We start from the raw sequence: 72,089 nt of genomic DNA, 5'->3' as shown, positions 1-72,089 counted from the left end.
TAGCCAGAGGCAAGTTGCTGCTTACCTTCCTGAATTGCAGGCAGCGTGATCCGGGTCATTCCTTATTTATTTCTCTGCTGTATCAGCGCAGTGTATTTTCTAATCATGACCAAATTACTTTTTACAGAAGTTTGTGAAGATGGATGAATGTACAAATGTCCTGATGATTTACCTGCATTCCCTTTAAAACAGTATTTCTATTTTTGCATATTAAGTAACCAGAGCTTATCATCAGAGCTTAACCCCTGCCAATCCACAGCCTACGTCACGCTGTGCCTAGGAGCAGTGGGCACAGATTGGTTCACTTTGTTAATTGTCTCCAGGCGGCTGTTTCAAATCCACCGGTGCTTCTTTGCAAGGCTGAAAGGTCAGAGGCCCTTCTCACAATAGAAAAATAAGTCCACCCTTAAAGGCTATTGTTATTAGGAAAGCCAGAGCAGTTTCCTGCAGCATTATGACTGTTCTTATCCGTTTGTGTTTTATTTTTCTCTGCCGAGCTGTGTGATCGCAGTTGGGACCAGGGTGATGGCAATACGAGGATACTGTTCTCTAGAGAAAATCATCAACAGCTGCAAATTTTTAATTTGTGACCCTGGCAATGTAGGTGGAAATGCTCCACAGCTTTCAAAACAACAGCAAATACTGCTGAGTCTTCAGATCATGCACAGCGCTGCTGATTGGCGTGCAAGAGGCAGGTCATTAGTATTTTAAGCAGATATCCCACTCTGTGCTTCCCCCCATCCCAGTCCACTTAACTGCTGCTCAAGTTGCCTGGCCTGCAGAGAGGAGAGACAATCTGTTTTACACATTGCAAGGAACAGGTCTGGTTAAAGTCCTGAATTGGGACTTAACAGATGAAACTCGATGCTGAGAATAATGAGCTAAGCCATTTGCTTTTGGTGCACTGTGTTTTTGCTTCATTATATCAATAGTTCCATTATTACTGAGCTGCTTCATCTGAAAATGTATAACGTTTGTCGCTCTTACTGACTCTTTTGCTCCTTTCGAGCTGCCATCGGCCTCCAGCTCCCAGCAGTTGCCCTGCTGGTTTCTGAACCCAACTGGGATTTTCTTGTGAACCTTCAGTTGGCCATTTAAACCTCATTTTTCTAAGGCTCCAGTTGCTTTGTATGGGCCTTGCTGGCAGTGAAGGTAGATGGAAAATTCAATCCCCACTACTTCACATGCCCGATTCACCGAATACCAAACTCCGAGCCATAGAATCCCTACAGTGCAGAAGAGGCCATTTGGCCCATCAAGTTTGTACCAACTCTTTGACAAAATATCTTTCTCTGGCCCTCTCCCCGACCCTATCCACATAACCGCTCACATTTTCCACGGCTAATCCCAGGTGCCAGGATGGCGCTGCCAATCTGACACTGCCCAAGGGGCACCCCGCCTTGCACTTGGCCTTCCTAGGGGGCCTCAATGGTCCCCAGCTCCACCAGCTCGGCCAACATGACTGTTCCCCATTCAGGAGTTTTCTTTCCTTGCTGGAGAGAACCTCACCCGGTGAGGCCATAAAGGCAACTGAGCCCAGATGATTGAGCACCAGGCTTGATAAACACATTGAAATTAACATTTGAATAAATTTCAATAAATTAATCAGCCTCTCGCCCATTTCTAGTGAGAGGCTGACCGTGCTGGAAATCTGGGTGCCGTAAGATCATGACAGGCGCGTAAACATACGAACATAAGAACTAAGAGCAGGAGTAGGCCATCCGGCCCCTCGGGCCTGCTCCGCCATTCAATTAGATCTTTTTTGTGGACTCAGCTCCACTTACCCACCCGCTCACCATAGCCCTTAATTCCTTTACTGTTCAAAAACTTATCTATCCTTGCCTTAAAAACATTTAATGAGGTAGCCTTAACTGCTTCAATGGGCAGGGAATTCCACAGATTCACAACCCTTTATGTGAAGAAGTTTCCCCTCAATTCAATCCTATATCACTCCCCCTTATTTTGAGGCCATGCCCCCTAGTTCTAATTTCACCTGCCCGTGGAAACAACTTCCCTGCTTCTATCTTGTCTATTCCCTTCACAATCTTATATTACTGTAAGATGTCTTCTCATTCGTCTGAATTCCAATGAATATAGGCCCAGTCTACTCAGTCTCTCATCATAAGCCACCACTCTCAACTCTGGAATCAACCTAGTGAATCTCCTCTGCATCCCCTCCAGTATATCCTTCTCAAGTAAGGAGACCAAAACTGTACACAGTATTCCAGATGTGGCCTCACCAGTACCTTATGCAGCTGTAATGTTCTATGTTAATATAAACTCGCTGCTTTTAAACTCCATCCCTCTAGCGTTGAAGGACAAAATTCCATTTGCCTTCTTAATTACCTGCTGCACTCGCAACCCAACTCCTTGTGATTCTTGCACAAGGACACCCAGGTCCCTTTGCACAGCAGCATCCTACAAGTTTTAACCATTTAAATAATAGTCCATTTTGCTGTTATTCCTACCAAAATGGATGACTTCACATTTACCAACATTGTACTCCATCTGCCAGACCCTTGCCCATTCATTTAGATAATCTATATCCGTTTGCAGACTTGCAGCATCCTCTGCACACTTTGCTCTGCCGCTTATCTTAGTGTCATCTGTGAATTTTGACACACTACATTTGTCAACTCCGAATCATCTCTGTAAATCATAAACAATTGTGGTCCCAACACTGATCTCTGAGGCACACCACTAGTCACTGGTTAATAGCCCGAAAAACACTCATTTACCCCCAATCTTTGCTTTCTATTAGTTAACCAATCTTCTATCCATGCTAATACATTACCGTATTATCTTATCTTATGCAGCAGTTTTTGGTGCAGCAACTTATCAAATGCCTTCTGAGATACACCACATCTCCAGGTTCCCCATTGTCCACTGTGTTTGTAATGTTCTCAAAGAATTCCACCAAATTAGCCAAATATGACCTTCCCTTCATGAACCCATGCTGCGTCTTGCCAATGGGACAATTCATATCTAGTAAACCAGTGCTATTCACGCTAACCGCTTTATGCACGATTTTATGCCATTTTCCCACCACAAAATGGGTGTAAAGCGACCGTTAAATTCTGGCCATAACCTTTAATTATATTATAGTTTATTGAAATGTATTGAATGTCATTCCTGTCCTTTCTAGGTGGGGCATCATCGGCAAGGGGTGGAAGAATTGGAAAACAAGATCTTGCTGGTGAGAATCTCCTTTTCCGGTCCTCTTGAGATTTTATGGCCACATTGCTATTTGCGCTCATGGTAAATGAAGACAGAAAATTGACTTCAGCTCTTTGGCTAATGTCCTTGAGGGAAGATTTCTTGTCCTTAGCAGACTGGGCCTAGATGTGACTCCAGGCCCACAGGTAATGTTGTTGACTCCCCTCTCAAATGGTCTAACAAGCTTTGTAGCAATCAGGGATGGGCAACAAATGCTGATCTTGCCAACAAGGCCCACAAGTCCGGAGAGAATGAAAGGAAGGGGAAATGTGCACCTTGAGATGCAAATAGATCAACACACCATCTGAATTTTTTTTATGTACACCATAGGAAACGGGAATAAGAATTCCCAAAGAATACACGCACACATCAGCCCCAGAACAAGAATTGGACTGCCATCCTTCAGTTGCCTCAGGAGATTCATTCCTCTTCTGTATCTGTATCCTATCCACATAAAGGCAGGATTAGATATCCATATTGATTTATGGTGTTCATAGCAGTAACATGCTTTTATCCTTTATTCCCAAGCTCCCTCTTAATGAAGCTGTGCGCTCTTATCATGAGAAGAACAAAATGATTTCTGATGGGTTGAATTGATTGCTGCAATCCTCTTGGGAATTCCTTGGCCTCAAACATCTATGATTAGGTCATGAAGTAGAGATGCCAGCGTTGGAGTGGGGTGGGCACAGTAACAAGTCTCACAACACCAGGTTAAAGTCCAACAGGTTGATTTGGAATCAAAAGCTTTTGGAGCGCTGCTCCTTCATCAGGTGAGTGGAGATAGGTGCACCAACACAACATATATAGACAAAAACACAATTGCAAGATAATTACAGATTGGAATGTGAAGAATTGTTGGAATGCAAGTCTTCACATATAAACTTACAGGTAAAATATAGACTTGATAACCTTGCTACTAGGGACGCATCAGCATGACTGTGTCCAGTCATTCTGTGAGCGTGCCAACTAATAACATGGCATCCTGAGGAGAGGAGATGGAGGGCGTTCTGTGAGCATCTACACTTAGTGATAGATGGACATGATTATCTCAGCGGCAATTTGTGACAAAATCTAATGAGAGCAGGGAGGCACAGAGAGGGTGCACAGAATAATGTTTAATAAACTGACAGAGGTGAGTGATTATTTACATCTGTGTTCAGTATCAACAAGTGCATAACAATACCCGTGCCTGTACTGTGTAACTGCACTTCCTTAACCTTTCGAACTCTATCATGATGTCCAGGTGTATGCCCAGGATCCATAGCAGAGGTGGAGGCGGCCTGCTGGCAGCCATGTCCTGCTGGCTGAGATGACCTTAGTGGATGATCTCTGGAGGGTTGAGACCTGGAGGGCCCTGGACGTATTACGGATTGCACAGTTGTGATGGTGCCACCTTCCTCGATGTGCAGGGCTGGCGTTGATTCGGTCACAGGAAGAAGGGAGTCCGGTGGGCTGGACTCTTCCAGAGTCTTCTTGTGGAAGACTCAGGCTGTGCATTACCCTCACAACGCTGTTTTGGCTGCCTTAAAGTGTCAGAAAAATCTGCTTGGATAGAAAGAATTGAGGGTCCTCTGTTCGACCTTGCAATCCAAGGAGTGAAGTTGACATCATTTCCTGATCTTTTCGACTGAGCCTTTCAAGCTCCAGTATCTGAGGTACAACCGGATACAGAGGCTCATTATCTGACTGGGCCTCCAGAGAGTCCGGGTCCAGCAATCCTCTGAGTGCCAGCACCACGGGACATCCCTACCTCTGCCAGCTGTGGATCAGATAGAGTGAGGTGCGGCATGGTGGCACAGTGGGTAACATTGCTGATTCACAGCGCCAGGGACGTGCATGCAATTCCTGGCTTGGGTCACTGTCTGCGTGGAGTTTGCATATTCTCCCCAAGTCTGCGTGGGTTTCCTCTGGGTGCTCCAGTTTCCTTCCACAGTCCAAAGGTGTGCAAGTTAGGTGGATTGGCCATGCTAAATTGCCCTTTAGTGTTAGGTGGACTCGCTCGAGCAGATGCATGGTGTAGTGGGGATAGGGCTTGGGGGGGGGATTGTGGTCGGTGCAGACCCAATGGGCCAAATGGTCATTGTACAGATGCTCACCACTTTGTGACACTGAACCATTTCAACTGCTAAATTCCACAGAGGTGTGTGTTTCTGTACCGGTGGGGGATACAGGTGAAAGCTGTGATGCACTATGTACATCCAGGAATTGATTGGAGTTACTGTCTGGCTGGTGTCTGGAGCCTGGCTGGTGGAAGCAGTGGGCTGTTCCCCTCATATGCTTGCAAGAGAAGGGAGATGAAATTAGTGTATGACAGGATCATAAGGATAGAAAAGAAGGTGACTGATTTGAGGTTGGTGAGATGGATGATGGGTGTTGTGGGTCCTCACTTGACTTTTTGATGCCCACCTTGTCTGTAGAAGCGGTCATCTTCCTCCCCAGCCAGCAGGAGGACTCTCTTCTCAAATAGCAAGAGAATCTTTAACTTTGTCATTCCACTGCCCATCTGGGATCTCTCCCTTTAATTGCGACCCAGCTTGTCCTACAAGAGGGCAGATGGGGAGAGAGCAAGCAGGCTGTGTGCCACGTCAGATGGTAAGGATGTTTGACATGTGCGGCTGATGAGTCAGAGCTGGTGGAGGATGAGGAGATGAGCCACAAGGCAAACGAGTAAGTGCCTGGCAGCGCGAGTAATGGCACCCATTCATTGAGTCCCTGTGGATGGGGAATGAGTATGTGAGTGGTGACATATGAGAAGACTGATATATTCTGGATGAATGGCAGAGATCATTTATCCTCTTCCTGCACTGGATGCCCATCCACCTCTGCAGGGAGCTGGCACTTATCAGCACTGCCAATACTTCCCATGCAGGGTTGGTGATCCAGTTGGAGGATCTCCTCCCTGCTTGCAGGTACAGGATATGGCATCCCTCTTCCACAGCATCTAACATTACGTTAACCTTCACTTGTCCATTTTTGGAAGCTTAGAAAACTGCTGAGCAGGACAGGAATTGGATAAATATTTAATTAGTGGCACAGGACTATTTCATATCACGTCTGTTTCATGCTAAAACGAAATGCACAACGTCAGCCTCTTAATATATTAAATACATCATTCTAAAAATGTTGCGGGCTGATTCTAATTGTCTAATTAGGATATTGCATAATACTGATTTAAACAAAGAATCCCACCCCAAACTTTTCCACCCACCAACAAACCAGCTGTGTGTTCCCAACATTTGCTGTTTATTTTGGGTTTCCAATGTTTCCGGCTTTTCTTCATATCCCATCGGAATATTCATGCTTTGAATATTCCCTTCCTTAAAAGGAGTTGTTGGGAGAAGAGAGGAAATGTAACATGCGGACTTGCGAATCAATAAGCCTCCCTGCTGGGCCAGGGGCAAATAATTAAGTTATTTACATTGCTGTGTGTACTAATTACATAATTCTACAATGCCTCAGGCACCCGATGGTCTGCAATTAGGGAAAGTCTCCCTGTGATTCGAATGGTGCAGATTTCTTTCTTTTAACTAGTGAGTCTTCCAATAATTTTGAATGAAAAATAATTCCTGGGATGGCATCTTCATAGGTAGGTGGTGGGATTTGAATTTCGTAAGAAATAGCTGGATTAACCATTAATTTGCGTTTCCCATACACAGAGACGATCTGGCGGAGGGGATCGAGTATAGGGTAACAAAGTTTGCTGATGACACAAAGATGAATGGGAAAGCAAATTGCATGGAGGAAGCAGAAAGCCTGCAGAGAGATTTGGATAGGCTGAGTGGGCGGGCGAGGATCTGGCAGATGGAGTATAACGTTGGCAAGCATGAGGTTATCCACTTTGGAAGGAATAATAGTAAAATGGAATATTATTTAAATGGTGAAAAATTACAACATGCTACGGTGCAGAGGGACCTGGAAGTCCTTGTGCATGAGTCGCAAAAACTCAGTCTGCAGATGCAGCAGGTGATCAAGAAGGCGAATGGAATGTTGGCCTTTATAGCGAGGGGGATAGAATATAAAAGCAGGGAGGTCTTGCTGCAATTGTACAAGGTACTGGTGAGGCTGCAACTACAGTACTGTGTGTAATTTTGGTCCCCTTATTTGCGAAAGGATATATTGGCCTTGGAGGCAGTACAGAGAAGGTTCACCAGGCTGATACCGGAGATGAGGGGGTTAGCTTATGAGGAGAGATTGAGTAGATTGGGCCTGTACTCGTTGGAGGGGTGATTTTATAGAAACATATAAGATAATGAAGGAGCTAGATAGGGTAGAGGCAGAGAGATTCTTTACACTTAGAAAGGAAACAAGAACTAGAGGACACAACCTCAAAATAAGGGGGACTCGGTTTAGAACAGAGTTGAGGAGGAACTTCTTCTCTCAGAGGGTAGTGAACTCTGGAATTCTCTGCCCATTGAAGTGGTGGAGACTACCTCATTGAATATGTTTAAGTCACAGGTAGATAGTTTTCTGATCAATAAGGGAATTAAGGGTTATGGGGAGCAGGAGAGTAAGTGGAACTGAACCACTTTCAGATCAGCTATGATCTTATCGAATGGTGGGGCAGGCTCGAGGGGCTAGATGGCCTATCCTGCTCCTATTTCTTATTAAGAATTTACTGATGACTATGAAACCATTGTCGATTGTCAGAGAAAAAACCCACCTAGTTTATTAATGTCTTTTAGGGAAAGAAATCTGCTGTCTTTGCCTGGTCTGGCCAACATGCAATCAAAGAGTCACAGCAATGTGGTTGATTCTCAGGGCAACTGAGGATGGGCAATAAATGCTGGCCAACCAGCGATGCGCATGTCCCATAAATGACTAAAAAAAAATCTGATTTCCCAATGCCCCCAGGTTCTAGAGCACAAGAAATTTTTAAAAAAACTATCATTTATCCATAAAGCCTAACTATTCCATAGGCAGCAGATATTGGGTGTAATTTTCCCTGAATTGGCAAAGACAGGTAAAGCAGCGTGACGTTGTCAATGGTGATGGTGGGTTTTCACATCATTTTGTACGGCACTTAGAGAAAGAATTTTGAGCCAGCAGGAATCACATGGGTTTACTGATATACGGCCTCTGGTTCGCCCATCCCGCCATCACCTCAGCACGTTAATGATCAGAGTGAAATGTTTAAAGTTTGCCCCAGTGCTCACCAGCCACTTCTCCTTGGTCACTGGTGCCTGATGGCTGCAAGAAAGCTTGCCCACAGGTTTTCAGAACCCTTCCCTCAACTAACTGCTGGATGTCGTGGAGAGATGATGTAACATCATGTACTCCCGCACAGGGAGGAGACCATCAAGCCGGGACAACAGGCCAGCACAGGAGGTGATGGTAGTGGTAGTCAGGCTCAACTCCCTGCAGAGGAGAGCAGGGATCCAATGTTACAAAAGGATGAATGATCTCCGTTCTGCCAGGGTAAGTCACTCTCGGCTTCTGCACTCTCACACCCATTACACATACGCAGGGGGAGTCACTCACTGCCCAGCTCAAGGGACACAGCCACTCACACTCCCACGCAAATCTTCATCTCCCTCTGTATCCTCATCACCTCACTGCTCCCACCCACCACCCACACATGTCAGGCATCCTTATTATCTGCCCTGACACGTGTCCTGCTTACATTCTCTCCACATGTTTTCATGCAGGACAAGTTGGCTCACAAAACGAGGGAGAGATCCCAGGTCAGTAGCTGGATGTCCAAGTTGGAAGACCTTACAGGCTTCAAGGAAAGAATCCTCCTATTTTTTTCTTTACAGCGTGGAAACAGGCTCTTCAGCCCAACATGTCCATGCCACCCTTCTTTTACCGAGGATTGCTGGAAGCCAGGAATCTGCTGAATCCCAGTCAGATCATGAGCCTCTGGACTCGGTCACATCTCAGTTGCTGGAGCTCCAAAGGCAAACTCGGGAACATCAGGAAGGATTGTCAGCTACACTCCTCGGATTGAAAGGTAGAATGGAGGAGGCCAAACGCCTTTGATCTGAAATCAACACAGCAAGGGTGACAGCTTCCATGGAGATCTTGGTGAACAATTTATTCTGCATTGTGGAAGGATATGCACATCTATGTGGCAGGATATGCACTCCATGCATTCCATGATGCAGAATACGCACTCCGTGTTGCAGGATATGTATTCCATGATGCAGGATATAAATATCCATGTATCAAATAGTGCAATGTTTGCCAATTATTGTCAGGATTGTCTCTCAAGGGCCAGTGATACATTCCTGGCCACCACATTGACAACCAGTCCTTCAGATCCCATACTGCCCTTTCCCCAACAGAATGTGACTGAGTGGGCTCAGCTTTGGCTATTCTACTGCATTCTGAGCCCTCCTCTCTGGCACAGGCAATGTCCCAAACTTCATTCGAAGGCATTGTGCTAAACCAAGTCTATAGAAGGCACTTGTCAAAACATACGTCAGCATATGGCCAATGGTTTGGGGCACTTTCCTTGAGCAGTGTGCCTTTGCCAGCTGTGTAAGTGGATGTATTTTTCTTGTCCAGTCAACCAATGGTGCAGGGAGACCATTGAAATCACTGATTATGAAGTTCAGCACGCCAAATTAAATGGTGAGCAGCAAGCAATGGCTCTTCACACACATCAGTGGTGACTTAGTGGGTGTAATTGGGTTAGCAGTTAGGTACCAAACATGTTAACTGATTTGTAGCTAAATGATTCCAGCTACATTGGCATGATCATTACTGGCAAGGTTTCTCATTAGATTTGCCCTTGTCAGTAATGAGCCTGTAAAACCTCTCCCCTGACAACATTTGAGTGGATCTGCCATTCCATGATGACTGGCCACCTACTAACTGCACTGACCTTGGCTTCTTTTTCCTTTGGGAAAGCCTTCTAAAAAGACCATGGCTCAGGAAAAAAAAAATGCCTCAAAACAGTGACTTTTGCACTTGCCTGTCTTTTCCCTGCTGGCCTGGAATCATCTCCCTGGTAGCCTTCAACATTTACCCTGGCCTCCTGCAAGTTTATAGCTCTTTACATAGAATTATAGATCATCGTAAAATCCTTACAGTGCAGGAGAAGGCCATTCAGCCCATTGAGCCTGTACCAACAACAAGCCCATCCATGCCCTATGTCCGTAACGCAAAGTATTTACCCTGCCCAGTTCCCCTAATATTAAGGGGCAACGTAGCAAGGCTAATCAAACTAACCCACACATCTTTGGAGCATGGGAAGAAACTGGAGCACCTGAAGGAAATGACACAGGGAGAATGTGCAAACTCCTCATAGTGACCCAAGGCTGGAATTAAACCTGGCACTGTGAGGCAACAGTGCTAACTACTGTGCCACCAAAAATGACATGACCTTTGTGCATTACCCTTGAGTCGTTCCCCCTTGACCTTGTATCTTCCACCCTCGCACCTGTGTCTTTCACGTCACCATTATTTCAGGCTCCAGTATCTTTGAGTCATGCCCCTGTAGCCTTGGGTCATAGCTTCTCAATCCCAAGGCCTTTGTCAGCATTCCTGAGGGTTCGCCCATTCCCCTGAAGCATTTCCCATTCCTCCGAGACTTTCACCCATTTTCCTGGAGCATTTGTCCATTCCTTCAAGGCCTTTTCCAAGACCCTGAGATCTTTGCCCATTCCCTCAAGGCCTATTCCAAGACCCTGAGATCTTTGCCCATTCCCTCAAGGCCTTTTCCAAGACCCTGAGATCTTTGCCCATTCCTCCAAGGCCTTTGCCTCCTGCCTGGAGCCTTTGCCAATATTACCAAGGCCTTTGTCCATAATTCATGGTTTTAGTTTGTATCCCAGAGTCTTTTGCTGCAACCCCTCCTCCCCCCAACACTCCAGTGTTGCTGCTCCATGAGTGCTGCCCTCACCTTTGAACTCCCCTTGCTGACCAGGTGCGCACTGCTTGAAAGTATCGTCGTGACATTATGTTGTCATGGGGGAGTTTTTGATGGGATAATTCCTATGTAAAGGGCCTGATAATGAGAAGGAAATGAGATGGGCTGAGTTGCTTTGTGGGAAACTTAACCCACCGCAGATAGGGGGAGGGACGATTATCATCCCACTGGCGTAAAACGTGATTTGGCCTTGTGAGATTTTCTGTTCCAGGCGCCAAAATCACCCAATGTAACTGGGAGCGGAAAAATCCCAGTCATTTAATACTTCCCTGAATTAAGTCTCCTTGGGGAAAGCTCTGTGTGTTTATGTATCCAGATCCCAATCAATCAAATTATCAAAAATATTCACCTAACCTCACATCTCCATCAGATGATCTTAGCTTGAGGCACTTCCACCACAATTAGAATTGTTAAAAGCAAATTACTGCGGATGCTGGAATCTGAAACCAAAAGTAAAAATGCTGGAAAATCTCAGCAGCATTGAAAATCCAGAAGCACAGTGGCACAGTGGTTAGCACTGCTGCTTCGCAGCATCAGGGACCTGAGTTTAATTCCCAGCTTGGATCAGTGTGTGGAATTTGCAGGTTCTCCCTGTGTCTGCGTGGAGGTTCTCTGGTTTCCTCCCACAGTCTGAAAGATGAGCTGATTAGGTGGATTGTCCTGAATAGGTGCTGGTGTGTGGTGACTAGGGGATTTTCACAATAACTTCATTGCAGTGTTAACGCAAGCCTACTTGTGATGAATAAATAAACTTCAAAGGGTTATCTGGATTCAAAACACCAGTTTGTTTCTTCCCTTACAGATGGTGCCAGACCTGCTGAGATTTTCCAGCATTTTCTCTTTTGGTGACAAGTAGAATTGTTTTTCTCCCCTCTTTTTGTTTGTCATTCTGTTCTTCACGGCACCTTTCTTGGGTAACTATAGGTTAATAAACCAACTTTTAGGAGTCACTCTATTCTCTCCAGATTATACTAAGTAAGTCAAAAGATTGCTTGCAACAAAATAATTGGATAAGAACTCCTCCAAAAGATAATTCTGTTGACACCAATTCAACCCAACAGGTCATGGTCGTGATAGGGTCAAGACCAGTTGGGATAGCATTTTGTGGTTTAATATTGAATGCCTTCAAAGGAGAACACATTGTTCTCCATTTACAATATATTTAAAAAACACATTCTTCTCGGAAGATGCAGAACAGGAAATGGTGTCTCAACAGACAATAAAATATTTGAGAAAGATTTCCTGTGTTTATTATTTGTAACAAAACCTGAATGCCTGTATAAAGATTTCACCAGAAATGACAAGTGGAGAAAATCAGCCCATATTTTAAGTTACATAACCCCTGTCACTGCATTTTCCACATTCTGTATGATCTGGTCCTGTTGTTATGATCCCAGCTGATATTATTCCTGGACTGGAAGCTCCCAAAATGCAACTCCAGTTCAATAGGCTGTAATGTTTCCTTTTGCTTTGAGACATGGATGAAGAGGGCCATTGGACTGCCAATTAACTTTACAAAAAAAATGCATTAAACATGAAAAGATTGATTATAATACAATACTCCTTCACCCAACCTACATCTTCACAAATATACACAGATTTTTACTAATGTTCCCAATAAGTACACAGACCCCGTAAACCAACAGACCAACTGTGGTCAGATGCACCACACTCTGAAACCAAGTGACAGTCTCACGTTCTGTGGATTTAACATCAAATTCCCCCAGATGATTATCACACTAATAACCAACTGATCTCACTGGAAATCTGGCTTCATAAAAATGTTTCCAAGCTCCACCCTCGAAAAGACACGCCTGGAATCTTTTCCCAAGCAAGGATTTAATTCAGGTGACTTCACCATGGATCCACTTCCAGGATTTCAATCTCTCCTTTCAGTATTCCTCTGTTTAGATTGTCATGCTCCCATTTTTAGAAATCTGTCATGAAATGTGCCAGTGTGATGTCACATTGCCAAGGGCAGGTATTCTTGCATGGGGGAATTTTGTTACAGGAAGACCTGCTAATGATATTTAAATGAAAGTAAATGGGGATCCTGACATTGCACATGGATAATCGATCTGGAAAATCCTACCTGTGCAAATCATGTCTGCAGCCTCTTGTGGTATTTTGTGCCCTCATTGCTATTTATGTGAGGGCAAACAAGGATGCAAAATCCCGGTGTTTCTCGTTTTATGGACAAATGTGTCAGCTCCCTTGTTTACACAGAATAGCCTCACTGGATTCTCCCACAATATTGATGAATGTGTTCAGCAAGGAGATCAATGCTGATCCACCAGAAGGAATGCTTCAATTGTAGGTAACAAAATAAAACAAAACTTACTCCCACTTATACATCAAAAGGAAAGGTTTGATAAGGAAACTTCATTACTCCAACACTTGAGAGCTCACCCTGGGCCATTCCAAACTTCCACAAACCCCAGCAGCTTCTTATTAATACTGGGCCATCTGGTCAGCTGACCACCACATCATTTTGTCATTGACTACATAGATTGCTAGGTCAGCTGACCCTTACAGCATGTTACCATTGGTCACACTACAACAGATCCAGTGTTATCATTGGTTACATTCTAAGAATCCACTGTTCACTATGTAGGTTGGTGCTGTCACACGTGCAATGTTAAACCAAATCTTGATTTGTAGATCTGATTGTAAATAGTACATATGAATTTGGTGAGGTGGGTGAAGGCACTGGCTTTACAATATGCTCACTTGTCCTGTACTCTGACTCTTTTTCTCCTCAAAGGTTGAGATTGCTTGATGATAGCTTAAGAATGTTGTACATTGGCTGAGTAATGATTACTGAGACATTGATATGTCTAATCAATAATTAGTTTATTAGACACAACAGTACCATTTCCCGAAAGCAAACAGATATACATGACTAAGTGTTAATTTGCAGAAGCTAGGAACATTGGACGGAATTTTCCAGCCATGCTCGCCTCAAGGCCAGAAAATCCCGCCAAGGTCAATGGACCTTTGCATGATCTGTCTCCTGCCCGCCACAGGAATTGTAGCTGGCAGGGTGGGAAAATCCCAGTCATTGTCTCTATTGGCTCTTAGCCATGTGCATGTGGTGCTCATTACACAATCCCACACATTAACTCTTACTACCCTAATACTACAGATAATTCTCCATCTGGATCTGACTGGGGTTGTTTACCCACCCCCCTCCACTCGCTGCCTGCCCCCCCCCCAGCAAATAGTGGGGTCAAGCTTACAAGCTCTGAGATTGGCTAACAGAATGCTTTTGTATTTGAGTTTGGGGTGCAAATCCTCAAGTTCTGCAGACTTTGCAAATACAATGAAGGATCAGTCAACCCTTTTCTTCCCCAAATTAAACCGATTACTTTGACCATTTCTGTTGGATTTGTGTTGACAGAGCTCACACATTGTATCTCCCATTGGGACACCTTGTGCACAGATCCTGCAGCGGAGTTTTTGGACATTGTTTTACTCTGACAGTCCAGTCCAAGCTGAAGATCATTCAACCCTTAATCTATAATTACCAGTATTTATGTAGAGTTCAGGGATCAGTTTAGTCACCAACAACCACAGCATTGAACTCGTGACCTCTTCAGGTCTGTAAGACCCTGCATCGCATTGGTTGGTGTGCCTGGTTGCCAGGCAATCAGGACTAAGCAAGGTCAAATTTGAACTCTGGGAAAAGTTCAGGGGAAAACCATTAGTCCAGAAACACGTCCAAGAGCTTGTGCAATTTCAAACAGAATGCCTTCGATGTTGACCTGTTTTGTGAACAGTTTCTGGCGTTCTTTGAATGCTCCTTGGCTTCGTTGTCAGGAAGTGGTCAGCTCAAGTATTAGTGAAAACACAGATTACTCTTCAGGTTTGCACCTATCAAGGAACCACAGAAATCTCTGAAGCTTAATAACCAATGAGAAGCCCATCCAAATAAAAGTCTGCTTCTAATCCTTTCTTAATGCATGACTTAGATATCGTGCGCACACAAATTCTTGTTAGTTTATGTGTGTGTTTATCAGCCAACCAAGAATGAGCAAAATTCCCACGTGATATATTTTAACCTGCATGAGCGCTTCCAGATGTAAAGTATACAACTCCTTGCTATCAGAATGCTGATACATTTGATTGACATTGCACCAGATTAGAAATGAGTAGCTTGCAATCAAGCTTTAGAATACAGCCTTTCTTTGTGCTGAACTTAAAGAATGATTTCAATTCATCGACCAAGAGATGGGAATTGCAATGAGCAGCAAAACAGCATGGGGCCTAGGAGATTTTAACTTCTGTGGTTCATCTGTGTGTCAGCCAGAAAGTGGTGGGCTGGGCAATGGCAGCAAGAGGACAGCACTAACATGTAAATGGCTCACAGTAAGGTCGGAGGGATTCGGGTGAAAGGGAGAGAGAAACCTAGGACATAGAATACCCAAAGTTTCAATGTGCAGTCTCTGTCACTTACTGTATACTTTCCTTCTGCAGTAGACCTTACAAATTGCATCACCTCACACTTGTCCGGGTTAAATTCCATCTGCTATCTTTCAGCCCAGGTCTCCAACTAATTTATATCCTGCTGTGTCCTCTGACAATCCTCTTCACTATCTGCTACTCCCCCAATTTTTGTATCATCTACAAATTTACTAATCAGACCATCTACATTTTCCTCCAAATCATTAATACATATTACAAACAACAGAGGCCCCACCACTGGTCCTTGTGACACCGCTTGTCGCAAATCTTTTGTTAGAAAAGTACCTTCCACTGCTATTCTCTGTTTTATATATCCAAGCTAGTTTTGTATCCATCTTACAGTTCACATTGGATCTCACATTACTTCACCTTCTGTGTCAGCCTGCCATGAGGAACCTTATCAAAGACTTTACTAAAGTCCATGTATACAACATCCACCGCCCTGCCCTGGTCAGTTTTTCTTATCACTTCCCTAAAAAACTCAATCAAGTTTGTGAGACACCTCCCCTTCACAAAACCATGCTACCTATCACTAATAAGCCTATTCTCTTGCAGATGTGAGTACATCCTGTCCCTAAGAACCTTCTCCAATAATTTCCCACCACTGGTGTAAGGCTCACAGCCCTGTAATTTCCCAAATTGTCTCTTCTGCTCTTCTTAAACAGAGGAAAAATGTTAACTATTCACCAATCCTCTGGGACCTCGCACATGGCTAAAGAGATTACAAAGATTTTGGCTAAATCCTCAGCAATTTCCTCCCTTGCCTCTCTGTGTCCTGGGATAAGCCCTATCTGGCCCTGGGGACCGGTCCACCTTAACGTTTTTGAAAACCTCCAATATCTTCTCTCTTTTTATCTCATTATGTCCTAGAATATCAACATCCTCCTTTTTGCACTCACCATCCATCACATCCTTCTCCTTTGTGAATAACGATGCAAAGTATCTGTTAAGGATCTCACTGACCTCATCTGGCTCCACACACAAATTTCCTCCACTGTCCTTGAGGGGACTTACCCTTTCCCTCCTTATTTACACATAAAAAGCTTTGGATTCTCCTTCATCCTGCCTGCCAAGAACATTTCATGGCCCCTTTTTGCCCTTCTAAGTCACTGTTTGATCTCTTTCCTGTTTTCTTGGTGTTCCTCAAGAGCCTTTTCCATTTTCAATTTCCTGAAATTTATGGATGTCTCTTTCTTCCTTTTCACTAAGCTCACAATCTCTCTTGTCATCCAGAGTCCCCAAATCTTGTCATCTTTATCCTTCATTTTTTACAGGGACATACTTGTCCTGAGTTGTTAACAACTGACTTTTAAAAAACTTCCACATATTGGCTATGGATTTCCCCTCAAACACCACCCCCAGTCTACATTCCCTAGCTCCTGCCTAATGCTGTCATAGTTAGCCTTTCCCCAGTTTAGCACTTTCACTCTGGGATTACTTCTATCCTTTCTTCCAAGTATCTTGAAACTTATAGAATTGTGATTACTGTTTCCAAAGTGGTCTCCCACCGAGACATCAATCATTTGTCCAGGCTCGTTTCCCAGACCAGGTCTAAGATACCCCTTCCCAAGTTGGACTATCTACATATTGCCTCAAGAAGCAATCTTGGACACACTGAACAAACTCTGTCCCATCCAAGCCCACGGCACTAAAGGAATCCGAGTGTATGTTGGGGAATTAAAATCGGTCATCACAACAACCCTGTTGTTTTTACATCTTCCCAAAATCTGTTGACATATCAGTTCCTCCACATCACGCTGGCTTTTGGGAGGCTGTAGTACAACACCAACAGTGTGATTGCACCGCCCCTGTTCCTGCGTTCCACCCATATGACCTCACTGCATAATCGCACCAAGGTGTCCTCCCCCTGTATAGCTGTGACATTTTCCCTAATCAGCAAAGCAATACCCCCACCCTTTTTATCTTGCTTGAATCATCTAAATCCTGGAATCCTGCCCTTCTTTCATCCAAGTCTCTGTAATTGTCACAACATCATAATTCCATGTAGAAATCCAAGCTTTAAGTTCATCCGTTCTGTCTTATTTCTCGCGTTAAAGTTAACACCTCAAATCATGTGTCCTGTCATATTTTGTACACTATCACTGTGCTTTATTTCTCTTTGCCTCACTGCATCCATTCAGTGAATCCTCCACAGTCTCTGTACTCCCTGATTTACTGGATCCCAATAATCTCCCTAACCTTCACATCTTGGGATATGAAGAGGCAAGATATCATGGTCAATCCACATAACCCACACATCTGGACTGTGGGAGGAAGCCCACCTAGTCATGGGAAGCACAGACAGTTATCCAAGACCAGAATCGAACTGGGGATCCTTGGCACTGTGAGATTGCAGGCTAACCACTGTGCCACAGCACTGCTCTTGTGGCAAGTAAACAGACTGACCATTTTAACTTCTCGCTTGCTTACTTTCTGCTTATAGGGCTGGGTTAAAATGAGAAATTACACATAACTGGCCCCAGGATTGCAGCTAACCACATGATACATTTCCTTTGAGTGTTCTTTCTTCCAAAAACAGGCAAGATCTAATTGTCCAAAATGGTGAATAAATCAATTGTGCCTTTTTGAAAATGACATATCTTGGATGATGGAGCTACCTCAGTCACTTGATAACTGTGGCCAACACTGCTCTTGCCAGAGGCGTATGCTGCTGTTGCAACAGACATCCAAGACTGCCTTGGATATATCCTAAACTAAGTGAAAATGTATTCTTGCCAATACATCTATCATGTGGGAAGATTGAGAATTTGGATCTCTGTGAAATCATCAGTAAACACATCATTTCTGAGCTTATTTTGAAGGGAAGGTCGATGTTGATAACGGCAAATTATTGCAGATGCTGGAATCTGAAACAAAAACAAAAAATTCAAAAAAATCTCAGCAAATCTGACAGCATCTGTGGAGAGAAAACAGAGTCAATGATTTTGAGTCTGGATGATCCTTTTTCAGGGCTTAAGATAGTTGGGTTTGAGGGATTCTGGCAGCAAGGTCCTGGCGTTGTGATGACCACAACTATGGTTCCTACTTTATCATTTTGATTCAAAGTGCTGGGTGGACTTGAAAGTAGGAGTGTTTCAGATCCGACTTTTAGATCCATCCTGAAATGCCCCCATATGCACCCTGCCTGAAAAAATATCAGCAATTCCGAATCGCGCTGCACAAACCTGTGGACGGGACTTAACACCACCAAAATCCTACAGTTCCAATCGGCACGTCCAACTCCAAAAAAAGATAGAATGCGGCTCCTTGCCACATCGCTCCCCGGCTGGATAATGTGTCCCCCATGGCCCACACAGACATTGCCCCCTTATCCTCCCCACCCTCTTCCACCCAGACCAATTGTGGGCCCCTCTCCCCCTTCTCACTCGCTGATCTAAGGCAGCGTGGCAGCGGAACCCCCCCTTCCCCCTCACTGATCTCAAGCAGAGAACCGTTGGACACTCAGCACTTACCTCCTCACTAACTGGAGTGCCCGAATCGGACTTTTGTAGAGCATGTCTGTTTTGTGCCAATTCTGGGTGGGCGAGCGCGGTGGTAAAGGGGGAAGTGCCAGTAAGGTTGGGTGTGTAGCCCATTAAGTCAATTTAAATGCATATGGCCGTCGCACCTGTTTCAGGCGTGTTCCCAATCGTAGCCATTTTCAGGCCTTGGTGAAGAGGGAACTGGCACGGAGGTGGGCGCTGATTATGCTATCCTCCTCGTGTCCAACTTTACCACATTTTCGCACCCAAAAACGGGCACAACTTGATGGTAAAATCGGGCTCTATCTTCTTTGCGGCAGAGTATGACACCAACCATTGGATCATTTTCCCCATGAATTCCATTGACTTTAAATTGTACTCGGGTTCCTTGATGCCACGCTTGGTCAAATGCTACCTTATTGTCAGGGGCAGACGTCTCACCTCAACTCCAGAATGCAATCCATATTTGCATCACAGCTTTAATGAAGTCTGGAGCTGAATGGCCCTGGCAAAACCCAAACTGGGCATCCATGAGCAGATTATAACTGTAAGCAATGCTTGAAAACATTATTGATTACACATTCTATCACTTTGCTGATGATCAAGAGTAGAATGATAGGGTTATAATTGGCCACATTAGATTTGTCCTGCTTCCAGTGAACAGAACATATCTGGGCAGTTCTCCACATTGTCTGATAGATGCTAGTGTTGTGGCTGTAATGGAACAGCTTGTCTACAGCCAGCTAATCCTTGAGCATAAATCTTTTGTACCAAAACTGGGGAGTTGTCCAGGCCAAAATCTTTACTGGATTCAGGCACACAGCCCTTGATCGAATTGAATTAGCTGAAGATTGACTGCTGTGCCTCTGGGGACCTCACAAAGGGACCAAAGTTAATCTATCCACTTAGCCCTTCTGCCTGGCTACAGATATTTGGCTGGAATGTTACGACCATATACGACAGTGGGATTTTCCCATCCCGTTGCAGCGAACGGAGATTTTGGCGCAGTTCCAAATTCTCGCACATCGCTGCAGCAGGAGTGGGGTGTTAATGGCTGGTAAGATCCTGCCTTGTAGTTTTGTTCTGCTGCAATGACATTCATTCAATGACAGCTTAGTGGGTCATGGCCTACTCTACTTGTCTGATCACCCACCACCACTCACAATTTGATATGGAAAAACATTAGAGCTTTGATCTGATCCATTGGTTGCCAAATTGCACAGTAGGATGCTGCTTCTGTTGATTGGTATCACATATTCCTGTGTTGTGCCTTCAGCAGGTTAACACTCCATTTGAAGGTACTATTGATATTGTTTCAGGGATTTTCTCCTGCACTCCTCATTAAACCACTGATAATCCTGGTTTATTGATAAATGTAGAATGAGGAAGTTTCTGGGGCCTCAGATAATGGGGTGGAGATAAAATATGATATAATAACCTACAATACCTTATAGATACTCAGATCTGAGCTGCTAGTTCTGGAAATAGAGCTGTACAGCACAGGAACAGGCCCTTCGGCCCACCATGTTGTGCTGAAATGACACCAAATTAAACTAATTAATTATGCCTGGCCTTGGTCCATATCCCTCTATTCCTTGCATATTTATGTGCTTATCTAAAAGCCCTTTAACAACACCTCCTGTATCTGCCTGCATCAGCATCCCTGGCAGCATGTTCCAGACAACTACCACTCTGGTAAAAAATCTCGATCCTCACATCTCCTTTGAGCTTTCCCCCTCTCACCTTAAGTGCATGCCCCCTAATATTATACATTGCAACTCTGGGAAAAAGATTCTGACTGTCAACCCTAAGTATGCCTCTCATAACAGGCTTCTATCAGGTCTCCCCTCAGCCTCCATCGCTCCAGAGAAAACAACCCTAGTTTGTCCAGCCTCTCCTTATAGCTCATACACTCTAATCCAGGCAGCATCCTGGTAAACCTCTTCTGCACACTCTCCAAAGCCCCATCCCTCTGTAATGCAGCAACCAGAATTAAACACAATAAGTGTGGTTGAACTAAAGTTTTATAAAGATGCAACATGACATCCTGACTCATGTACTCAATGCCCTGTGCAATAAAAGCAAGCGCGTCATACACCTTCTTTTCCTATCTACTTGCGTGGCCACTTCAGGGAGCAATGGACTTGAACTCCAAGATCCCTCTGTACATCAATGCTGTTCAGGCTCCTGCCATTGATTGTGTACTTTACACTTAGCATTTGATCTCCTAAAGTGCAGCACCTTGTGCTTGCCCAGATTAAACTCCATCTGCCATTTCTCCACCCATATTTGTAAATGATCAATGTCATGCTGCAACCTTTGACAACCTTCTACACTATCAACAATCCACCTACCTTTGTGTTGACTGATTCTGTTCTGATCCTATCCCATTGAGTACAATGTTAGTGCCACCCAACCCAATGGAAGATGTTCTCAGGGTGAAGATGGGTCTTCATCTCCATAAGTACTGTGCTGATATCAATCATAGAATTCCTACAATGCAGGAGGCCATTCAGCCCATTGAGCTTGCATGGACAACAATCACACCCAGAGCCTATCACCCATGTATTTACCCTGCTAAATCCCTGATACTAAGGGGGAATTTAGCATGGCCATTCCAGCTAACCTGCATATCATTGGACTGTGGGAAGAAACTGGAGCATCCAAAGGAAACCCAGACACAGGGAGAATGTGCAAACTCTACTCAGACAGTCACCCAAGGCGGGAGTTGATCCAGGGTCCCTGGCGCTGTGAGCAGCAATGCTAACCAGTGTGCCACCTCCTACTTACTGAATATTGTCACAGTCAGTTGGAATTGCAACAGGTAGATTGACAAAAGCAAAGTCAAAATAGACTTCTCCATCACACTGGTTTTCTTACCTTCTGATACCATAAGCCCAATCTGCCCTTCAGGGTTCAACATGCTTTCAATAATGATGCTACAGTCGCTGATGAGCGATGGGGGGGGGAGGGGTGGTTGGAAGGCTAGCTAGCCCAGAGATTTCGGTCCTGGGTCCACTAATGACATTTAAAGAATATTAAAATGAGAGTCTGCATATGTTATTGGCATGGAGCTGACAGTGCCGGAAATCCAGCTGCTGGAGATGTGCGGAGACCATGGCCTCCAGCAGGGAGCCTGCAAAATAGCCTCTACTAGAATCTCCTGGCCCCCTGCAGTGCAGCAGACTGGCCCCCATGATTCTACACACATGATTATCTCACACTGTTGCTTCACTAGGCTGTGGGACAGCTGTCATTATTTTGGCCCAAGACCCCAGTGAGCAGGACTTGGCTAGGCTGGGTGCTTTTGTGTCATGCCTAGTGTCTTGAGTGAAGACAGATGACCATTCAATGTTAAGTGTCATTTTGTAATAGTGTGATACTATTGAATGACTAGTTTGGCCATTTCAGAAAGAGTTTAAAAGCCGACAGCATTGCTCAATGTCTGGAGTCGCAATGAGCCAGACCAGGTAAGGAAGTAGGTTTCCTTCCTGAAAGGACATGACTGAATCACAGGTGTTTTTCTTTAAAAACAAAACAGTAGTTTCATGGCTGTCATTACTGACACCAGTTTTTTATTCCACATTTAATTAACAGAACTTAAATTTTCCAACCATCATTTTGGGATTTGAGCTCTTAATTCTAGATCATTAACTCAGGGTTTACACATTACACATCCAATATATCCACCATGCTGCCTTTATACGTCTGTCCCTCTCCAAGTGGTATACCATTCTAATTTAGAAATATATCAACTTGGAACACTCTCACGTTAACAGCACTGTGACAGCTCTTTATCTACATGACTGCATCTGTTCAAGACAGTGTCTCACCTCCATCTTCTCATTGGCAGTTTTGGATGAGCACTAAACACTGACCTTGCCAGAGATGTCCACATTGCATCAACACATCTTCAAGAAGGGAGACAAGACCGACTGCGATACTGGAGGGTTTCTCTGCTGTCCACCACAGAGAAGGTCGTTGCAAGAGTCCTTCTCAATCACCACCTCCACTTGGGTGAAGAGCTCCTACCAGAGTGACGAAGTGGATTCCACCCATGAAGACGCACAGTAAGTAGTCTCGCAACACCAGGTTAAAGTCCAACTGGTTTATTTGGTAACACGAGCTTTCGGAGCGCTGCTCCTTCATCAGGTGAGTCCCATGAAGAGGCACAGTGGGCATGAGCTTGATCTTGAGCAGCAACAACCTCTATTTATAGCCTTCTCTGCCCTAACAAAGGCCTTCAACTCTATCAAACAGGAGGGACTGTGGAGCATTCACCTCAGATTTGGCTGCCTGCAAAAACTTGTCACTGTCCCCTGCCTGCTGCAGAATGACAAGCAAGATGGTATCCTTATCAATGGATTCGCCGCAGACTCAATACAAGTGCAAATTGGGACTGAGAGGATGAGTCATTACACAAACACTCCTTCACATCTTCCTCACCACAACACTCCACCCCATCTCCATGAAGCTACTCACCAGAGTGGACAAACAGGAAACTACTCGCCCTATTAGCCCCTCCATTCTAAAACTAAGATCCCCCCAATCTCTGTCACTGAACTGCAGTACATTGATGATGCTTGAGTACATGCAGTCTCTGAGGTGGAGCTCCAAACTATTGTTAACACATACAAAGAAGCACGTGAAAAAGTAGGCCCGAGGCTGAATGCCTGGAAGACAAAGGTATAGCCTGCTCCCTGCGACAGCACTGCCCCACTCAACTACCAATATCCATGGTGAACCATTGGACAATGTTGATCATTTCTCATAATTTGGGAGAATCCTTTCAGCAAGGGCAGACATGAAACTCAGTATTGCCTCCAGTGTGCCAGTGCAGCCATTGGCCATGTGAGGAAAAGACTGGTTTATACACTGTATCAAGGTCATGGTTTATGGGGCTACAGTGTTATCAGCTCTTCCCCTCTACCTCCCCCCCCATCCCCCACCCTACCCCCACCCCCTGGAGAAACATCACCAGTGTTGCATCTTCAAAATCCTGCAAATTTACTGACAAAATAACACTTCCAGTATCTGTGGCCACTCTCAATCCATTATCCCCATGTGCATGCACTGGTTATGGTTAATCAACTGCTTTGGGTGGGTGGTCACATCATTTGAATGCCGAACATAAGACTCCCAGACAGAACATTCTCTCTGTTCTGACCTTCATCATACCAAGTGGTTATCAGGAGGGCAGAGGGAACATTTCAAGGATGTTCTCAAAGCCTCTCTTAAAAAATGCAACATCCCCACCACTTGGTGGGAATCTTTTGCTTGAAACTACCCAAACTAGAGAAGAAACAAGGTGAAGTTGCCAACCATTTTGAACATCGCCAACTTGGGAGGTGAATGTCAAGCACAAAAGACAGCAGGGACGCAAAATCTGAGCAACCTGCTCACCTGCATCATCAAACATTACCTACCCCACCTGCAGCAGAGTGCAGATCCAGCACTGGACTTTTTAGTCACCTCATATCCTCCATAACCTCATAGTGGAAGAAAATCATCCACAGTCCCAAGGAATTTCGTCAGCAGAAGGAGGATGAACACATAAAAAAATTAGGCTGAAAGCTGCTAAGAAGAGAAGCCTCATATATCATCATATCTGAATTTTGTCTTTCTCCAAATAAACTACTTATGGGTCATGACTTTTTCCCACACTTCATTTGATCTGGCCTGGACCTGACTGTAAATACCAGATCCCTTTGGACATACCAAAGGGTTTCAGGCAAAAGCTCTGGCTCCCATGTCAGAAATCTAATGCTGGAGGCCTGCTTATATCTATGGGGTTATTTGGATAGGGCCTAGGTGGGCGCAGACTCAATGTGTTGAATGGCCTGCTTCTGCACTCTAGGGATTCTCTGACGATTATCCTTCTGAAACAGGTTTAATCATTTTTGGCCACTATGGGTGCTGTCTCTTTGATTAAAAGCCTCCTTTTTAATTAGTTCTTATAACTAACTCACTTATTATTTAATTGTTAATAATGGACGTTTTATATTGAGCATGTGTCTCAGCAATGTGTACTTAAAATATATTCTGATATCATTCATAATTAATATCACTTGCTGCTATGTTTTCATAAGGTGGTTTTAAAAAAAATTTATGGAGAAAGATGAGATTTTTAAAGGTTGTCTTTTCCAGCTTACTGCATGGCCACAGCATCTGCCTTTTGTATCAGGTCTCTGATAATGTTCAGTTCTGATGTGTAGAGGCCTACTAGCCTTTCATGATGCACTGATTTCAGTTATAAGAATGCTTTCTTAATAGATAATGAGGACAGAACTAGGCTGTGTTGTCATTAATGTGAGTTATCCTCTTCTCTAAAATATCTTTGCGAATGACTAAGGCAATTAGGCTTATCTTTATTCCCAAAAAAGAAACAAAGGCTGAGTGATGCCAGACAGATGATGTGGTAATATTGCCTGTTTCTAGTCAGAAGCTAGTCTTGCCTGTGTATTTGTTTGAATTCCACTGGATAAAAATGGCCATCTGTTAACCTGTATCTACGTTCTCAATTCTAAAGTACAATCCTAAATATATATGATTTCTTTGGGTATTTCTTTTATACGATAATGTGTGGTTTAAAGGGAACTTGCGCCCAATGGGGTTCCCATAAGTATGTTGCATTTGTCCATCTAGATGGATGAGATCGCTTCAAGTTTAAGTTTATTTATTAGTGTCACAGGTAGGCTTACATTAACGCTACAATGAAGGTACTGAGAAAATCCCCAAGTCACCGCACTCCAGCGTCTGTTTGGGTTCACTGAGGGAGAATTTAGCACAACCAGTGCACCTAACCAGCACATCTTTCAGATTGTGGGAGGAAACCAGATCACCCAGTGGAAACTAACGCAGACACAGGGAGAGCGTGCAGACAGATGCCCAAGCTGGGAATTGAACTCTGGTCCCTGGCGCTATGAGGCAACAGTGCTAACCATTGTGCCACCGTACCGCCCGGTTTGGAAGGTGCTCTCAGCGAGAGTGTTGCACTGTCAGATGTGCTGTTGTTCTGATGCAACATTAAACTGAGGCCCTAGTTGTCCTGTCAGGTGGGTGTAAAAGATCCCATGGAACTATTTGAAGAAGAAGAGCAGGGGAGTTTTTCCCTTGCCCTGGCAAATATGAATCCATCCACCAGAAGCAGATTATCTGATGACTTAACGTTATTTGCTTGTGGGAGTTGAGTGTGCGCAAATATGCACACATTTCTTACAATGACAACAATGAATGCATTTCAAAAGCACTTCAGCAAATACAAGACACTTGAGGCATCTAGTGATTGTGGAAGTACTTATATTTGATTTGATCTGATTTATCATTATCACATGCATTACCGTACAGTGAAAAGTATTGTTTCTTTTGCGCTATACAGACAAAGCTTACCATACATACAGAAGGAAAGAAGAGGATGTAGAAAGTAGTATTACATTTATAGCCAGGGTATAGAGAAAGATCAACTTAACATGAGGTAGGTCCGTTCATCAGTCTCATGGCAGCAGGGAAGAAACTGTCTTTGAGTCGGTTGGTGCGTGACCTCAGTTTTTTGTATCTTTTTCCCTATGGAAGAAGGTGGAAGAGAGTATATCTGAGGTACGTAGAGTCATTAATTATACTGGCTACTGTTCCGAGGCAGCAGGAAGTGTAGACAGAGTTAACAGATGGGAGGTTGGTTTGCATGATGGATTGGACTTCACTCATGACCCTATATATTTATATAAATGCAAGCTTTTAAACATTTTTATCTGAGGAACATTTTTAGTTCCTAAAAAGGTGCAAGTATAGGATGGTGCATGTTGAAACACCATGTATGTCAAAATCATTACTTGTCTTGTGATGGGATGACTGACAGGTCTATTGGTGTCCCACAGACAGCAATAACCCTGCTGACATTTGACCATTTTATACAATTTTCCATATGCTCTACCAAAATGTGCTGAACTGCAAAAAAGTTCATGTGAAAACACTATTTTGATGGACCTCAATGGAAAAATAAATTCCATGGACTTTTCTGTTTCAATGCTGTTTCGGGAGAAGTTCTAATGAAAAAAACGTCCTATGAAGTGTAGAATTTTGATTCTCATTTTGTTCTATTTGGTCGGTTGGGCCATTGTGTTGTAAATCAGGCAGATGTGAGAGAAGGATTGAAGAAGGAGGTAATAGATACTTTTAAAGTGAACCCTGTAATGAGTAACAGATGAAATCAGCTTTACTAAAAGCAATTCAATCCGCCAGCAAAAAAAAATGATAGCTGAATTAAATAAAACTGAATTATGAACTGGGAAATATGACGAAGTAATTTTCTGCGACAAATTCAGACACTGAGATCCAAGGTAGAAAATAGTTTGATTCAGTGACCATCAGAGAACAACCTGCAGATAGGATTTTCTAGGCTAGTACCTTAGCTGCTGAAATTCCATCAAGTTAACCAAGCTTCAAAATGAACGCTCTGGTGACTGCCAATTCTCGTCCTGCGGTGCTCTGTGCATTTTAGTCATAGAAGATTTGATTTTCTTTTTCTTGGGAGCCTTCTAGCCCTTTCACATTAGCTCACACACCCTCTGGATGTCCCTTGCCTTCACGTAGTATTTTACTGCCAGTATCAGTTGCCTTAGATTGCAAAGCTGGAACTCATTGAACAGCAATTATAACCAGCATGCTCAAATTAATGCTCACTCATCATGATGGAGTAAATCCAAGGACAACAATGTTGTTTAAATATGCAGCACTCAGACAGAGGACTTTGAAGGCAGCAGCACATACAGAATGTAAGGGCTTTTCTGAAATGCCTCCAAGGTTGTTTTAGCAGTGTGGGTAAGAAGAAACAGTAACACGTTGGATGTCCGTAGTGAGAAGGGATAGGTCATAGAATCCCTACAGTGCAGAATAAGACCTTTAAGCCCATCAAGTCTGCACTGACTGTCTGACAGGTATCTTACCCAGGCCCTCTCCCCCACCCTAACCCCGTAACCCTACACATTTACCATAACTAATCCCCCTAATCGACACGTCTTGGTACACTAACGGGTAAGTTAGCATGACCAATCCATCTAACCTGCACATCTTTGGAATGTGGGAGGAAACTGGAGCATCTGGTGGAAACCCACACAGACAAGGGGAGAATGTGCAAACTCCACACAGGCAGTAACCCAAAGCCAGAATTGAACCCAAATCTCTGGTGCTGTGAGGCAGCAGTGCTAACCACTGTGCCAACTTGCCGCCCCATAAATTTTTCTCTAAGAAATCAGAGGTATTGTAGAAGGGATTAAAATGTATTTTGAACCCTTCAATATTTCTCTGGTTGTTCAGCTGGATGTCTAAAAGCAGAGTTTTTTGTGTTCTGATTCTCAGATAATTAAAACACTTGGGGATTTGAGATAACATCACTTTGAATATTTGATAGATATCCATAAATTATTGAACCATGGCATTATATTTTTAAAGTCTTTTTTACTGGATTCAATATAAGAACTATGATATTTTTCATCTTTCTATAATCATTAATGTTGCAATGTAGTTATCCACTTTAAAGTGTATTGCATGTTAAACAGTTCTTTAATAAACATTTACGTAAGTTAGCGAAGTATAAAGTCCCTTGTAAGCAGTTTTTAGAACCCATCTTAACAGTGGAAGATACAACTTTTTGAAGACCAAACCCCAGACCCTTATAATATCCAGGACTTGGTAACTTGGCCAATAATTATTTAACATGCTATCTTCTTCCTTAGGGAAGAGGTGGTTTACTTTCTCAGATTTAAAATTAGTGTTTCTGGGAAGTGGCTCTTTAGAACTTAAGTGTGTGTTGACTGTTAGGTGATAGCTCCTATTCTTGAGTAGCCCCAGAAGCAGGGATACAATAACGATTTGCATCAATCCTGCTGTCCCTCCAAGGTCACTGGGTCAGAATCCTGGAGCTCCCAGGAGGGTAGCTACATCATAGGTACTGCAGCCATTCAAGAAGACAGCTCGCCATCGCCAATCAGTGATAAACAATAAATACTGGCTTGCCCAGTGATGCTCACATCTCAAGAGTGGATCGAAAGAAAGTACTGCACTAGAGTGTCAGCCAAGGATTTGGCTGAAGTTCAGAGACTTTTATTATTAAGGTAACCGTTTTATACAGAGCAGGATCTCACAAACAGCAAAAGAGATGATTGATGGGAACCCTCTCATTGAGACTGTTTTTACTCTGGGGAAGTTTTGTTTGATGGCAACTTGTGCTTTTCTTTAAATAGAACCACTGAACAGGAAGATACGGCCTGAGGTTGAATTCTCACCCAAATGTCAATACTTCCAACAATATAGCATTCAAAACAGGACAGAAATGTCAGAATCCCATCCTCTATTAGACTTGAATTCACAGTCTCCTGAGTTGGAGTGTTGTCAACTGAACCAGGATGATATGACTTTAGAGAATTCATTTCTATATTGCAGACAGTGCTTGTCATTATGCTCTGCTCTGCTGATTTGTCCAGCTCTTCTGCTTGGCTGTTTGGTGTGCTATCAAAGTAAAAAATCCTGATTAAATCATTGGGGATGGAATTGGCCCATATCATAGAATTGCTACAGTGAAGAAGGAGGCCATTTGGCCCACCGACTCTCTGACAGAGTGACTCATCCAGGCATCTACCCAGTCTTATCCCTGTAACCCCGCATATTCACCATGCCTAACCCATCTAACCTGTACATATTGGGAGACTGAGTGACAACTTCGCTTGGCCAATGCACCTGTACTCCTTTCACTGTGGGAGACAACTGGAGGACCGGGGGAAACCCACAGAGACACAGGGAGAATGTGCAAATTCTACACACACGCTAACCCAAGGCCAGAATCGAACCTGGGTGCCTGGCATTGTGAGGCAGCAGTGCTAATCACTGTGACACCGTGCCGCCCTAAGTTTTAGAAGTTACACGACAGGCTCAAAGAGAATCAAACGAGTCCTTTACACCATGATTGCTTTTCATTTTCATTGGAAACTATTTCACTCACTGTTCTACATTGCTAGAATAAACCAAAGAGCATTGAGGATAGGATTATCCAATCTCGTTCACCCTGCCACCACTAGCAGCAGATAATTTGGCGCTCAGACAAAGCTCCATTCACTGCAGCGGCAGTGGATAAGGTCAGAGAATCCCAGCCATGGACAAGATCGGAGAACCCCATCCTAAATCTTAGCAGTCTGCAAAAAGATTCATTGCTGTGCTGTTAGTTGCCCAAATGGTCTACCATTGTACACAACTCTACCAGATATTCCTGCCATTTCTAATTACAGTAAGAAGTCTCACAATACTAGGTTAAAATCCAACAGATTTACTTGGTTGCAAAAGCTACTAGCTTTTGGGCAGACCCAAATGTTGTGAGATTTCTTACTGTGTTTACCTCAGTCCAACGCCGGCATCTCCACATCATTCCTAATTACTACATTGAAAGTAGTCTCGTTTTAACATCACAGAAGTTTGCTTCTCCATTGAAAAAGAAAAATAGATGACAAATCAATCTTTAAGACTGTTGGTCATCTTCCAAGATTCTGGAACAGTTCCTGCAGTTTGGAGGGTAGCTACTGTAACCCCAGTATTTAAAAAGGGAGGTAGAAAGAATACAGGGATTTATAGATCAATCAGCCTAATGTTGGTAATGGGGAAAGCTCTAGAATCCATTATCAAAGATTTTATAGCAAAACACTTGAAAAACAATAATAGAATCAGATAGAGTCAGCGTGAATCTACGAAAGGAAAATCAGGAGTGGCACAGTGCCACAGCGGTTAACACTGCTGTCTCTTGGCGCCAGGGACCCAGGTTCGACTCCAGCTTTGTATGATTGTCTTTGTGGAGTTTACACATTCTCCCTGTGTCTGCATGGGTTTCCTCCAAGTGCTCTGGTTTCCTCTCAGAGTCCAAAAATGTGCAGGTTAGATTGACTGGCCATGCTAAAATTCCCCCTTAGTATATCAAGATGTGTAGGTTAAGGAGGGTTAGCAAGGTAAACACATGGGGTTAGGGGATAAGGGCAGGGAGAGATGCTCCGTCGGACAACCAGTGCAAATTTGATGGGCCGAATAACCTACTTCTGCACAATAAGGTTTCTATGCTATTATGTTTGACAAATCTACTGGAATTCTTTGAGGATGTAACTAACAGAGTTGATGAGGGGGAGCCAGTGGATGTGGTTTATTTGGACTTACAGCAGGTTTTTGACAAAACCCCACGTAAGAGAATAGTTTGTAAAATTAAAGTGCGTGAGGTTGGGGATAATGCATTGGGATGGATAAAAGACTGGTTGTCAGACATGAAACAAATAAACAGGTCTTTTTCCAAGTAGCAGGCAGTGCCTAGTGAAGTACTGCAGGGATGAGTGCTAGGACCCTTGCTGTTCACTGTATATATATATATATATATATACATATATATATATACATACATACATTATATATATGTATATATACATACATATACTATATATATGTATATGTTAATGATTTAGATGAGGGAACTAAATATAGTATCTCCAAATTTACAGATGACACAAAGCTGGGTGAGTTGTGAGTTGTGAGGAGGATGCAAAGATCCTTCAGTGTGGTTTGGACAATTTGGGTGAATGGCAAATTAATTTTAGACGCAGTATAATTTGGATAAATGTGATGTTATCTAATTTGACAGCAAAAACGGGAAGGTAATGGCCTTCATAGCGAGAGGATTTGAATGCAGACACAGAGATGTCTTGCTGCAATTATACAGAGCCTTGATGAGGCCATACTTAGAATATTGTCTGCAGTTTTGGTCTCCTTATCTGAGGAAAAATGCTCTCGCTCTTGATGGAGTACAGAGAAGGTTCACCAGACTGATTCCTGGGATGGCAGGACTGACCTATGAGGAGAGATTGAGTTGGTTAGGATTGTGTTTGCTGAAGTTCAGAAGAATGAGGGAGGCCCTCATAGAAACCTATAAAATTCTGACAGGACTAGACAGATTGGATGCAGGAAAGGTGTGTCCAGTAGTGGGGTGCCGGGGGAGGGAGCTGCTTTCAGAACCAGCGCTTACAGTCTGAAGTTGAAAAGAAGTTTCTTCATCCAGAGAGTGGTCAGCCTCTGGAATTTGTTACCACAGAAAGTAGTTGAGGTCAAAACATTGTATGCTTTAAAGAAACAGTTAGATATAGCTCTTGGGTGAAGAGGATCACAAGGTATGAGGGAGGGGGGGGTGTTTGGCCGATCAGGCTTTGGAGTTGGATGATCAGCCATGTTCTTAATGAATGGTGGAGCTGGCTTGAGAGTGGAATGGCCTCTTCTTGCTCCTATTTTCTATGATTCTATGTCCACCATTCACCAACCTGCAGTTGCTGTTGCAATAAACTTCAAATCAAGGTGAGGGCACCTTTGGTAGTCGCCGTTCATCACCATTTAAAAGGCAACAGTGCAACGAGGTGTGGGTCATAATGCTCAAAGGGATGCTTTCACACAGAGAATTTCATGTCAGCCACTGACCTTCCTCTAAAGCCAGATAAAAATGTGTCAGATTTACATTTAGTGTTGCTGTGTGCCCAATGTAGGTTTAAAAAAAATAATGAAACTTTGGAGATTTCCGCCCGAGGAATCTTCACTGAGGAAGGCAGGAAGGACACAATGTTATTAATGTGGAGCCAGGAAATGCATTCCTCTACATACACTGACACTAAGTTGTGGCACCTTATCATTTTGAATCACTGGTTGAAGTTCCAAAGATCTTAAATTGGTTGACTCCAGATGTCGACAGAAACTAATGTTGGCAGAAACCAATGTACAAGAACAAAATAAAAACTCGCTGCCAAATATCAGAAGTATCAAAACAACAAAAAAGCTGAAGAAAAGTGAACCTTTATGTTTTGTGCCCAATCAGAAAATGTGCAGGAATGTTTATAATAGTTTGATAACTTCTGTCCATAAGTACTTTTCAAGAACTCACCAGAAAGGCAGACATTCTGCAGTTTATAACCCCACAGCATTCACTAGGAATGCACATAAACCATCCACATTGTAAAATAAAGAGATTTAGTCTCCTGAAATGTCTCTCTGCCCAGAAAGAAAGCCTCGGAGACTATTTTCAACTTTCCCTTAATAAGTCTCCACGGAATTGTGTATCCTTCACCCAGACTCTTTTGGGACATAGGTAACTGCCAGAAAGACTCTTGGTGAAATGATGCATAAATATTGGAAAGAATGTGGGGAATGCGATGATGAAAGAATGCATTTATTTCAATGAAGTAAATGTTATTAAATATGGCAAGTTGTGCAGGAGGATTTTGGGGGGTGTGGATTCAGTCTTAAGGAGTTGGCTGAGAGATAAAGGATGTATTGTTGCTCCGATGGAGTCTGAGGGACTCGAAACAAACTGAAACATAACAAAAACATACGGCACTATCAGTCGAGGCACTACATTTAGAAAGAAGCAGACAGATTCTGGAGGGTTGTGGTAAGCATGCATTTTGCTACAAGTTTAACGTTCGACAGTGTTGGTCTAAATGTTCGAGTAAAAGCTCCACAGATGTTTCTAGGATCAAATGTTAGCTGTTTTCTGATTGTTACTGACATTTTTGAAGGAATTTACTAAGAAAACATCAGCGATTTCTAGAGATGTTTAGTTCAGTGAGTTTGAATAATCCAACTTCTTTCAATCCATATTTGTCAGTGTGAATGCATTTTCTGAATAAAACATTTTTTACTTCTCATTTGATGGATTGGAACAAAACTTTAAAGTATTTTGCTTAAACTTGAATAAACATTAAGATACTTTTCTTACTGAAGTTGAACCTTCATTGCGATGGAAATATAGAGCTTGGCATTCAGTTTTGTTAAGCGTATGAAGAACTCATTGTAAGTGAAGACTTTTTTGTGTAGCAGAATTTATTGTAATTAATTTGCCGTTTAACTTGAGCAGGGGCCAAGTACTCAGGAATATTAGACTTCACACTCAGACACATGAATGTGTTTATACATAACATGTCCTGTTCCATTTACATGTTTTCTTTCTGTTTTATGTCGAACTTCAGTAGCTAGCTTATAGTATTTACCCATCAAAAGAATCATATTCTTTACTTCAGTTTTATTACTTTTCCCTTGCCAAAAACTTGCAGCAATTAATTTTCAAGCAGACTTCCTGTTTTTCTTCTGAAAGTAGCACTCAAGTCAATTGGACCTGAGACTTGAACTGCGTGTCTTATTTACTTTTACTTAACTCACTCTTCCCTCGCACTTAAAAGTTGTGGCTGTTAGCGGCCACCTAAAGCACTTGAGTGCTCCACACACCTGCACAGTGATACCATCAGCGATCTGACAATTGAGGAAAAAAAAATTAGGTTGCAGCAGAATTCTGAAGTTCTTCAGATGATCGCAAATGTTTGAGTCATCAAAACTTGTGGGAATTGTGGAAATAAACCTAGATTGTTAGTGAGCAAGTAAGAGAGATGTTAGATCTCTAATATATTCTGATTCATCTGTGATGTCCCACGAGTTTTAACCTAATTTTGTGTTGTGAACAACTGCAGACTCAGCTGCATGACAGTCTGTTGTGTGAAGCTGACTTGACCGAACAATGTTATTTCATTTTCGACATTTCCTCTGGGAACACTGATTTTGTTGCTTTTCTTTCAGTTCAGGAGGACTGATTAAATTCCTTTATGATTCTTTGAAAGGATTGTTTTATTTAACAGCTTGTAACCCTGCAGTTTTCTTTTCCTCTTCCTCTCCCTCTCCTATCAGCTCCACTCCAATTCTCTACTTATAAATGCACCGCAACACTTTGTGTGAAACCATTCCTGGGACTCCGCAGTCCTTTGAACCTTCAGGCACTTATCGGGCCCTATTTTACCATTTTGATTCTAAGGGCTGGGTGGACTTAAAAGTGGGAGTGTTTCAGATCTGACTTTTAGACCTGTTCTCAGGTGCCCCCATACGCAAACCTGCCTGCAAATATATCAACAATTCTGAATTGCACTGCAGAAACCTCCGGGCGGGACTTAATATGCTCGAAACACTGCAGCTCCGATCGGTGTCTCCAACCGCACACGCGCAAAGAAAAAGATAGAATGCAACTCCCCTGCCACATCATTCTCTGGCTGGGTAACACCGCCCCCTGGCCCCTACAGACATTGCCTCACCCCAACAACATTACTGACCTCTTTATGGTTCACAAAGGAGATTGAATGTCTTGTCAAGAGAAAAAAGGAAACGTACGTAAGGATGAAAAAACAAGGTTCAGTTGTATCGCTTGAGTGTTACAAGGTAGCTAGGAATGAGTTAAAGAAAGAGCTTAGGAGAGTAAGGAGGGAGCATGAGAAGTCCTTGGTGGGACAAAGGAAATCCCCAAGGCTTTTTACTCTTACGTGAGAAATAAAAGAATGACCAGGGTGAGGTTAGGGCCAGTCAAGGCTTGTAGTGGGAACTTGTGCATGAAGTCAGAAGAGATAGGTGAGATGTTGAAGGAATACTTTTCTTCAGTGCTCACTAAGAAGAGGGGCCATGTTTTTGAGGATGAGTGTGTGATACAGGCTGATAGGATGGAGGAGGTAGATGTTCTGAGGGAAGCTGTATTAGCAATTTTGAAAAACCTGAGGGTCAATAAGTCCCTTGGGCCAGATGGGATACATCCTAGGATACTTTGGGAGGCAAGGGATGAATTTGCAGAGCCTTTAACTTTGATCTTTGGGTCCTCACTGTCTATGGGGATTGTGCCAGGGGACTGGAGAATGGTGAATGTTGTTCCTCTCTTCAAGAAAGGAAATGGGAATGACCCTGGTAATTATAGGCCAGTTAGTCTTACTTCGGTGGTCGGTGAGTTAATGGAAAGGGTCCTGAGAGATAGGATTTATGACCATTTGGAAAGATGCAGTTTAATCTGGGATAGCCAGCATGGTTTTGTGAGGGGTAAGTCCTGCCTCACAAATTTGATTGAATTCTTTGAGGAAATAACGAAGTGTGTGGATGAAGGTAGAGCAGTTGTTGTCATCTACATGGATTTTAGTAAAGCGTTTGATACGGTTCCCCATGGTAAGTTCATGAAGAAAGTAAGGAGGTGTGGGATAGAAGGAAATTTGACCGATTGGATAAGTAACTGGCTGTCTCATAAAAGACAGAGAGAAAATTTTCAGAGTAAAGGCCGGTTACCAGCAGTGTGCCACAGGGGTCAGTGCTGGGTCCTCTGCTATTTGTGATTTTTATCAATGACTTGGAAGAGGGGGCTGAAGGATGGGTTACTAAATTTGCTGATGACACCAAGATTGGTGGCGTAGTGGATGAAGTGCAGGGCTCTTGTAGGCTGCAAAGAAACATTGATAGGATGCAGAGCTGGGCAGAAAAGTGGCAGATGGAGTTTACCCATGATAAGTGCGAGATGATTCATTTCGGTAGGACAAACTTGAGTGCGGATTACAGAGTAAATGGCAGGGTTCTGAGGAATGTGGAGGAACAGAGAGATGTTGGGATTCATATCCTCAGATATCTGAAGGTTGCCACTCAAGTGGATAGAGCCATGAAGAAGGCTTATAGTGTGTTAGCGTTTATTAACAGGGCGTTTGAGTTTAAGAGCCGTGGGGTTATGCTGCAACTATACCAGACCTTGGTGAGACGACATTTGGAATATTGTGTGCAGTTCTAGTTACCTCACTGTAAGAAGGATGTGGAAGAATTGGAGAGAGTACAGAGGAGATTTACCAGGATGCTGCCTGGTTTGGAGGGTAGGTTTTATGAGGAAAGGTTGAGGGAGCAGGGGCTTTTCTCTTTAGAGCAGAAGAGGATGAGAGGCGACTTAATAGGGGTTTATAAGATGATGAGAGGGATAGATAGAGTGGATGTGCAGAGACTATTTCCTTGGGTGGATGTAGCTGTTACTAGGGGGCATAACTATAAGGTTCATGGTGGGAGATATAGGAGGGAGGTCCGAGGTAGATTCTTTACTCAGAGAGTGGTTGGGGTGTGGAATGCACTACCTGCTGTGATAGTGGAGTCGGACACTTTAGTAACTTTCAAGCGGTTATTGGATAGGCACATGGAGCACACCAGAATGGTAGGGAATGGGATAGTTTGATCTTGGGTTTGGACATAGCTTGGCACAACATTGAGGGCCGAAGGGCCTGTACTGTTCTGTACTGTTCTATGTTTCTATGTTATCCCCCTACCCCCTGCCACCCAGACCAAATGTGAGCCCCTCCCCCCACCGATCCCAGGCAGAGTGGCAGTAGACCCCACCTTCCCCCTCACTGATCCCAGACAGAGTGGCAGCATAACGCCCCTCCCTTATCAGCGATCTCAAGCAGCAGGCCATTGGACCCATCCCCCCCTCCCCCGCACTGGTCTTGGGATGCTTGTCACTTACCTCATCACTACCTGGAGCACCCAGATTCAGACTTTTGAGGAGCATGTCTGATTCACGCTGATCTGGATGGGTGAACATGGTGGTAAAGGGGGAAGTGTCGGTAAGGTTGGGCGTGCAGCCCATTAAGTCAAGTTAAATGCGTGCAAATACATTTAAATGGCCATCGCACTTGTTTCGGGTGTGATTCCAATTGCGGATATTTTCGGGTCTTGGTAAAGGGGATAGCAGAGCAGAGGTGGGAGCGGGCCGTGCTACTTGCCTCATGCCGACTTTACCAAGTTTCCCCTCCCGAAAACAGACGCAACTTGATGGTAAAATCGGGCCCATTGCCTTCAGCAAAGGAGTGGAACTTCTAACTGCCCCCCGCCTCCAAACCCCCACACCTTCATAAGATGCACGATTGAAGTCCGATACAGGATAACAAGTGAGCATGTGATTAGGATAAGTCATGCACATGTGACTGGGATACACATCCGCTCATGTATATGTGACTTATTCATTAGTGCACGTGTGGCTTAGGTACCTATTCATTAGTGCATGTGTGACTTGGATACACACTCACTCATGCATGTGTGACTTAGGTATACATCCACTCTTGCATGTGTGACTTGGATATATGTTCATTGGTGAATATGCGACTGGGGTATATGTCTCCTAGCGCATGTGTGACAAGAATACAACTGGAATTCTCTGGCCACTCCTACCGGGATTCTGTGGCCCTGCTGGCAGCACACCCCTGCCCATGAATTTCCTGTTGGCATGGGGTGATTTCAATGGGAATTCCCATTGATAGCAGTGGAATGAGAGAATTCCACTGCTAGCAAACAACCTCCCACCGGCAGGAAACCCGCGGCTGGGAGACCAGAGGATTTTGCTTTACATATCTACTAGTGGACATGTGAGTGGGATACAGGTCTAGTTGTGCAGCTGTGAGCTTAGAGAGTTGATCTTGGCTGGTTATGTCCCACAACAGCTTCACAGACATAGGTCTATGCATCTGCATTGTCCATCAGAGGTAACAGGATAATAACCAGAAGCGAGAACCCTGGGCAATATAGTTTGATTCACATACATAAGGTAACCAATGTCAATTTCAGAACACAACCACACATAGCCTAACCCAAAGATGCTAACTTGACACAGAATGAGTGGAGATTTCTAGCAACACCTGCTGCCAGCATGATCTGGATTCACCTAAAGTCAATTAACTTCTTACAGGTGGATTTATGAGCATTTCTTCAACCTGGTTTAGCATGTGTTTCACACATTAGCATCAAATGCATCATGTGTGAAACTCATGGGCAATGAATTCCAGAGGTGAGGTGAGAGTAAATGCCTTTAGCATTTAGGTAATATCTGACTGAGTCTAGCATGAAGGAGTCCCAGCAAAACTGGGAATCAGGGAAAGCTTAACAAAAAGCAAGGTGGTTGTCATCTCAACATCAGTGCATCATTGCAGACGTTTCTCAGAGTGATTTCCTAAGCCAAACCATTTTCACCTAGTTCATCAATGACCTTTATCAGTGAAATAGAAATTGAATGATTGCAAAACATTCCGTACCACTTGTAGCTCTTTAGATATTATGTGTCTTAAACAGGAAGACACCATGCTCACCATGCCCACCATCTATAAGCACATGGCAAGGGCTGTTTTGGAATACTCTCCATTTGGCAGGATGAGAGCTCCAATAATATTCAAGGAACTCAACACCATCCAAGACAAAACAGCCCACTTGATTGACACTCCATCCACTACCTTCAACATTCACTCCTTCCATCAATGACCCTCAGTGATAGCAATGTGCACTAACTGCAAGATACGCTGCCACAACTCACCAAGGCTCCTTCAACAGCACCTTTCAAATGGAGGATTTCAATCACTGAGAAGAACAAAAGCAACAGGTACTTGGGAACACCATTACCTGCAAATTGTCCCCCAATCCACACAGCATTCTGACTTGAAACTATACCACTGTTGCTTCACTATTGCAGGGTCAAAAGCCTTTCCTACCTACACTACACCACATGGATAGTAGCAGCCGGGGAGGGGGGGAACAACAGTTTAGACCAGTGTTTTTGTTTCCTCATTTTACTTTCCCTGTTTTACTGGTGTTTCGTTTTAAAGTATACAAGACCAGTTCATGCCAGTATTCTTATTTCTCTGTTTTACTTTTTTTCTTTATCTTCTGGGTAGTTACAAAAAAAAGGCTCACTTTCTCAAGGGCAGTTATAGATGGATAATAAATATTGGCCGAGTCAACTATATCCAGATTTCATGAACAAACATAGAAAGAAAATTATCTCCCCCAAGGTGGTGGCTTCCAAATTGTTACTTTCCCAAATGAGTCATTAATGAGCAACGCCTGAGCAAGTAACCAGTTTAATGGAATAAGAATCACATCCAAGACTCTGTTTACAAAACTTTGTTTTAATATAAAATCCCTTTGAAAATCTATGTTTTTCTTTCAAAGGAACAAGAAGGAAAATGTTAAATGAAGAAATGATACATTTTGGCATAGAAATGTGATAAAGTAAGATTACTTCCATAATGTATATCTGCAGGAGTTATAAACCATGTTTCACCATTAATAAGATCTTCTACATGAAAATGGAAAGTTTTGTGACAGGTTACATTATACACTGAATAAGTTTGCCAATGAACTTCAGTGAATTTCTTTGTGCTGGGTAATGCTCACTTATTCCCTAATTAGGCTGTGTTCGCGCATGATTGCATCTTTAATCCCTTCATTTATTCTGTTAGTTATAAATGTAGCACTTGATTCATTGTGTGCGTCTGAAAGCCCTGCGAGTGGTTTTTACAATCCCATCTTTATGTCACGACGTATACATTGTCCAGCTTTCCATTGTTTCCACTGACCCAGAAAGGTTGAGATGAGAAAAGTTTAACAAGTTCTATAAAGAAATGTTCCATAAACATTGCAATCCGTATTATTTGTGGCAAGAGATCCAAAAGATCAACGCTCTGATTGAAGCCATATGACAGATTTGATTCATTGGGTCTGGGGGTGTCAGTGGCAAGATCAGCACCCATATCTGTCCCGGCACAACTGAGTGACTTGGAAGCCATTTTGAGGGCAATTAGGAGTCAACAATTGGAATAACACACAGACCACTTGGGTAAGGATGTCAGAATTCCTTCCCTAATGGAAATTGGGCTTGATTTAATGCCTTCACCCCTCGGCAGATCTGAAAGCAGGGTGACCCACAAGTGCATGACCAGCTCTTTGCCTTCCTGCCTCAGCCCGACTTGTTTCCCAAATTACATATGGCAGTAGCACCATGAGCAGGCTACTCACCCTTGGGCCTACTGAAGCCCTTAATTGGCCCATTGATGGCTATTAAAATAGTTCATCCTTAATAGTTCCCCTACCACAGGTCTTTCACCTGTGGTAGGGGAAGACTTAGGTCAAGTGGTTAGCCTGACAGGTTTTACTGGAAAAGCTGGTGTTGAGCAAAAGTGAGTAAGAGGAGATGGGGGGTGGGGGGGGAGATGTCTTCCTTTGGGGCATCTCCTTTTGTCCCTTGGGGACATCCCCTACCTTCACAAGGTCATACCCCCTCCCCATTTTAACTCCACCTCCCCTTGGCCTCTCAAACAAAGCCCGTCCCACCTACCTGCCAGGCAGATCCCACCAATACCCTGGGCCTACCTCAAGTCCAGCTTCCATAACTGCCCCTTCTTCAAGCAAGGGCTTGTTTCAGTCATGTTTTGGATCTGGAAGTATGGGACATGGAGCAACAGGACTGAAATCATTGTATAACAATTTAGCATTGAATGTTGACTGAGACCTAGTGTGCTGATTTAAGATTTAGAACAATTAGGGGACGTGGCGCAATGGCGACTGTTCAAACCTGATGCTCACAAAGTCGCCAGCAAATCCAGCTGACAGATCATCCAAATGCTGGGGGAGGGGTGAAATTCTTGAGCTGAAGTAAGTAACACCACACAACGTGTAATATGGCTACGGGGCAGCTGGCTATTCCGTGCGCAGACTCCTAACCAATGTTTTAGTCAGGGATGGAGTGGTCAGGGAATTCAGCATCCCGTAAAATCTAGACTGTTAGTTTTTACAGCATTCCTGTGGATTTGTGGTCACCATTATTGATACTAACTTTGTAAAAAATTCTAGATTAATTCACTTCACTGAATTTATGATCTCCAGCTGCTGCAGTGGGTTTTGAGCTCATATCCAGTGTCTGAATTACTATGAGAATAACATAATTACTGTACGACTGTACCTTCACTTCTTTTTCCCACCTTAACCTGACAGTTCTTACAGTCAAGCTACCTCTGAGTCGCAACCTGTCGATTTTCCTTCTGAATGCTGGAATATGCTTTGTTTATTCATCAGAAATTTGGACTCAAAGGATTTTAGACAAAGTTATGGGTGGCCTGGTGACACAATGGTTAGCATTGCTGCCTCAAAGCTCCAGGGACTCAAGTTTAATCCAGACAACTGACTGAAGTTGCACATCTTCTCTGTGTCTGTATCAGTTTCCTCTGGGCGTTCCAGTTTTCTCCCACAGTCGGAAGATGAGCTGGTTAGGTGGATTGGCCATGCTAAATTGCCCCTTAGTATCCCAAGACATGCAGGTTAGATCGATTCGCCATGGTAAATGTGTAGGGTTACAGTGGTATGGTAGGGTAAGATACTCTGTCAGAGAGAGTCAATGAACACTTGATGGGCTGAATAACATCCTTCTGCACTGTAGGGATTCCATGATTCTATATCTCTTACTTTCAGAGCTATTTGAAGGAATATCGAGTCAAGAGATAACAGGAAAGAAAAGTGTTTGAGTGTAGGAGTTCTGACCAAAAAGAGACAAAGGGGGCAGGCAAACTTACTAAACATATTTTAAGTCCCGAAGAAGCATGAAAATGGGAGAAGTTTGTGTTGTCTTTTGGGTGACTTAAAAATTGAATCTCAGTTACCTGACTGTGGCAAGAAAATCTTGACGAACTGGAAATCCACCAGAAAGGGGAGGAGGTGCGGCCTAAATCACTGGAAAGCCAGCTGATAGCAGCAAAGGGTGCCATTGCACATGTGCAGGTTCCTGTGCTCTGAGAGCACAATGACCTGTCAGTGCCTCTGCTGCTATCAGAAGGCCTTCATGGCCCAGCATGCTCTGTTACCGCAGGAATCTGCGGCTGAACGCCACCAACTCTCCCCCCCAGAATGATTGTGACATTACTCTGCTCAGAACGATCATGACCCCCACCCAGAATGATCACAAGCCACCCCGCGCAGGACAATGGCGAACATCACCCCGAACAATCATGACCCGCCCTGGACAGGTCACAGCTGAAATGACCAGCCTCAGCCCCCACCCCCACCAATTGCTGTTCAATAATGCACAGTGGTCTTCCCCTGGCCTGCCCCTGGTCTGGATCCGCCCCCTCTTTTGCCCCTGCCCCTCAGGCCCCACTCCTTGGTATTGCCCAGTGCCCAGGGTGTCAGGTTTGCACTGGCAGGGTGCTGTGCTGGCAGTGCCTAAGGGGAATCTCTCTGCTCCCAAGCTCTCGGGGAGGGCCTTAATGGCCTTCAGTGCTACTGATGAAGCCATAACGTCTGGTCCCCGTTGATGGAGGACAATATGTGATCCATGCTGGAGGGGACCTTACCCAATGAGGCCACAGAGGCAAGTCAGCTCAGATGATTCTGCCCCAGCCTCGCTAATTCCATTCAATTTGGTTTTTAAATTTAAGTACAGTAATCAGCTGAGCACAAGGCTAATTGGACCTGATATGCGGTGCTGGTAAGACCACTTGAGGCACGAAATCGGATTCGAACCTGACTTCTGGACTCTCCTGTGATCTTGCTGGTTTGCCCTGCCCATCGGCCGGCAGAGCACAATGGTAAGGTCATCTTCCCACCAATGAATAAGTAGCAAGAGCTGTCCTACTATAAAACTGATTCATTGTCGTTGCTTTTTCACGAACCATTTTTTGATAGCTATTCAAAATGGCTCTGCGTGTCTCAAACTAAGATTTGGAAGCCATGCCAGTGCAAATATAAACCATTGATATGCTCCAGACCCAACTTCCCAGCTCTGCTATCAGAAGGTTCTCTTTGTTGCCAAGGGCTTCAGTCATGTTTTGGATCTGGGCATGGAGCAACAAGGCCAAAATCATTGGATAACAATTTGGCATTGGATGTTGACTGAGACCTAGTGCGCTGATTTGAGATTTCGGGCAATTACGAGATAGTTTGAATCCTATTTTATCATAAAAAATAACTGATGACTTCATACTGAGAATTTGGCAAGTTTACATATGTCAAGACATCTTCATCTCTTCATTTTGTTTGGCGTATGGTGAACTTGGCAATGAAACTATAGTTTATAAAGTAAATGTGAAGCTTTCTTTCTTAAGTTCCCAGGGGTGCTATTTAAAGAAGAATAGAGGGATGTCCTGGCTAATATTTGTCCCTCAACCAAAATCAGCAAAATAGATTATCTGGTCATTATACTATTACTATTGAGGGACCTGCTGTGCACATATTGGCAATAGCATTTCCCTGTATCAGGTCTGACTAAACTTCAAAACAAAAGCACTTAATTGGTTCCAAAAGATTTTGGAAAGTTCTGAGGTAGTGAAACACACTATATAGACATTAGCTCTCCACATATCCAGAAGGAAAACACAGTTCAGACCTGTATTTCTTTTTTCCTTCTGGGAATAGCATTCATTCACTGTGGTTTGCTCTCAGTAGATACATAATGGTCAGGTACAGACAGATCTGAAGACATCAGCTAACATTCCTGCATTTTTTTTCTGCTTTACATTCTTCCATTGTGGAAGTATGCACACTATCCTAGCTACAGTCACTCGCATACTGCGATCTTCAAGTCTTTGTCCGAATCATAGGGAGATATTTAATGGAGACATTGGGGGGAATCTCAGCCCACCTGCCAGAGAGCCAGCAAGGACCTCTTTTAGTGAAAACTCCACCAAATTTAGTGCCACTCAAGCACTTAAATAGACAGCCTTAACTGACATCAAGGACCCCCAGAGCCAGAAGTAACAACTGCTGAGAGCTGCTGGCCAATCAGAACCTTGCAGTATCACTGAACTGCAGTGCCATTGGGGGATGTTGGCTGCTGCCATGGTAACACCCATTCTAGGCCTAGGATTGGTGTTGCATAACAGGCTGCAACTGAAAGCAGGATGGGGGTCATGGAAAATCAGTAAAACTACAAAATGAAGGGTCCCATTATAAGCTTTCCATATGCACACTTTAGAATGGAATTCTAATATTACTGGTGATTGTATTACTGATTTTTCATGGGATTGGAGTATTTTGAATTTTTTAAAATTTTTGAATGGGGTGGGAGGTTGGTGTTGGCAGCTAGGATAAGAGAACAAAGAGATCTAGGGGCACTTGTTCATTAGTTCCTTGAAAGTGGAGTCACAGCTGGACAGAGTGGTGAAGAAAGCATTCAGCATGCTTGTTTTCATCAGTCAGAACATTGAATACAGGAGTTGGGACATCTTGTTGAAGTTGTACAAGACATAGGTAAGGCCACACTTGGGATACTGTGTGCAATTCTGGTCACCCTAATCTAAAAAGGATATTATTAAACTAGGAAGAGTGCAGAAGAGATTTACTAAGATGCTACCGGCAGTTGATTGCTTGAGTTTATGAGGAGAGGCTGGATAGACTGGGATTTGTTTCTCTGGTGCGTAGAAGGCTGAGGGGTGATCTGATAGACGTCTATAAAATAATGAGGGGCATAGATCAGCTAGATAGTCAATATCTTTTCCCAAAGGTAGGGGAGTCTAAAACTAGAGGCATAGCATTAAGGTGAGAGGGGAGAGATACAAAAGTGTCCAGAGGGGCAACTTTTTCACACAGAGAGTGGTGAGTGTCTGGAACAAGCTGCCAGAGGTAGTGGTAGAGGCAGGTAAAATTTTGTCTTTTAAGAAGTATTTCGATAGTTACATGGATAAGGTGAGTATAGAGGGATATGGGTCAAATGTGGACAATTTGGGATTAGCTTAGGTGTTAAAAAAAAAGAGTGGCATGCACAAGTTGGGCTGAAGGGCCTGCTTCCGTGCTGTAAACCTCTATGACTCTAAGGTGGAGGGCTGAGGGGGCAGCTCTTTGTAGCCCACCCCCCATCCTGGCCGTTCCTATTGCCAGTCCCTTGATCAGAGATAGAATGCCTTTAAACAAGAGATCCCTCTGCACACCCCCACCCCTGCAAAGATTGGCTTGTCATGGTCTTCATACAGCGAGCATCATCTCCACTCCATCGACACCCCTGCTGGTGGGATGAGGCCCTTAAATGAATATCACTTGCGGGTCTCAATTGGTTGGGGTGGGAAGTCCAATCACAGGCTATCTCACCATGGACTTATTCAGAGGGGGGCTGGAGGTGGCAGTGTCCACACACGCTACCCTCCCCACCTGATTAAATACACCCGCCACCAAATTTCTCACTGGGGAGGGAATTAAATGCCAGCTATGGCAGAATATTTAATGGAGGTGACCAGGATCTTATCTGCCTGGTAGGAAGAGACTGAGAGTTCCACATCAGTTCTGTTAGGAAAGGTCAAATCAAGTACCACTCAAATACAGGTGTAGCAGGGGTATTTATCCCAGATAAAATCAAGGACCCCAAGAGCAGAAGTCCCACCCTTTGGGAGCTTCCAGCCTGTAGCTCTAGTGAACACTGGCTACTAATGTAGGGCACCCATCTAAGGCTGGTATTGTCACACAGGTCTCATGTTGGGGTTTGGCAGCAAGGGCACTCTGTGGGTACCCCACTTTCTAATGCTGGGTCTGTTGCCCCCTCGGCTATGTTTGTCATGCTGCCCGCATCCCCACATGGTGAGCCACTCAGCTGCCACTCAGTTAATTCCAGCCACAATGGATTGAGGCCATTTAATGGGCATTAATTGGCCAGTTAAGGGCCTAAACTGACAGCTGGGCAAGAAGGATGTCTACGGGCCTTCCTCCACAAACTTAATCAGCATGAAAACACACGTTCCTGCCTGATTAATTGTCCTTCTACCATCAAACTTGCTATGGGGGAGGGCATAAATTCCTGTCATCGTGTTTCCAATAGCACTGAGGACAACTGCAGCTAATAGTGCCGGTGGAAACCAGTGTGAAAAGTTGTAGGGAGAGAATCTAGACTCTCCCTACCCAAATTTATTTGCTGTAGTTATATCCATCTCTTCCTCCTGTTCAAGTTTTGTAACTGACCCTTGATGTCACCCTGACCTCTATCTTTTGGATGCAAGTGTGCCACAGATGGAAAGAATAAAAAATATATTTTTTCAACATTTTAATTAGCTGCTTCAATCCAAAAATTATTAAATTGAAGGGAAAGGATTTTGCAGGGTAGTGGGGATAAACCAGAAAATGTGGGACTAATTGGATAGCTTTTTCCAAGAGCCAACACAGGTATGATAAGCCAAATGACCTCTTTCTGTGCTGTCTCATTTGTTGTGACTATCTAGTTCTTGGTTCAAGTAGTTTGAAATATAATTTTTACATTTTGGAATTAAAATTAAACTCTAGAAAATGTAATTAAAGCAGGTTGGAGTTTATAGAACTTACAAGGTTTGAGCCATGTACCTTTAAGAGATTAACAGCTAGAAGACTAATATCACAATGCAGCAGGAGAAATGGGACAAAACCTTATTGTGGTGTTAGAGGTCTTACCTACCAGAGAGAAAGCCGGAATGAGACTCGTGGTGCCTCTCTTGAAGAATGTCCACTGAACCACATATCAAGTTGGCAAGGCCAACAGTGGGCCATCCCCTGGAATCAACACCCCGTGGGGTGGGAGTCCTGCCTAATGATGATGAGAGGTGGCAGTTCTTCTATTCAGCTGCGCCACTGGGGAGGCTGTGGCTGTTGTCAGAAGGATAGTCCCTGAGTCCCAGGATCAGGGATCAACTCCAGCTCCAGATAAGTAATGTGAAGGTTCAGGTTTTCACGGGTGGGGGTATAGGGAGAGGGGTCAGGGCTGGTAGAGGCACTCCCCCTTCCAGACTTATGGTTCTTCAATCAGGCATTGAGTGTCTTTGAGAGCCATCCCGGGGTGATAAGCTGGCTCCCCTAAATTATCTTTATCTCCCATGCCTGTTGTGCAGGCCGCATGGTGAAAAACCCGCCCATCACTGAGTTAATACCAGTGACATGGAAGGAGTTCAATAAGTGATCATTAATTGGCTATTTAAGGGCCTCAACTGGCAGTGAGTGTGAGGGAAGATGGATGCAAGCAGGAAGTTCAATCATGAGTCTTCCGACCAGAATTTAATTCTGATAGAGCTGTAAAGGGGGCAGGGAACAGAAGCAGGAAGATTATTTTGGTTGAAAAAAGTGAGAGTATCTACAATGGTCCTCACAGAGTGTTATGGAAAGAAGCAATAAATAAGTTGGTTTAGAAGTATTAGAAAAGTAGCCAGAACAAGGGACTGAGGCATCCGCAGTAAGAAGAAGATAAATGAATGTTTTACCTCTGAGGATAGCTTAGCTGAGGAGATTGCTCCAAAGGACTGTAACATACTTATGTACAGTCCTCACAGAAGTAAATAACTTTAAGATTCATGTGCCTCATGAGAGGATTATCGGGGGACATAAGAAGTAAACTTGAGTGGACAGCATATATAGTTATCAACCACACACAAAGACAAACAAGTGCTGGAAAATCTCAGTCGGTCTGACATCATCTGTGGACAGAGAGTATTGCCAATATTTCAAGACAGGATCTAGACTCAAAATATTGGCTCTACTCTCCACAGATGCTGTCAGACTGACTGAGATTTTCCAGCATTTTCTGTTTTTGTTTCAGATTCCAGCATCCACAGTATTAGAAGTTTACCTTAGTTATTAACCATACTATTAAGCTAATTGTGCTTATTTTGTTTATAGTCTTTTATAGACATTGAAGTTGCTTTTGTTTAAAAAAAATAAATCTTGTGGTTCAGTTCTATTGGTCAAAACAAGGTAATCTGATTTCTTATTCATGATAACGGTTCCTAACTGGATTGTAACATGTATAATTATATGACATCAATATTTAAAGAATTAAGAATGTTGAAGGAATGTAATGAAGTATAGATATATAAAAATATACAAATGAGCCATCAGATGATGTTCAATCTATTATTTTCTGGCTTTAAGTATTAAATAAATACATAAGTATACAAATAATAAATTGTTTTTTTATTCAAGTTGCCTCATCACAGTGTTTATGAGCCTACATGTAATTATGATAAAGAAAGCATTACATTATTTTACACATGGCAGTGGGCAATATTTTTTCCACAGTAATCTTTAAAATTAACTTTTCCTCTTGAATTATTCAATGATATTTGTTTAACTCAGTGTAGTTTAACAGCATTTCCATGTTAAGTGCTCATAAAAGGTAGCAGCAGGGAGATTACTAATTTCCTTCAAGACCACTAATTTGACTGAGGAAAAGCTCCATTATGATAAAATTCCGAATAAACATTCCACAAGCGATGGTAATGTTTTTTGTAAAGGAAGCTCCTCGGCACTGCTGTATGACTATTTCTATGTAACAGTAATGATATGGTCATTCCAATTTACTGCTCCATAACTTCCTGGCTCCCCAGAGTCAGATTTACAGGCTACCCCAAAGATACCCTGAGGATCCCTCTTGGAATAAAAGGTTTACCCAGCAATTGTCCAGAAGGGCTAACTTTCCCTGGACAACTGCACTGGCTAGGAATCAATCATCTGACAAAATTGTTAAGTTCGGGTGGTTCTGTTAGTTACTCTAAAGGAGTATGAAGAAATAAAGATACTTCTAACTTCAGTGTAACTAGATTAACTATCCAGACCGAGGCCTGCACAGGGCATATACCTGACACCTCATGGGATCCCCAGATGCATCTCTCTCCCGCCCAAAAAATGTACCCCTCCCATGTTATCCCCAGCTGTCACCCTCATGGGATTTCTCCCCAACCCCACCTAACCAAATGGATCCGACCAAACCTGACTCGACACCGGCACCCCACCTGCACCCACCCCCGTCCCACACCCTGACATGACCCAGCTCCCATCCCCCCACCGATCAAGCCCACACTCCTCCCCCACTGAGCCGATCTCCACTCGAACCCAAACCAGCCTCACCCTCACGAACTCACATGACCTCCACCCTCCTAATCCAACCTGCCTGACCGACCGCCACCCACCACCTCAGATCCAATCTAATCTTTCAAGGCAAGGAAGTGTTTAATGTAATTGAAAATCATATTGCGCTTTTAATAACAGGTATAAAGTATGGTTGTAACAATTGTAAATACAATTTGCAATCCCAGAGCACTTTCCATGACCTTCAGATGTCCCAAGATGCTTTACGGACAAATGGAGTAATTTTCAGTTGCTATCTTTGTTGTAATGTAGAAAATGGAGCATCAAGTTCCCACCAACAGTAGTGAAATAAATAATCGGTTAACTTCTTTAAGGAATTGGTTGAGGGACAAATGTTGTCATTTATTCACCAATAACATATTACAAAATTTTCCAGTGATATCACAAATGGCTAGAGTCCAGTACTGTGCAGTGCAGCAAAGGCAGAAAATGCTAGAAAATCTCAGCAGGTCTGACAGCATCTGCGGAGACAGAATAAATCCAATGTTTCAAGTCTGGATGACCCTATGTCAGAGTTGAAGACAAAGAAGAGGATGAGATTTATACTGTGAGCATGGTTGGGGGTGATTTTGTAATTGATCGCGGTGTCACAGACAAAAAGACAAAGTGAATGTAATAGGTGATGATAAATGCTAGGAATGGTGCTAATAGTGTCCATTAATAGATCAGAATGTGTAAATGGAAGAACAAAGGTGCAGAGTTTCAAAGGGCAAACCTGAGGTGTGTGGCAGATGGCCTCAATTCTCTGCATCTGCAGTGTTTTGTTAATGGTGCATCTCTCCACCTTTTGATGGCACGGTGGTTAACACTGCTGCCTCACAGCACCAGGAACCCACGTTTGATTTATGGCTTGGGTCATTGTCTGTGCGGAATCTACACATTCTCCCCATGCCTTGCATGGGTTTCCTCCGGGTGTTCCGGTTTCCTCCCCCAATACAAAAGACGCGCCGGTTAGGTACATTGGCCATGCTAAATTCTCCCTCAGTGTACCTGAACAGGCGCCGGAGTGTAGCAACTCGGGGACTTGCACAGTAACTTCAGTGCAGCGTTAATGTAAGCCTACTTGTGACTATAATAAATGAACATTAAACTTTAAAATTTTGCCGAACTTGTCTCAACACAACTGGAGGATGCCAGCAGCAGTAAGTTGCCAAGGGGATAATAGAGTGCACCATGTTAACATAAATCACATTTTTGTATGTCGAATAACCTCAGCAGTTTCCAAAGGTCCTGAGTGATGCACCAGATGCTCTTATTTCTCCTCTGACCAAGAATGATACAGTTCTACAGACAATGGAAGCCTTCAGTGTAAACTGAACCCTTTAGTGCAGGACCAGGAGGAATTACTCAGTCTAAGTTAGTGAAGGAGTGAGATCATTTGGAAAGCAATATTAAAAAATCCGTCATCATGCCACAAGTGCTGAACTGTACCCAACAATTTAGATTGAGGAAAGCTTACTACTGCAATTCCTACTGGATTTGTTTTAGGCATGTGTGAGATGTCTGGGGCATGCTTCTTTAGTATTTTTGGAGTTTTTTTTGCATATTTAGTGAGGCTTATCAACTAGTAAAGCTTGATTATTATTGCATACAATATAATTGTGTACCATCACTCCATGTGTTAGGCTCCCCACTCCACCAGTTTAACATGCATGGTAATCCCAATGAAAACAAACTCCTCTGTTAAAATCCCAGAGAGAAGGGATTAATAAAAACTTATTTGTTTTCAATTGGTAATATCAGGGAATAATTTATAATCTCAAAACGAATTCCACCTTGTGGCACTAGGGAACAAGACATCTGAGCAATATACTCCATTGTGAATCTGGATTATGTTGGGGCGCTGTGGTTGGAGTTCTACTCTGCACTGAACTGTGGTGCACCTGAACTTGAAGTGTTTGATCCTTCATAGGGTGTCTGGAACTGCAAAGTCATTTAAAGAAAACAAAATCAATCTCTTACATTGAACAGAACCTGCTATAGATATGTTCCCGCTACTTATAGTGAGACCATTAGTGAGGGTGGCACCGTAGCACAGTAGTTAGCACTCCTGCCCCACAGCGCCAGAGACCTGGGTTCAATTCTGGCCTTGGGTCACTGTCTGTGGGGAGTCTGCACATTCTCCCTGTATCTACATGGGTCTCCCCTGGAGGCTTCGGTTTCCCCCCCACAGTCCAAAGATGTGCAGAGTTGGCCAAGCTAAATTGAACGTAGTGTCAGGGGATTAGCAGGGTAAGTATGTAGGTTACGGGAATCGATCTGGGTGGAATTGTAGTTGCTGCAGACTCGATGGGCCAAATGGCCTCCTTCTGTACTGTAGGGATACTATGATTTTATGAGACTGACGATAAAAATATGCGTGGGCTGATTGTGTTCTTTAATTCTGGCATAGAAAGGAATGGGCTAATACTGATCTTAAAATACTCGACTACATTATGGCATGATGGCACACCGGAGGGTGGCACAGTGACATAATGGTAAGTGCCACTACCTCACAGTCCCAGGAACTTGGTGGGCCTGGGTAAAATGCTCTGCCGGAGAGTCGGTGTAGATTCGATGGGTCAAATGGTTTCCTTTTGCACTTTAGGGATTCTATGGTTCTATTTGAATGTACAGCCAAAGAACATGAAGTCTGTGATTTTTTTTTGAGGAGTCAGCTGTGTATGCTGCGTATACAGAATGTGGTGTCAAGAAATCATATTTTTATCATTTCCAACAATGTCTACAGAAATTTCATCATCCTTTCTCTTGTTGTCCAGATTTGTTTGAATATCAGATATTGGGTGGAATTTTCTGTCCTCTCATGCCCCACTGCAGCAGCCTGAGATGATGGACAATTTGGCACTCATCCAGATCTCTGTACACTGCAGTGAGATGGGAGATCCCACTCGAGTGAACAGCTGGAGAATGCCCCTCATTGTATACTTTCTTTGTCCTCGATGCAACTGTGACCAATTCTTTGTTGAAAGTACTTTGTGCAGAGTTTTCCTACCCTGGCCCATCGTGGGAATCATAGCAGACGGGATGGGACCATGCAAAGGTCCGTTGACCTCAAACAGGATTTTCCAATCTTGGGGCAAGTGCGGTCGGAAAATCCCGTCCTTCGTCTTCTCAGGTCTCTCCCCAGTGTGTTAAGAGTGAGCCTAAGATTTCCAAGTTAATGCTAGTTTATCCTTTTCCCATTCAAGAGAGTGCAAGTGTTGATACCCTTCAACCCTCTTTCTTGGTTCAGTTGTTCATTGAAAAGCTTCCATGTTCTTTACACCAATTGCCATGGAGTTCATATCCTAGATGCCAGAAGCTTGGAAAGCTGCTGTCCCATTCCATCAATGATGAGGTCCTCCAGGGAACAAATCCACATGTATCCACAATGTCCCTCCCAGGTAGCGGAGAACTCTGTAGGGGATTGACTCCTACAACTATGACTTGACAGTGGTAGGGGCGTGGAGTTGGAGCTGGATGGAATCTGTAAAGGATGCTACAGATGTTTGAGAAAGTGGTAATATCAATAGTTTAATATTGTTATTAAAACAGTTGACATTACAGTTAGAGGGAAGTGTTGTATAACGGGTTAATAGTCATGGTAATGAGTTAATGATGAGTTTTCAAGAAGCAGTTGGATATAGCACTTGCGGTGAAGGGAATTAAAGGATATGGGGGGAAGACGGGATCAGGCTATTATGTTAGATGACCAGCCATGATCATAATGAATGCTGGAGCAGGCTCAAAGGGGCGAATGGCCTCCTCCTCCTCTTATTTTCTATGTAACAGTGGCATCAGCAATCACGTGTTACTGATGCAAGCAGATGGAATAGTCTGTCCTCAAGAGAGATGCCATGAAGCCTATCTTGTATATTATATTACGAAGTAGTTTTGAAGCAACCAGCTTGAGTTAGCCTAGAGTTACTCATGGTAAGAGGGAAAGTTTTCCTGCTTAGGTTAGGCTAAAAGACCAACCCACAAAACATTATGCACAATCCTTCTGCGACCATCAAACCCTGGAATGGAACTTGAACTCAAGGCCTCCAGACTAAAAAGCAAGAGTGCTACTAACTCAGCTAATCCTAACTCTAACTCTAATCCTAATCCTAACCCTAACCCCTTTTTGTAAGTTTTGTAAGGCATAGTTCAGACTCTAGTTTTCAATTGTATCTCTGCTTTCAGCTAATTGTCATGTTGGATACGAAATATTTCTGGCAACTGTGATTTCTTTTGCAGGAACAAGTTTAACTGGATCATGACTCATTTCGGATATATACTTTCCATTTGTCTTATTCTGACCACGGTTGTCCATTGCCAGCGTCAACCAAAACCCAGGCGTCCGAAGCCCTCAAAGCCCCCTAAGCTTCCTAAGCTTCCCAAGCCTCCCAAACCACCTAAACCTCCGAAGCCTGGGAAAGCAGTGACCATTAATCCTACAGAGCCAAGTCAAATTACAACACTTCCACCACTTCTACCGCCAGGTCCAGTGTCAATATTCCCGGACTGCCCAAGAGAGTGTAACTGTCCTCCTGACTTTCCTAATGCACTCTACTGCGACAGCCGCAATCTAAGAATTGTCCCCATCATTCCACCCAGGATCCATTATGTCTATCTCCAAAATAACTTCATAGAGAGTCTCCCTGAACGGGCTTTTAGGAACGCAACTGAAATCAGATGGATCAATTTGGACAACAACAGGATTTCCAACCAAAAGCTTGACAAGCAGGTTTTTAACATTATGAGCAAGCTTCTCTTTTTGTACATGGATAGAAATAAGTTGAATGGAGTTCCACCAAATCTCCCGTCTAGCCTGGAGCAACTTCGTCTGTCTAGAAATCAAATCTCCAAAATCCCTTCAGGATCTTTTAGCAAGATGGAGAACCTCACCCTGCTCGACCTCCACCACAACAAACTATCTGATGGCGTCTTCAACAAAAATACATTCAAAGGTCTCAAAAACCTAATGCAGCTCAATTTAGCTCACAATTCCTTGAAGAAAATGCCTCCTACTGTCCCTCAGCATATCTTCCAACTTTTCTTGGATAAGAATCAAATCAAGGAAATACCTGATAACTATTTCAAGGGTTTAAACCATTTGGCCTTTTTAAGACTGAATTTCAACCAGTTAACAGACCAAGGAATCCCCAATGGTCTTTTTAATGTATCAACTCTCCTGGATCTCCACTTGTCCAACAACAAACTCAGTTCTATACCGATGTTTAATACGAAGCTGGAGCATCTGCATCTCAGCCACAACCACATTGAAAGTATGTTCTCATATTTTGTCTGCAGGTTCCATTTTTTACTGTTGCATTTTATCATAGAGTACAGTAAACTGTACTGAATATTACCACACAGTGGCACAGTAGTTAGCACTGCAGCACTAGGGACCTGGGTTTGATCCCTGGCTTGGGCACTGTCTGTGTGGAGTTTGCATGTTCTCCCCGTGTCTGCTTGGGTTTCCTCTGGGTGCTCCGGCTTCCTCCCACAGTCCAAAAGATGTGCGGCTTAGGTGCATTGGCCAGATAAATTCTCCCTCAGCGTCCCCAGACAGGCACCAGAGTATGGTGACTAGGGGATTTTTCACAGTAACTTCATTGCAGTGTTACCATAAGCCTACTTGTGGCATTAATAAATAAACTTTGAAACTGATCTATTCTGAATTAGGAAGAATTTACTTTCAGATATCTGTGAAACCATCAACAACAAACCTTTAATTGTCTGGAGCGTCAAAGACATTGCGTGGGATTCTCCATCTCGTTCGCTCTACATCCCTGCAGCCAGTGAGAATGGAGAATTTGGCTCTCAGCCAAATCTCCATTCACTCCAACGGCACAGAGAATTCCAACTATGGGCAAAATCAGAGGTTTCTGGCAACAGTTTTTTAGCTGTTAATTCCAATTGGCTGATTATTCAAATTATGTGCCCGCAAAATTACCATCTTAATGTCTGACTTATACCTAGTAAATCAATTATTTTAATGCAAGGTGGAAATTATAAGGAATTGACAAGTTGCTTTTGTCAATGTTGATTCATTATTGCACAAGATTGCCGACAATATCATAGTGCAGCCATGTGTTCCGGCTGTTCCTTTATTCATGAAAAAGCTGCATAACAGCCATTTTTACAGTATTGGTTAATGACACTGCATATCTTACTCAAACATCCCTCTAATCCTGCATTTACCCTGAAATTCAAACCCCCCTGCATTGAAGTCCTATAATATCTAAGAAGTCAGACATCCATATAAGGTATCTTCAATTTATATGTGTAGATATAAATCTGAACACTTTTCAATTTATGTTCAGAATGCTTTTGAATTTATGTATACAAATCATTAGAATATATTAACCTCTGTGTCATTAGGGTGACCATTCATCTGGTTTTATGTTGGACAGTCCAGTTTCTAGACACTGTTCGGTATCTGATAGCTTTGTGTTTGGTATTTCATTCCTTTATATTCTTACTTAAGCATAGCACTGCCAGTGGTATTTCCCCATCTGCAGTAGCCTCAAAGCAACTTGGCCACAGAAAACAGAGTTTTTTCCATTTCCCAGATTCCATACATTGACTGAGATTTTCCAGCCTGAGTTTTCCAGCAGGGGAGGCAGGTCATCATTGACTGGTGGGTTCCATGTACTGTGTCACTAACCAACACTGTAGGCATGGATGAGTTACATTTCTTTCTCACAAATGAAGGAACAGCCAGAAGTCATGGCTTGACTGTGATACTGTTAGAGGGCCATTGCCTTTAGCAGGATTGAAAGATCTTGTCAGCAGTCAATAGTGAGTGCCACCTCCATTGGAAAACCCGCTATGGAGTGAGTGGGGGTTTGCTGGAAAATCCTGGCCAATATCTCTCAAGCTGCGATGAATCCTTATGTGTAATGATATCATCCCCTAGTGTGATAATGTTGTCCTGTAGATGATGATGATAACGCCACCCACTCACCTGTGTGATGACAGCATCTCTGTGCGTCACAATGACATTTGGTATTTGTGATCACTAGCAGCAGGCACTGTCTGAGTCATTGAATTAATCAACTGAAGACAATTCAAGTTCAAAGAGGTCAGAGGGCAAGAAGAATTTGTGCAGAGCATGCAAACATATTTCAGTCTGCATTTTAAGAATTCTCTTCTTCTTTTTATATCGTAATTTCACAGGGCTTAAAGCAATTTTGGAACAAGCAAAGTACATTGGATTATAGGATGGAGTGGGATTTCATAGAATAGAATCATAGAATCCCGAGTGTGGAAGGCCCATCGAGTCTGCACTGCTACTCATAGGGCATTTCCCCCTATCACTGTAGCCCCACATATTTACCCTGCTAATCCCCTAACTTACAATCTTGGGATACTAAGTGGCAATATAACATGGCCAATCCACCCAATCTGCTCATATTTAGACTCTGGGAGGAAACTGGAGCACCACACAGACACGCGGAAAACATGCAAGCTCCACACAGTCACCCAAGGTTTGAATCGAACCCATTTCCCTGGCGCTCTGAGGCAGCAGTGATAACCACCCTGCCAGCGGTTTACAGGATAGAACAAGCCATCTGACCCAACCAGTCAATACCAGTCTTTTATTAACAGGGGGTTTGAGTTTAAGAGCCATGGGGTTATGCTGCAACTACATAGGACTTTGGTGAGACCACATTTGGAATATTGTGTGCAGTTCTGGTCACCTCACTATAGGAAGGATGTGGAAGCATTGGAGAGAGTGCAGAGGAGATTTACCAGGATTGGTAAATGCCTGGTTTGGAGGGTAGGTCTTATGAGGAAAGGTTGAGAGAGATGGGCCTTTTCTCTTTAGAGCAGAGGAGGATGAGAGGCGACTTAATAGAAGTTTATAAGATGCTGAGGGGGATTGATAGAGTGGACGTGCAGAGACTATTTCCTCAGGTGGATGTAACTCTTACTACGGGGCATAGCTATAAGGTTCATTGTAGGGCGATATAGGAGGGACGTCCGAGGTAAGTTTTTTACTCAGAGAGTGGGGTAGAATGCACTGCCTGCTGTGATAGTGGAGTTAGACACTTTAGGAGCTTTCAAGCAGTTACTGGATAGGCACATGGAGCACACCCGAATGATAGGGAGTGGGATAGCTTGACCTTGGGTTTGGACATAGCTCGGTACAACATCGAGGGCCGCAGGGCCTGTACTGTGCTGTACTGAACTATGTTCTATCTTGTTATGTTTCACTTGAGCCTCGTTCTATTCCTCCTCCTCTAAATCTATCACTATAGCCCAATATTCCCTTTCCTTCATATATTTGTCTAGCTTCCACATCCACATTGGATGCTTCAGCCACTCACCGTGTTAGTGAGTTTCAACTTCTCACTATCTCTTTGGGAACATGAACCTTGTTGAATATTGATGGCCTCTGGTTATGGTCTCCCCCACAAGAGAAAGTATTTTCCACTCCATCAAAATATCTCGTAGTTTCAAGTCCTGCAAATGGTGTCACCCCTCAGCTTTCTTTTTTAAGAGAAAAAAGACCCAAATTGTCAATCCTTTCCTGACATGCATAGTTGGCTGTCACACGAATGTTTCTCTGCACTGCATGGATGAGGAGCTGGGAGGTATAAAACTGAAGTGAAACACTGCCACAAATGGAAGGATGGTGTAATTACAGCATGACTGGTGACATGGACTCATGCCCCCATAAAAGTGGATTTGATTTGATTTGACTTGATTTGATTTATTAATGTCAAATGTATTGATGTAGAGTGAAAAGTATTGTTTCTATCATGCTATACTGACAAAACACACTGTTCATAGGAGAGAAGAAAAGGAGACAATGCAGAATGTAGTGTTACATTCATAGCTAAGATGTAGAGAAAGGTCAACCGAATATAAAATAAGTCCATTCCTCTTTTAGTCAACTGAATATAAGGTAAGTCCACTGGAACTTAAAAGATTTAGAGTGAAGTTTTAACAGCATAGAGTGAGAATAAAAGATAGAATTACAGGTTATTTTAGTAATAACTCGCAAAGGCCGCCTTTCTTCCAGCACCATCTTGAACCTAAGAGACACAGGAATTCGGCAAGCACATGTGGACCAGAGTTTTACTGCCCTGCCTGCCACATGAATTGGAGCAGGTGAGGGGCAGACCATGGAAAGGTCCATTGACTTTGGGTAGGATTCTATGGTTTTGGGATGAGCAAGGTTGTAAAATTCCACCCATGGTTTTCAGAATATATTATCCACCCTATCGAAATCTCTCATAATTTCAAGTCCTGGATATGATGTCACCTCCCCATCCAGCTCTTTTTTAAGAGAAAAGAAACCCAACTTGCTAATTCTTTCCTTAAGTATATTGTTGGCAGTCACATGTTTCTCTGCACTGCAGGATAAGGAGCTGGGAGGTACAAAGCTCAGGTGTCACACTGTCAATAATGGCAGGATGGTGTAATTACAGCATGACTGGTTGACTTAGGCATATGTCTCCATAAAAATAGACACAGGAATTTATGGAAAGGGTTGTTGCAGAAAGCACATGTGGACATATCGTTTTGGAAATATAAATTAAATGTCAATATTAAAGTTACTTTTGTTTCCTTCCTTTCAGAAATCAATGGAACTGAAATCTGCCCATGTCCCCTCGATAACATTGCTTTACACGCACATGACTTGGAAATGATACCACGCCTTCGATATCTACGGTTGGATGGGAATGCGCTGGCGCCCCCAATACCAATGGACATAAGGATGTGTTTTAGACTTCTGCAGGCAATAGTGGTTTGAAAGCCAGATCCCTGCAAATTCTGTTGTTTCCCCCCTCTTTAAACAGAGCCAATTTTAAAATAGGGCCATCAGTCCAGCTTTCTTTCTGTCAGATTATTGCTATGATTGTGTTAAATGGTCAGGTACAAAGTACTGCAAAAACAGCTTCTTCCCTTTCAGAATAGCGTTATTTCCATTCGGTCATCAAAGGTTGGAACTGATCCGGATAGGGTCATCACACCTGTATTAAACCAGCCATTGTGCACACAACCTTCTGCTCCACAAGAGAAGTATCAAAAAGAAAGACAAGACCAACTGATCTATTCAGTCTGTCGCATGTAGACATGGCCCAACCTTCATACATACCAACCAATCCTGAAAAACAGGCTTAATTAAACATTAGTGATATTTAGAAAGAGAAAGCATCGTAACTGTTATGAATCTTGAACCTACAGAACACAACTAGAAATTCTCTGTGATCTCCTTTCTGATTCTCAAAATCTCCAATCATAGGGTGTATTGGGTCTGAGTAATATTTTTAAGTGCTCTTGTGGTGTTAAGACTATGCGCAAACGATGACCTATTTTCTCCTGCTGTGGTGCAGACCACAAGAATCCATAAGCACCATATCTTTCTCATCTGGCTTCTGTTTCTGGTAGAAGCTCAGTTGCCACTTTCTCTGTGAGGTCGCTGTGTAATGTTCTGCTAATCAACGCTGAAAATGTTACAATCCATTCCTTTTTTTTCTAATTTGTTGCCTATTTGTCCTCACTTCTCAATTTAAAACAATTAAGGGATGAATGGGCTTTCATGTAACTGGAACAATCCAAGAGCTGCGCTGGGGCTAACAGCAGAATTCTATCTTGTTTGTAAGTCTACCAATGACATTGATTTTTAATGCAAGGCAATGAAGGTTTCAGAAGCAAAAATACATCACTAGCAGCTATCTGTGGTTTATTTGGTCCCACTAAAGGGTTTTGTTGTTACAAATTGTTTAGACTTTGTAACTTTACCCTGCACACAGACTTAATATTTCACGCACAGTTACCGATCATCAGCCTATAGGCTGTTGAAATTGTGCTGACTTTGAAATGACTAAATAGTCATTTTTGTCCCTTCACAGCAGCTGGTTGCATTGATGTAAAACTAATAGACAGGATAATAGCAGACATAATTGTCACTTCCAAGATTCATTAGTAGAAGATCCAGAAAGGAAGGACAAAATTAGTGTTTGTAGCATAATTCAAGCATGTTAAATTGGATCTATTTTGCATTCTGCTCATTTGCTCCAATTTATTTAAAGTCTGTTTGTCCTCATATGGCTGAGTCCGTCAGCCTCCTGAGCCGCATCCATGATGACGTGAGCACTAACAGTGAGCAATGATCCCTAACCCTAATGCAATCTTCACAAACTACAAGATGTAAGGTTCGTATCCCTAGAGTCTACCAGCAAGCCAGTGGTGAGGGTATTTCACTGGCGTCTTGCTTTGTGCTGTGCATACTTTTCACAAACTCAGAAGTTTGCAGATTCAGGAAGAGAAATCTAGGTACAAAATGTGTAGGTGACTACAACAGAAGGAATAAAATAGGGAGCCGTTCCTTATTTGCATATACCTTTTCAATTATTCATGTCTAGTAATGAACAGCCCCGCATACATTCTAAACTAAGAAGTACTATTGGAAGGTGCAGGGATCCAGAATAATGCTTCAGGATATGAGAAGAATGTATTTGTTTCAGCTTGCAAATATTATTATCTTCTTGAAACTAGAAAATACACATTTTGTATCAGCAGTGATACGTGTCCTCAATAAAACTGGTTTGATATAGGCTGGCTTAAATTTTGTGTCTATAAGCAAAGTTCCAGACTTTGCTCTGGTCTGGTTCAATTTATTAAAATGTAATTCTTGGGATATCATTGTTGACTGCAAGGCCATTATTTATTGCCCATCATATAGTTATTCATGTGAAGGTTGTGGTGAGCTTTTTGTCAGTCTAATAGATGAGAGGATCTCCAAAATACTGTTAAGCATGGACCTCCAAGGTTCAAATCTGGTAACAATGAAGGAACAGAAATATAAATGCCCAAGTCGAGATGGGATGTGATTTGGAGAGGGGGCTTGGAGTTTGCAGTGTTCCCATGCACCTGCTACCTTGTATTTTGAGGTAGAAGAAGCTGTGGGTGTGAATTTTAGCAGCGGAGGCAGCCCTTCACTGGCCAGCGATGGGATCTTCCACTCCTAACACTATCGATGGGTTTCCTGTTGTTGGCACCCTCTGTCACTGGGGAACCCATGGTAGGGAGTCACCATCAGTGGGAATTGAAAGATCCTGCCAATGATAAGGGCTGGAAAATACTGCCCTGTGGGTTTGAAAGGTGTATCAGCGTCAGCAGGTTTCTGCAGTGTGTCTTTTATAGTATGCCAATGGTGGGAGTGAATATTTAAGGTGGTAAATAGGGTGCAAGTTAAGCAGACTGCTCTATCATGGATGATATTTAACTGCTTGCATGCCACTGTAGCTGCGCTCATCCTGATAAGTGAGGGGAAGTCCATAACAATCCTGATTGTGCCTTGCTGATGGTGTAGTGGCTTTAGGGAATCCAGCAATGATCCATTCATTGTAAAATGCCTAGCTCCTGACCTGCTCTAGTGACCATGAACTTGTCAAGTTCAATTTCTGATCAATGGCAACCCATAAGATATTAACGGTGAGGCGTTCAATGATGTTAATGCCAAGGAATTCACATGGACAGCCATTCATCCTGAATTAATATATTCCAAAGGTCTTTAAAGCTGCAATATTTTATAGCAGATAAGGTTTTATTATCATGATGCCACATATGTCTGCTTTGCCAATACATCGTTAACAAATACGTAGAATATTAAACCTAAAGAGCTAAAGATTTTAAAGCTAAAAGGTGCCTGGCAAATCCGTTCACAAATATCCATTCTCCGAGCTTTGCTTTATATAATGATAGATGACTGCCATTATCCACTTTGTTCTGAAGTTTGTTTATTTTAAATGTATTTGTCACATAGTGATTATATCTTTCAAAAATTTCACACTTCTTGCATGCATATTTTATTAAACAATATTTGTAGTGCTAAGTGTAGCCAACATATTTTACTATAACAAATTGCAGCTTTAAGCCCCTCCCTCATAGATGTTGATACGCAAATTGTGTGTTTGCTTTGTTTTATCCATTTATTTGCAGAAATCTGTAATTTACTGCAGTGCAGTTTAATGCATTTTTTGCACAAAAGCAAATAATGTTGGCATTGCTTACTCCACATTCAATAAAAATTAAATAAATGGAATTATGGTTCTTCAGCAAAAAACAGACATTGAGAGATTTTTTGATCTTTTAAAACTGATTTTTTTGTTGTGGGCCATTGGGAAAACGATCAACAGGAGGTAAATTGTAGAAGTATTTAAACACATGTGGCACAATGGTTTGCACCGCTGCCTCACAGCGCCAGGGACCCGGGTTCGGTTCCCAGCTTGGGTCACTGTCTGTACGGAGTCTGCACATTCTCCCCATATCTGCCTGGGTTTCCTCCGGGCACTCCAGTTTCCTCCCACAGACTGAAAGACATGCTGGTTAGGTACACTGGCCATGCTAAATTCTCCCTCAGCGTACCCAAATAAGCAGCAGGCAGAGTGGAGCAACTAGGGGATTTTCACAGTAACTTCATCGCAGTGTTAATGTAAGCCTATCTGTGACACTAATAAACATTAAATGGGACAAAACCCATGGAAAGTGAATTTGGTAAGTGTTTCCTAGTAACCATAATTCTCAGTAAAAGGGAGACTTTATCGCAGCATTTACATTTTAAATGTTGAGCTGGAATTCTGAGTCAAAAACCAGAGAATGCTGCATATATTTATCACTTCAAAAATTTTAAATGACTATATTGGTGTCAATTCCTACACACAAATTAATGGCAGAGTATTTAAGTTGATAAATCAACTACCCTTACTGAAAAAATCTCATACAAAACCTATCAGAGACAAATGGATAAATCAGACAAAATCCAACAGGAACAAAGGACATCCTGGAGAATTCTTACTGGCTTGTAAAGGATTTAACATTTTTCTGCAAGATAGTTTCTAACTCTCATAGGTTTTTTTGGAAAGCTACTAATTGTTGTTACTAATATGGAATTCTCCTTGACACATTTTAGTGGATATTAGGCGTTGCTAGATCTGAAGAAAAAGGGCCAAAGTCCATCAAATTCATCTTCCAAGAACTTATTGGAAGGTATTTGAGCACATAGTGTAGGTTCAGGAGGAATGTGGAAGTTCAGGTGGAATGTGGGAGAGCTCACAATGCTATTGAAACAGTAATGGAATTCTCCAATGTAATGGTCAATATTCATCCCTCAAACAATGTCACCAAAAGCAACTTAACTGATCGTTTGAATTCAATGAAATGTATCTGGCATTAAGAATCTACTGATGACCCTGAAATCATTGTCAATTGTGGGAAAAAATCCGTCCGGTGTCCTTTAGGGAAGGAAATCTGCTTTGCTCACCTGGTCTGGCCTACATATGACTGCAGAGTCACAACAATATGTTTGACTCTCAACTGCCCGAGCACGACTAAGGAAGGGCAATAAACACTGCCCAATGAATGAAAAAAAATCTCTCTTTGCTGCTTGTGGGATCTTGCTGCAAAAAAACAATTTTCCCAGATAACAATGATTGCAAGTAGTAATGATTAATTGACTATCAAATGATTTGGGATAGCGTGAGGACTTAAAACGGGGCATATTTAAGATTTATTTTCTTCTTTTAACTGTCAGAAATTCACTTGGTAGTTCGACCAGTGATAGTACCAATCAATATTAGCATATGTCACGCTTCCCAATCAAAAATCCTAACTTCCCTTGAATACTTAACCCAAAAGGAATGACATTTTCCAATGCTTATAATTCAAACTGTAATCATTTTTAAGTTTGTGAAATGATTGAAGTATAATATAGAGGTTTATGTTAAGATTTCAATCCCAGCTGTGGCAGATCGATGAAAGGGCTAGTGTACTCCTCGACTCAAAGAACTGTGCTGTCCTGAACATCATGCAGTGAATGTTATTTCAATCCTTGAAATTTTTTAATAGTCACTTAAAATGGAGCTTATTGACTTGAAATTAAAACCTTCAATTATGAAAATAACTTGCAAACCCAAGCATGATGCTTCAGAGTACTCATTAACATTGTTTATTTTTTTCTTATGTTTGAAGTAAAACATTTTTTTTCCTGGTTGTCCTGCTGGGAAACGAAGCTGAATAATGTGGGATGGGAATCATGCCAAACATTTCAGTAGTCATCCGTCAGCTGAATTTGGTCAGACTGGTCCAGTGAGAGTGGTCTTTCAGTCAGGACTGGAATCCTGAAACACGGACAGGGCTGCAGTGTTTGATCTACTGCCACACTCAGTTGGTACCTCACTTCATTTCCAAACTGGTATAGTTTCCGTCAGAAGTGAAAATGAAAGGTCGCCACAAGACTTTGGCAAACAGCAATGTGTTTCAATGAATTAAATCAGATGCAATGATCAAGCACAAATCACGCAACAACCTATAAGCTTGGATATCTCTTGTTCCCTGATGCAATGATTTATAAATCTAGATACACTGGATTTCAGGGCAATTGGCACAGTGAAGAACGGACAATCATCACTTTATAATGGTTAAGAAAGAAATATTCCTTGAGAATATGCATGATTTGGACACAGTTGGTTTTGCCTTTCCTTATCTTGTTGCTTTGAGTTTTTTGTTCCAATGGGGTGCTTTTTCAATACAATGACTCAAGAGGGACGGCATATAATTTAATTAGAAATGCGTTTTATGGGTGTCACTCTATCGCACAAAAAACTGAGTTGTTGGTAAGCATAAGTTGCACCTTGAATTTAATAAAAGCTACTCTGAGTATGTTTTGTCTCATAGTTATTATAAACCCAGTTTTGAATTCCAGTACTCTAAGGAAGAACAGATGTTACATGAATGTCAAGAAGAAAATTCTAATTTCACAATATTTTTATTATTTTCCATCCTTTCCTGAAAGCTCTCATTAAAGCATTATGATTTATTCTCTAAGCAATTTTATTTGGCATCATGTACATGACAAGTTCCAATAAACAGCAATGAGACAAATAATCAGTTATTCTTTGTTTCATTTGGTCATATTGGTTTGATGAGTCCGGAAAACACTCTGGCTGAAATTTTCCAACTGTTCCTGCTGGCAAGGTCTTCTGGTCCTGTCAATGGTGACCATCCCCGCCCCCCCACCAATCCTTACTGCGGGTTCACCAACGGTGTAAGGTGTGATCAGTGGGAAACCACATTGACAGTGTTGGGACCTGAAGGTCCTGCCGCTGCCCACTGGTGGGCCACCTCTGCAAAACAGGCCGTGGAGGTTAGAGGAGAGGGTGCACTGCGGAAAATCCTGTTTCTTTTAAATTATAGTATATAAATCCTGGGCCACCGCCATGGCAGATTATCTCACAGTAGACGCGACAAGCCACTGGTTGCCAGTGGGATCTTCGGTTCCCACCAAAGTCTTTGGGCTTTTGTATAACTTGCCTGTCCTACCGCCAAGCAACCCACCACAGAATCAACTGGAAAATCCCGCTGCTGGGAAGATCGGAATATCATGCCTTCAGTCTGGCAAGACACCTCCATTGTCTGAGTCAACTCCTCCTGGCACTCCTGCTCATGGTCTGAGTCCCTCGAGCATGCCCCCCTGGTGGGGATTCCTTTGGGAGGCACACTCAGCATCACCTCTCCCTCCTTCCTGTCCTCCATTGCATAGGACCCCTAGAACTCTGACAAAAGCATCAATGAGGCCTGGATCCATTTATGATTATGTCTTTTCTCTGAAATGAAACATTGAAGGCAAGAATGATTATAGGGGCAAGAAAATGAAGCTTTGAGAGTGAAACCTATGAGGATTGTCAGTGTCCATAACTTTACCTGCCTCACTTGCATGCAGCTTTGTCCCTGAGATACTGGCACATGCACATTGAGATGGTCAAGGTGGCATTGCAGAAATGTGACATCTGGATCCCCATATGGGATGATAAGGTGTGAATGAGGTGAGTGACCCAAAATAGCTCTGTGCTCCATTCTCTGATGTGGCATAGTAATGACCAATCAGTGGATGTCCTTTGGCCTGTTATGAATGCCATTTTTGGTGAAATGTGACTCACCTTCATTAAAAGAATGGCACATATGATTTCAAAATGGAATCCAAAGCTTCTTCACTAGCGCATGCATTCACAAAGTCTACATCCCCAAGTGATCACCTTGAGAATACACTGACAGCGATGTGAAGTCATTCAATTCTGAGCACCCCTTTAACCGCGCTAATAAAGGCATTGCTTTAGCTTTCTTCCCAAGGAAGCTTTCCTCCTTTCTAAGCTGACTCCTGTTTGTTCTAGTAGCGCAAACAAGTTAGAGGGTGTCCCCATAAGGGGCAGCTCAGCCTAGCCATGAACTCCATCCACACTGCCTCAGGCCCCTCCCAATCAGATTAGCTGTAACTTAACGTTTTGAGATAGCGCCATTGCTGTGGTACAACAAAGTGGTGATTTGTCACCTTAATATCAAAATGGAATTCAATGCTCCCTCAATGTCTTTACACTCGAACATCATGTTGTGAAGATGGAGCTTTCTCCTGTTGTTCTCCAGCCTCCCCCAGTAATATTATTCTTCCCAGTCTTGTTATGGTGGACATTGATACCCACCCCACCCCAAGACCAACCTCTGTGTCATGCCCATGTGGACTTCTACCCACTCCAACTCGAGGCTGTGTGCAGTCACCACTGAGGTGAATGCCCCCAAGAGAGCTTTGCATACGCCTGCCCTCTGTTATGTCTCCTACCTATAGGCTGCAGCTGGCTCCATTTATTGCAACCACTCTCTCTGCAGCCTAGTACAGAGACAGATAAGCCCAGGATGTTGCGAAGTTAAGTTTGTGAAGTTGGAATGTGATGTTGGTAAAGATGTAAATTCAGAAACTTAGCTAATGTTCTGGGGACCGTTGTTTGAATCCCGCTGCGCAGATGGTGGAATTTGAATTCAATAAACAACAATCTGGAATTAAGAATCTAACAATAACCATGAAACCATTGTCGATTGTTGTAAATATCCATCTGGTTCACTGAACTGTTTGCATACTACTGTAGATGGTCTCATTCAGATAAGTGAGGAGAAGTTCATAACAATCCTAATTGTGCCTTGCTGATGGGTGTAGTGACATCAGTTCAGGGTTGGCACGGTGGCACAGTGGTTAGCACTGCTGCCTCACAATGCCAAGGACCCGGGTTCGATTCCCATCTTGGATCATTATCTGTGTGGAGTTTGCACATTCTCCCTGTGCCTGCATGGGTTTCCTCCAAATGTTCCAATTTCCTCCCACATTCCAAAGACGTGCAGGTTAGATTGATTGACCATGCTAAATTGCCACTTAGTGTCTGGAGGATGAGTAGGGTAAAGACATGGGGTTATGGGAATAGGGCCTGGGTGGGATTGTGGTTGTTGCAGGCACGATGGGCCAAATGGCCTCCTTCTGTACTGTGGATTCTATGATTTGAATGTCCATGAGGGAAGGAAATCTGCCACCCTCATTCAATCTGGCCTACACGTGACTCCAGAGCCACAGCAATGTAGTTGACTCTCAACTGCCATCTGAACAAGGGCAACTAAGGATGGGCAATAAATGCTGGCCAGCCAGCAGGGCCCATGTCCCAAGAATGAATTTTAAAAAAGTAATTTTCTTATGGGTGACGAAAGATTGTGAGGCATGAGGAGATTCTGGTGAGCAACTGTTTTAATAAGCATTCGTGAGGTGTTAATGATTGCAAATAGCGTTCATGTCGCTAGGTGGCATGATTACCTACCCTCCATTAAACCGCTATTGAGAGAACTGAAAACTGTTTGGTTTCTAACTTTTTGTTGCCATTAGATTCATTGCTCGCACCTGCCACGAAACCCGCCAGAGGCAGGATGGGTAAATTCTGCATTTTATGTTTGCAAGGATCTTTGCCGTGCTGCCTGGTTTGGATTCTAGTGCGGCAGTGAAATGTGGCCCCCTGGAACACTTAGATATGAAACATTAATTCTTAGCGAGGTAGCGCCTCGCTGCTTATAGATATTTACAGATAATCCGACAATACACTGCTCCCTGAAATAGCCTTGCCTGTCACTGAGTTCAAGGGGCAATTCGGGATGGGCAATAACTTTTCCAGTGACATTCAGATCCCCTGAAAGAATAAATAAAAATATCTAGAAGGCTGAATAATCTCGTTGACATGTGCACAATCCATGTGGTGGGAGAGCTGCCACTGCCTCCCATGGGTAGAACAATTTAAGTCCTCAAAATGACATACTTGCTTTTTGAGGCTTATAAGAGACTTTTCTTTGCAATGTGTTTTCCCACTAGCATGTCCGCTATCTTCTGTCACTGTACTGAATGAAGTAGCTCAGCCAAGTGCCAGAATATACGCTCCTACTGTGCACCAGTGTGTACGTATTGTGGAGACTGCTTTTCATTTCTGAGGTTACACAGCAACATGCATTAGAATTGGATGGAGAAGGAGAGAGGCAGAAGTATCTAGTTCAGAACACAAAGGGATTCTATTTTATAACCCCTAATGTATATTATTATTTTGCACTGTACAACGAAGACACACTAGTGGCAATATTACTGTGCTCATAATCTAGAGAGCATGAGTACAAATTCCACTGATATCAGTAAAAGTACTATCAAAAATCCAGCTGGCTCACCAAAGTCTTCCTTTCTGTAAGGAAAGCTGCTGTAGTTCCTTGTCTCTGTTTCCAGTTCCAAACTAATGTACTTCAATCTTAACTGCACACCAAAGTGGCTCACTCAAATCAGTACCTTCTCAGGACAACTAGGGATTGGCAATAAGTACCTGCCTTGTCAGTGATACCCAAAGAACTAATCTTACAACTTGGATCTTGGGCAATATTCCCACTGCGTTAAATGTAGGACACTCAGAATGTTTACTAAGGGAGGGAACTGGTGTGAGAAGAATGTCCTTCTGGAATCAGAAGGAGAATTAATCATTTAGAAGTTTACTTGTGTGGTTTATGGAGCTGTTATGACACTCAGTGCCAAGCACTAATGGGCAGAGCACGCACATTCCAACAGTATCTTTAACACAGTGGAATTCACAAGAGCTTTATCAAACACCATTCACTGCTACTACAAAATTTCATCAGGAAATTGGATTGGCACTTCAGGGAATTAAAAAGGCAAAGTTATGGAGATAGAGTGTGGGAATGGGACCAACTGAGTGGATTGATCTACAGAGAGCTGGGACGCGCAAGATGGGCAGGTTGCCCTCCTTCCCTGCCAGAATGACCCAATGGGCAGAATTTTACTTGAGGCTTTGGGACCACAATCTTGGTGCAAAACGTGAGTCCTGAATATGTAGTTGCCAACAGTGGGACCCATAATTGACTCCCTGTGTGCTCACCATCCAATTAAAGGCAATGGGAGGGTTCCTGATACCACTGAACTAATCAGAGGCTGGCAAATCCAAAGCTTCAGCAGCAACATGGGGAGAGGTGAACGATATTGGAACAATCAGGAGAGGCAGTGAGAGTAACTGCCCTGAACATTCAGCGGTATTTGACAAATATGACACCAAGAAGCCTTGGAAAATTTAAAGTCAACGCGCATCAGAGGGAAACATCTCCACTAGTTTGAGTCATACCTAACATAAGGAAGATGGTTGTGATTGCTAGAGGTCATTTCTCTCAGTCGCTGGAGACTTGCTACATTTGTAATCTAAATGCACAAAGTCATGTGATTTGTGACAGTCATCTTAATAGTTTGTTTGTGTCCAACTTCTTTTTAAAGTATTGGCTGAGTGTTCAAAGAGTGTTCCCATCTTCAAGGCACAAATCAAGAGTGTGATAGAATATTCTCTGCTTGCCTGGATTGTTTCTTCACAAGAGATTCTTCAAATGCAGACATTAAAAATGTAACAAAACTTACTCAAACTTATAAATCACAGAAAGGGTTTAGTAAAGAAACTTCATTACTCCAAATTTGGAGCCTCATCCTGGGTCACTCCAAGCTCCTCCACAATTCCCAACAGATTCTTATTTATAGTGAGTCAGAATGTTTACTAACCGGATCAATCTACGGAGAGCTGGGATGGCCATCACGTCATTCTGTAATTGGTTCTATGGTTTACTGGGTCAGCTGTAACCATTGGTCACATTACATCCAATACAAAGTTGCCACTGGTTACACTCCAACATGGATGAATACAGCTTAAACATTAAAAAAGTTTGACACTATTCAGGACAAAGCAGCCTGCCTAATTGACACCCTATCCACTAACTTAAACATTCACTCCCTTGACTACTGACATACAGTGGCAGCAGTGTATCATCTGTAAGGTACACTGCAGCAACTCACCATAATTCTTTCTAACCCCCTTTCAAATCTGTAACTTCCACCACCTTGAAGGACAGGGGAAGCAGATGAATGGGAGCACTATCACTTTCAGGTGTTCAAGTTCTCTTCTAATTCACGCACCATCCTGACTTTGAACTATGTCACCAGTCCTTCACTGTTATTGGATCGAAATCTCTTCCTAACAGTACGGTGGTTGTACCTACTGTCGTATAATGGATTCATCGAAAGCTAATGATTGATGTAGACCAGGGATTCCTAAACTAGATTCTGCAGAACGCTGACATTCCGTGGGAAACTCTCAAGGGTTCCTCAGTAGTTCCAACCATTTTAAATTTTAAAATTACACCACATCATGGCAGTGATTCAGGAAGGCAGTTCACCAACTCCATCTCAGACATTTAGGAATGGGAAAGTCAGAATGCCTGCATCCCATGAATGAGTTAAAAAACAGACAGGAGATCCTGGGATGCCTCCGGGTAGTTCGATGTCCTTCCATCTCGATCAATCAAAAGTGGTTGTTCCATTTTGTTGGTTACTGATAGGAGCACTAGACAGCTTATCAGCAAATAATGAACTGAGAAATCAGCCTCTGATTGGATGAGCAGGAAATACATTATTTTAAACTCAGAGACTAGTGAGGGACTGGAGCCCCAGGGGCTGAGAGACCAAGAGAGCGGAGGCTGAGAGGGGCTATAAGGTGCTCAAGAGGGAGGAAGCAGGGCCCTGAGAGAGAGAGAGAGGCTGCAGATGCCCAGGAGATTCCGAGAGGGGCCTGGACCATGGGGCACAAGAAGGGCCAGGTCTGTGTTGGCCCAAAGAATTTGAGAGGGATTGGGAATGAGGGAGCCTGAGAAAGATGTGTGTGAGAGGTGAGTGTGTTTGCGTGTTAATTATAATAATGGTATACATGTACAACATTATATATGGTATATATGTATACCATATATACATGGTATACATATTTATATATATGTATACCATGTATACATATATATACACATACACATGGTATACATATAACAAAAACATCTTTCAAATTTGCATTTGTATGTTGTGTAAAGTAAACATTTTTTTGTAACTGAATTCTTCAGTGTAATAAGAATGTTTCTCAGTGGTTCCTTCAAACTCTTGGGAGGTCAAAAGGGTTTTGTGGCTGGAAAAGTTTGGGAAATTCTGATGTAGACTATGACATAATGGTGATGTGGACTGTGTACCAGACACTCTGCATTGCAGACAGGCAGCATTCAGAGAAGAGGTACCTACTCAGTAACCCATCCTGCGCATATTGTATGTCATTTAAATACGCTAGTTTTTAGTAACTACACCAATCAGGCTACAGTTTCTCTTCACAAGGTATACTACTGAGTACGTCCATCAAACA

At 43.0% G+C, this 72,089-nt stretch overlaps 1 protein-coding gene across 1 annotated transcript; it reads left to right on the top strand.

The window, feature by feature from the left end:
• Positions 1-33,311: 33,311 nt before the first annotated feature.
• prelp (proline/arginine-rich end leucine-rich repeat protein) lies at positions 33,312-61,078 on the top strand. Its single transcript, XM_080209949.1, has 3 exons — positions 33,312-33,484; positions 53,758-54,788; positions 59,097-61,078. Exons 2-3 carry the CDS (start codon positions 53,777-53,779, stop codon positions 59,270-59,272), a joined length of 1,188 nt encoding a protein of 395 aa, XP_080066075.1. The 5' UTR covers positions 33,312-33,484; positions 53,758-53,776; the 3' UTR covers positions 59,273-61,078.
• The last annotated feature ends 11,011 nt before the right edge of the window (positions 61,079-72,089 follow it).

Source organism: Carcharhinus amblyrhynchos, chromosome 22 (genome assembly GCF_965287045.1).
Source record: "Carcharhinus amblyrhynchos chromosome 22, sCarAmb.v2.hapA, whole genome shotgun sequence".
NCBI classification, from domain to species: Eukaryota; Metazoa; Chordata; class Chondrichthyes; order Carcharhiniformes; family Carcharhinidae; genus Carcharhinus; species Carcharhinus amblyrhynchos.
This window is presented reverse-complemented; position numbering and strand designations above follow the sequence as displayed.

What these genes read in the sequence shown, in the direction of transcription:
- prelp (XM_080209949.1), top strand. Translation starts at nt 53,777, where the DNA reads ATGACTCATTTCGGATATATACTTTCCATTTGTCTTATTCTGACCACG. An exon ending in CAGCCACAACCACATTGAAA is followed by an intron (nt 54,789 to 59,096) that starts GTATGTTCTCAT and finishes CCTTCCTTTCAG; the next exon opens with AAATCAATGGAACTGAAATC.